Below are 63652 nucleotides of genomic sequence, written 5' to 3'. Positions count from 1 at the left end.
CAGGTCTGTGGGTCTGGATTTTTAATTTCATATGTTTCCCAGTTGGAGGGGATTCTGATCCTCCAGACAACCCTCAGAGAGAAATTTCTCATTTCTGTCTTAAATGGGCAACTTCTTATTTTTAAACCATGAGCCCCAAGTTCTAGATTCTCCCACAAGAGGAAACATCCTCTCCACATCCACCCTGTCAAGACCCCGCAGGATCTTACTCTTCGAGTCTGTCCAACCCACCCATTCCAGGTATTGGTCTGGTAAACCTTCTCTGAACTGCTTCCAACGCATTTACATCCTTTCTTAAATAAGGAGACCATTCAGTGCTTCCTTGTGGAGATCATAGCTCAGGATTGAAATCAGAATCACTTCCCACTGACCGTGAGTCCTTGTCACCAACTTGTCATCAGTGAGTCTGAGATGATAATTTCAGAATGTCCAAATCAACAGGAGATCAGGAAAAGGAATTGACCAATTTGGTATTTTAGGGACATTTATTTATTACACTCAATGAGTTCAATAATGTATTGGTACTTACAATTATATTTTGGACACTATTAAGTTTATACAAAAGTTCCCTGCCTTCCATGATCTTTACTGTCATCAGTGTAGAACATGATCTTGGAGAGTTTCCCAATGCAGCTGCAGTTGGTGGCTTTGGCTTGGTGGGTGCTGGGGGTGGGATTACGAGGTTCGGGACTCTCCCTGGACGAACATCCTGTGTCACCAGCTGCTCTCCTTTGGTGGCTCAGGTCAATTCTTCCACAGGACCTCCACGCCTAGAATCGGGGAGAGATTGGTGCCTTCTCTCCACCCAGAAACTGAACTGGACTAGCCATATAAACACTGTGGTTACAAGAGCAGGCCAGGGGCTGGGAATCCTGCGGTGAGTAACTCACCTCCTGACTCCCCAAAGTCTGTCCACCATCTACAAGGCACAAGTCAGGAGTCTCTGATGGAAACTCTCCACTTGCCCTGGATGAGTGTAGCTCCCACAACACTCGAAGCTTGACACCATCCAGGACAAAGCAGCCCGCTTGATGGCACCCCTTTTACAAATATTCACTCTCTCCACCACCGACACACATTTGCAGCCGTATGTACCATCTACAAGATGCACTGGAGAAACTCTGTAACCTCTTCCAACCCCGTATAACCCTCCCTATCCTTGTACCCTCCTGCAGCCCCTACAACTGTCCCTATCTCTTTAACCTCCTCCAGCCCTACAAACCTCCCTATCTCTTTAACCTCTTCCAACCCCCTATAACCCTCCCTATCTCTGTAAACTCTTCCAACCCCTATAACCCTTCCTATCTCTATAACCTCCTCCAGCCCCTGCAACCCTCCCTATCTTTGTAACCTCCTCCAGCCCCTACAACCGTCCCTATCTCTGTAACCTCCTCCAGCCCCTACAACTGTCCCTATCCCTTTAACCTCCTCCAGCCCATACAAACCTCCCTATCTCTGTAACCTCTTCCAACCCCCTATATCCCTCCCTATCTCTGTAAGCTCCTCCAACCCTTATAACCCTCTCTATCTCTGTAACTTCCTCCAGCTTCTGTAACCCTCCCTATCTCTGTAACCTCTTCCAGCCCCAACAACCCTCCAAAATCTCTGCGCTCCTTTCAGCCCCTTGAGCATCCCCCGATTTCCATCGCTCCAACATTGGCGGCCGTGCCTTCAGCTGCCTGAGGCCCTAAACTCTGGAATTCCTTTCCTAATCCACTATCTCCCTTCCTTTAAGATGCCCCTTAAAAACTTCATTGTCTAAGCTTTTAGTCCCTAGTATCTGCTTAGGTGGCTCTGGATCAACTTTTGACTCATTTACAAAACCCTGATGTGCATAGGGGCACTTTTTTCCAGTATTAATGGCGCTATATAAATGCAAGTTGTTTTTTGTTGTTGTTCCTGTATTAAAGGGGTTCAGCCATTAGATGGCGCTGCTCATCCAAATTTAAAACTGAGCAGCGGCGCCATCAGGTGGGCAAAGGGCGGTATTGCAGAGACAACTTCAGCAACTTTCAAAACAGAGACTTGCATTTCTCTGGCGCCTTCACCTTCCCAGGATGGCTAAAGCTTTTCACAGCCAATTAAATACTTTTCCAAAAGTATGTTCGCTGTAGTAATGTAGGAAACGTGGCGGCCAATTTTCGGACAGCAAGCTCCCACAAACATCAATGTGATAATGACCCAGATCATGTTTTTTTAGTGATGTTGGTTGAGGGGTAAATATTGGCCCCAGGACACCGGGGAGACCTTCCCCCTGCTCTTCTTCCAAATAGTGGCTGTGGGATCTTTTACACGCACTAAGGAGGCAGATGGGGATCTCGGTTTAAAATTTCACCTGAAGGCCAGCATCTCCTTTGGCACCGACCCTCCGACAGCGCGGCACCCCCTCAGTGTTGATGGGGGGCAGCGGGTTTGGAGAGGGACCGGGAGGTAGGGGGCTGGTTGGAGAGGAACCAGGGTCATGGGGTGGGGAGAGGAAGCAAGGACAGATGGCGGGGGGGAAGAGAAGGAGTGGGGGGTGGGGAGAGAGGGAGTTGGGGGGGGAGAGAGGGAATGGGGGGGGGAAAGAGGGAGTGGGGGGGGAAGAGAGGGAGTGGGGGGGAAGAGAGGGAGTGGGGGGGGAAGAGAGGGAGTGGGGGGGAAGAGAGGGAGTGGGGGGGGGAAGAGAGGGAGTGGGGGGGAAGAGAGGGAGTGGGGGGGGAAGAGAGGGAGTTGGGGGGAAGAGAGGGAGTGGGGGGGAAGAGAGGGAGTGGGGGGGAGAGAGGGAGTGGGGGGAGAGAGGGAGTGGGGGGGAAGAGAGGGAGTGGGGGGGAAGAGAGGGAGTGGGGGGAGAGAGGGAGTGGGGGGGGAAGAGAGGGAGTGGGGAAGGGAGGGAGTGGTGGAAGAGAGGGAGTGGGGGAAGAGGGGCTGTTGGGGTGAAGAGAGGGAGTGGGGGGGAAGAGAGGGAGTGGGGGGGTGAAGAGAGGGAGTTAGGGGAGGAGAGGGAGTGGGGGAAGAGAGGGAGTGGGGGAAGAGGGGGAGTGGGGGGGGAAGAGAGGGAGTGGGGGAAGAGAGGGAGTGGGGGAAGAGAGGGAGTGGGGGGGAAGAGAGGGAGTGGGGGAAGAGAGTGAGTGGGGGAAGAGAGGGAGTGGGGGGGAAGAGAGGGAGTGGGGGAAGAGAGGGAGTGGGGAGGAAGAGAGGGAGTGGGGGAAGAGAGGGAGTGGGGAGGAAGAGAGGGAGTGGGTGGAAGAGAGGGAGTGGGGGGGAGAGTGAGTGAGGGAAGAGAGGGAGTGGGGGGGAAGAGGGGGTGTGGGGGCAAGAGAGGGAGTGGGGAAGGGAGGGAGTGGGGGAAGAGAGGGAGTGGGGGGAAGAGAGGGAGTGGGGGGAAGAGAGGGAGTGGGGGGGAAGAGAGGGAGTGGGGGAAGAGAGTGAGTGGGGGGGAAGAGAGGGAGTGGGGGGGAAGAGGGGGAGTGGGGCTGAAGAGAGGGAGTGGGGGGGAAGAGGGGGAGTGGGGGAAGAGAGTGAGTGGGGGGGAAGAGAGGTAGTGGGGGGAAGAGGGGGAGTGCAGACTCTCTGTAATGACCATATTGAGATGTCTGTAATATTGATTCCATTGAAACACCTCATGACCTGTTTGGAAAAGTGGAATATGATTGGCCATCACAAAACATGCATTTTGAAATGCCCCCTCAGTACTGACCCTCCGACAGCGCGGAGCCCCCTCAGTACTGACCCTCCGACAGTGCGGAGCCCCCTCAGTACTGACCCTCCGACAGCGCGGAGCCCCCTCAGTACTGACCCTCCGACAGCGCGGCCCCCCTCAGTACTGACCCTCCGACAGCGCGGAGCCCCCTCAGTACTGACCCTCCGACAGCGCGGAACCCCCTCAGTACTGACCCTCCGACAGCGCGGAGCCCCCTCAGTACTGACCCTCCGACAGGAGAATGTGTTAATAGCAGAACGAGGGTTTCCAGTCGGTGAAAGAACAACATGGAAGAAGTGACAGATGGTCCTTTGGGGTGGGAAGAGGGACATTGGAAGCGAGAAGGATAGCAAGTGGGGTAAAAAAGGGAATAAATCAATGAATAAAAATGAGCTAAAACAATAGAAGCACTTTCATGACTGGAAGTTGTTGAACTCCATGTTAAGTTTGCTGTTTCTCCAGTTTCCTCTTCTGCTTTGGTGGCTCGGGTCAATTCTTCCACAAGTCCTCCAACCCTGGAATTGGGAAGAAATTGGTGCCTTCTCTCCACCCAGAAACTGAACTGGACTAGCCATATAAACACTGTGGCTACAAGAGCAGGCCAGGGGCTGGGAATCCTGCAGTGAGTAACTCACCTCCTGACTCCCCAAAGCCTGTCCACCATCTTCAAGGCACAAGTCAGGAGTGTGATGGAATATTCCCCACTTGCCCTGGATGAGTACAGCTCCCACAACACTCAAGAAGCTCAACACCATCCAGGACAAAGCAGCCCCGCTTGATTGGCACCCCATCCACAAACGTTCACTTTCTCCACCACCGACGCACTGTAGCAGCAGCGTGTGTACCATCTACAAGATGTACTGGAGAAACTCACCAAGGTTCCTTAGACAGCACCTTCCAAACCCACCACCACTACCATCTAGAAGGACAAGGGCAGCAGATAGTTGGGAAGACCACCACCTGGAAGTTCCCCTCTAAGCCACTCACCGTCCTGACTTGCAAATCCATCGGCCGTTCCTTCACTGTCGCTGGGTCAAAATCCTGGAGCTCCCTCCCTGACAGCACTGTGGGTGTTCCTACACCACATGGACTGCAGCAGTTCAAGGAGGCAGCTCATCACCACCTTCTAAAGGGGCAATTAGTGACGGGCAATAAATGCTGCCCCGGCCAATGACGCCCACATGAATGAATTAAAAAATCCCACTCCCTCCCCCACCCTAACGAGTGACCAGTTTGTTCCATGAAAGTCCCAAAGTGCCTCAGCCGATCAACACATGAAGTTGTCCAAAAGGAGGAAATCAGTATTCCAATCTTTACAGAAACTCACACCACCCTGGGAATGTTGTTTGAACAAAGTGGTTTAATTTATTTTACACAAAAGAAAAAAGAAATTTAATGAGACATTCAGAATAAGCCATTTAACTCGCGCTTAACTGACGGTCAATAAATACTGAGTTTTATAAAAGTTTCTCCCATTCACCAGTTGGGGAGCAGTAACACTGTGTTGGTCCGCTGTGATTTTTCTCCAATATCTGTAAAGACTTGGAGAGACATGAACTGGGTGAGGGTCTGGGTAAGGGGCTTCCACTCACCCCACTGGGGAGCTTGTGTCCCTGGGTTACTGAGGTGGAAACACAAGTCACTGTTTGAGGGTGGGAATGGGCAATGGCAGCAGGAGAGCAGACCAGGGGTTCACTGTGTTAACACACTGCGGCCTTTGGTGTGAATTAACACAGCAAGCTCATTCAGGAGGCCATTCAGAGATAGGGACCCTTCCCCTAACCTGGGAGAAAGATACAGGAACATGGGAATAACTATTCCCACATTAAGGAAGAAGAGCTAAAAAATCCCAGGGATCCAGAGTTGTTCCTCAACACCTCATCCTCAGGAAACAATTCCCCAAATCCCTTTTAAACAATTTTTGGATTTAAAAAATTTAAATTGCTCAATGTATATTGCACAGAAAACACACTCTTTTGAGTGCTAGAGTTTGTCCTAATGTCTTCAGCAATCCATTCGCCAGGCACCTTCTGGAGCCTCACTCAGTGGATGTTGATGGGCTATTTGGCTATGATAAGCGTCACAGCTAAGTTTCTTACCCAAGAGAGGCTCTGAGATTTCAACAGGAGCGAATGGAGAGTGATCAGCAGCAGGAAATAAAATAAAAGTGCAAAAACATTAAATATTCCACAAGCCAGATAGATGATAATTTAACAAATACATATTAACAGAGACTCTGGGGTATTTCACACACTCCCCCTGTAAACATGATAAATAACAATCACCTGTCAGGCAATGTGGACACACCTCATATTTTCAAAGATACCTGAGTTTTTAGTACAGATTTATAATACAGAGACGGCTTCAATTATATATAAAGTATACACAGACCCACAGGAGCAACAATGTAAACCCACAAACACACATAGGCAGTGTGGGCCTTACACACACACGTGAGTAGTGAATGTTATATACAGCAACATTTCTCTCTGACTCATTCACACACACACACCTCGCTCACACACACACACACACACCTTGCTCACACATGCACACACCTCGCTCACACACACACCTCGCACACACACACACACACACCGCGCTCACACACACACACACACACACCGTGCTCACACACACCTCGCTCACACATGCACACACACACACACCTTGCTCACACACACACACACACACACACCTCGCTCGCACACACACCTCGCTCACACACACACACACACACCGCGCTCACACTCACACACACACACACACCGCGCTCACACACACACACAGCTCAGCCACTTGCAAACATGCCCATGGGTGTTAGAATGGAGCAGTTAAGCACAGGGTTGGCACAGCTCAGTGTGAGCGAGATATCCGATCCCTCTGCTAGCCAGGACCTTCATCACTTGTGCCTTTTGCCGATCTTCGAGCAGTGGGCCTGCACATGAGGCAGGAGGAAGCCTGGGCGAGGTTGCAGGGCCTTGTCCAGTCCGGGTATCAAGTAGTAGCTGATGAGGGGGACGGGTTGGTAGAATGTGGCATACTGCACCGGCTTGTGAGGGTACAGAGGCCACGCAGTAGTGCACTGGGAGAAACTTCCAGAAACCTAAGGGAAAAAATTATTGAAGCAATTAAACATGACAAATCACACACACAAGCTCCATTTAATCCCCAGCCCCGTCTCCACAGGCCACGTGCAAGGACTTGCATTTCTCTAGCGCCTTTCCCCACCTCAGGACGTCCCAAAGTGTTTCACAGCCAATGAAGTAATTTATATGAAGTGTGGTCACTGTTGTAAATAGAGGAAATGTGGACAGCCAACTATTGCACAGCCAGTTCCCACAGATAGAAAGAGAGACAGACTGTGTTCGGGAGGGAGTGAGTGAGTTTAGGGAGGGAATTCCAGAGCTTAGGGCCCCCAGGCAGCTGAAGACATGGCCGCCAATGGCAGAGCGATGGGAAGCGGGGGATGGTCAAGAGGCAGGAATTGGAGAAGCGCAGAGATCTCAGAGGGTTGTAGGGGCTGGAAGAGGTTACAGAGATAGGGAGGGTTGTAGGGGCTGGAGGAGATTACGGAGATAGGGAGGGTTGTAGGGGCTGGAGGAGGTTACAGAGATAGGGTTGTAGGGGCTGGAGGAGGTTGCAGAGATAGGGTTGTAGGGGCTGGAGGAGATTACGGAGATAGGGAGGGTTGGGGCTGGAGGAGGTTATGGTGATAGGGAGGGTTGTAGGGGCTGGAGGAGGTTACAGAGATAGGGTTGTAGGGGCTGGAGGAGATTACGGAGATAGGGAGGGTTAGGGCTGGAGGAGGCTACGGAGATAGGGAGGGTTGGGGCTGGAGGAGGTTATGGTGATAGGGAGGGTTGTAGGGGCTGGAAAAGGTTACAGAGATAGGGTTGTAGGGGCTGGAGGAGATTACGGAGATAGGGAGGGTTGGGCCTGGAGGAGGTTATGGTGATAGGGAGGGTTGTAGGGGCTGGAGGAGGTTACAGAGATAGGGTTGTAGGGGCTGGTGGAGATTACGGAGATAGGGAGGGTTGGGGCTGGAGGAGGTTATGGTGATAGGGAGGGTTGTAGGGGCTGGAGGAGGTTACAGAGATAGGGTTGTAGGGGCTGGAGGAGGTTACGGAGATAGGGAGGGTTCCAGGGGTTTATAGAAATAGGGAGGGGTGAGGAAGGATTTGAAATAAGGATGAGATTTTTTTTTAAAAACGGAGGTGTTGCTGGACCAGGAGCCAGTGTAGGTCAGTGAGCGACAGGATAGTGATGGGTGAACGGGACTCAATGTGAGTTGGGTCTGGGGTCAGTTGAGTTTTTGATGAGTTTCCAGGGGTAGAAGGTGGGAGATCGGCCCGGAGAGTATTGGAACCATTCACTCCGACCCCTCCCAGCACTGGGTGCTCAATGTTCTCTTTACCTTGCCAGTAGCTTCAGCTGTTTTTGCTGCAGTTTCCTTCACTGTTTGACCTTTGGCATGTTCCCCTTCATCTGACGAAGTCTCCGAGTGGCAGTCAGGTGTGCTGCACTCCGAGGACGCGCTGCCTTGCTCAGAGTCTAACGATGCCGCCCTCCTGGAGTCTTGTCCAAACTGAGCGACAGTGAAAGGCAGACTCCCATCACTACACCTGCAGGAATTTCAAATGAAGATTTAGTGGGAATCGGGTCAGGCAGCAACACGCGAGACACAGCCACTAACAACCTGGTATAAACAACAAACACCCACACAAACTGGCAGAACACAGCCGAGGGAAGGTTTACCGTACAGTGAAGGAGAGACAGAGAGCACACCAGTGAGAGAGAGAGACAGACAGACACAATTCCCCCTTTGGAAGTTCCTGTTGAATCTGCTTCCACCCCCCTTTCAGGCAGCGCCTTCCAGATCACAACAACTCGCTGTGTAAAAAAAATTCTCATCTCCCCCTCTCGTTCCGATTCCCTTCAATCTGTGTCCCTCTGGTTACCGACCCTCCTGCCACTGGAAACACTTTCTCCTTATTGACTCTATCCAAACCCCCTCATGATTTTGAATGCCTCGACTCAATCTCCCCCTTAACCTTCTCTGCTCTAAGGAGAACAATCCCAGCTTCTCCAGTCTCTCCACATGGACTGAAGTCCCTCTTCCCTGGCGCCATTCGAGTCAATCTCCCCCTCACCCTCCCCAAGGCCTCGCCTTCCCTCCTAAAGTGTGAGGCAGTCGGAATCGGACACAATTCTCCAGATGAGCTCCTTGTGTTTGTCTCTGCGGTGACTGTGTTGCTAAACCGTCCAGGTGAAGACTTACCTGCAGCACACCTCCTGGGGATCAATCCACAACGTAATCTCTTTGGGCAGTCTCAACTGGTTATATTCCAGATCACAGTCTTGACAAGCGAGCAACAAGGATGGGTCTGCTTTATGTTTCCTGTTTATCCGAATGCATCTACCAGGGAGAGAAAAAATATACTGAAGGATCCAAGAGGACAGACATTAGACCATCCAGAACCCTACTGGCCCTTTTCCCAAGTTGTACCAAGTCCTGTTCAGCCTTCACCCCGTCACTCACTGACATACATTAGCTCCCAGTCCAACAACGCCTCCATTTTAAAACTTTCATCCTTGTTTTCAAAACTGTGCCCACAACCCTCCTTATCCCTGTAACCTCCTCCAGTCCCTACAGCCCTCCCTATCTCTGTAACCTCCTCCAGTCCCTACAACCCTCCCTATCTCTGTAACCTCCTCCAGTCCCTACAACCCTCCCCATCTCTGTAACCTCCTCCAGTCCCTACAACCCTCCCTATCTCTGTAACCTCCTCCAGTCCCTACAACCCTCCCTATCTCTGTAACCTCCTCCAGTCCCTACAACCCTCCCTATCTCTGTAACCTCCTCCAGTCCCTACAACCCTCCCCATCTCTGTAACCTCCTCCAGTCCCTACAACCCTCCCTATCTCTGTAACCTCCTCCAGTCCCTACAACACTCCCCATCTCTGTAACCTCCTCCAGTCCCTACAACCCTCCCCATCTCTGTAACCTCCTCCAGTCCCTACAACCCTCCCTATCTCTGTAACCTCCTCCAGTCCCTACAACCCTCCCTATCTCTGTAACCTCCCCCAGTCCCTTCAACCCTCCCCATCTCTGTAACCTCCTCCAGTCCCTACAACCCTCCCCATCTCTGTAACCTCCTCCAGCCCCTACAACCCTATCTCTGTAACCTCCTCCAGTCCCTACAACCCTCCCCATCTCTGTAACCTCCTCCAGTCCCTACAACCCTCCCTATCTCTGTAACCTCCTCCAGCCCCTACAACCCTCCCTATCTCTGTAACCTCCTCCAGTCCCTACAACCCTCCCTATCTCTGTAAACTCCTCCAGTCCCTACAACCTTCCCTATCTCTGTAACCTCCTCCAGTCCCTACAACCCTCCCTATCTCTGTAACCTCCTCCAGCCCCTACAACCCTCCCCATTTCTGTAACCTCCTCCAGTCCCTACAGCCCTCCCTATCTCTGTAACCTCCTCCAGCCCCTAGAGCCCTCCCTATCTCTGTAACCTCCTCCAGTCCCTACAACCCTCCCTATCTCTGTAACCTCCTCCAGTGCCTACAACCCTCCTCATCTCTGTAACCTCCTCCAGTCCCTACAACCCTCCCCATCTCTGTAACCTCCTCCAGTCCCTACAACCCTCCCTATCTCTGTAACCTCCTCCAGTCCCTACAACCCTCCCTATCTCTGTAACCTCCTCCAGTCCCTACAACCTTCCCTATCTCTGTAACCTCCTCCAGTCCCTACAACCCTCCCTATCTCTGTAACCTCCTCCAGCCCCTACAACCCTCCCCATCTCTGTAACCTCCTCCAGTCCCTACAACCCTCCCTATCTCTGTAACCTCCTCCAGCCCCTACAACCCTCCCCATCTCTGTAACCTCCTCCAGGCCCCACAACCCTCTCATATCTCTGTAACCTCCTCCAGCCCTTACAACCGTCCCTATCTCTATAACCTCCTCCAGCCCCTACAACCCTCCCTATCTCTGTAACCTCCTCCAGCCCCTACAACCCTCCCTATCTCTGTAATCTCCTCCAAGTTTCTATAACCCTCCCTATCTCTGTAACCTCCTCCAGCCTGACAACTCTCCCTATCTCTGTAACCTCCTCCAGCCCCTACAACCCTAACTATCTCTGTAACCTCCTCCAAGTTTCTATAACCCTCCCTATCTCTGTAACCTCCTCCAGCCCCTACAACCCTCCCTATCTCTGTAACCTCCTCCAGCCCCTACAACCCTAACTATCTCTGTAACCTCCTCCAAGTTTCTATAACCCTCCCTATCTCTGTAACCTCCTCCAGACCGACAACCCTCCAAAATCTCTGCGTTCCTCCAATTGCAGCCCCTTGAGCATCCCCTGATTTCCATCGCTCCACCATTGGTGGCCGTGCCTTCAGCTGCCTGGGGCCCTAAACTCTGGAATTCCCTCCCGAGACCTCTCCACCTCCATCTCCCTTCCTTTAAGATGCCCCTAAAATTTCATTGTCTCAGCTTTAAAGGGGCTTTAAGCGGTTCAGCTGCTCATCCAAATTTAAAACTGAGCAGCGGCGCCACCAGGTGGGAAAAGGGCGGTATTGCAGGGACAACTTCGAGCAACTTTCAAAACAAAGACAATCAATGAACTCTCTCCCCCATCCCCACCGCCTTTCCGATCCCCCTTTTCTCCAATAATTTATATAGATTTTTCTTTTCCCACCTATTTCCATTATTTTTAAATGTATTTCCATCAATTGTTTTATCTCTTACCTTCTAGCCTATTTCGATCCCTTCCCCCCACCCCACCCCCACTAGGGCTACCTGGTACCTTGCTCGTCCTGCTTTCTACCCTTAATGTCCCCATTAGCACATCCCTTAGATAATATCACCACCGTCACCACCTCTTTGCCCTTTAGTCTATGACATCTTTTGGTTATCTCCACCTTATCACTGGCCCTCTATCCAGCTGTACCTGTCCCACCCCCACTTAAGCCACCTTATATTTCACCTCTTTTCTATTTTTCCTTAGTTCTGTTGAAGAATCATACGGACTCGAAACGCTAACTGTTTTCCTCTCCGCAGATGCTGCCAGACCTGCTGAGTTTTTCCAGGTATTTTTGTTTTTGTTTTGGATTTCCAGCATCTGCAGTTTTTTGTTTTTTTTCAAAATAAAGACTTGCATTTCTCTGGCGCCTTCACCACCCCAGGATGTCCCAAAACCTTTCACAGCCAATGAAATACTTATTCAAAAGTATGTTCACTGTGTAATGTCGGAGACGTGGCGGCCAATTTGTGCACAGCAAGCTCCCACAAACTTTAATGTGGTAATGGCCCAGATCATCTGTTTTTTTAGTGATGTTGGTTGAGGGGTAAATATTGGCCCCAGGACCTTCCCCCTGCTCCTCTTCCAAATAGTGGCCGTGGGATCGTTTAAACCCACCAAGGAGGCAGACGGGAACTTTGGTTTAAAGTTTCACCTGAAGGCCAGCATCTCCTTTGGCACCGACCCTCTGACAGCGCGGCGCCCCCTCGGCACTGGCACTGTGGAGTGTCGGCCTGGATTATGGGGCTGAAGTCTCTGGGGTGGAGACTCAAACCCAGGACTTGTTCCATCTGCTCTCGCAAGTGGATGGACAATGTCCCTCAGCGCAATGCAAGAAATAGTGAGGAGGGTCCTCCCTGGTGTGCTGTCCAATATTTTATGCTCTTTCAGGGGGAAGCTGGATAAAAACATGGGGGGGAGGGGGGCAAGGAATAGAAGGATATGGTGATGGGGTGAGATGAACAGGGGGTGGGAGGAGGCTCGTGTGGAGCAGAAACACTGGCACGGAGCAGATGGGCTGAATGGCCCGTTTCTGTGCTGTAATATTCTAGCCATTGTACTGGGCGGCTCTGCTGTTTGCTTACCTGTATGCTTGTCCTTTGCTGGGATTGGCTGGGTACCAGTGATTCTGGTATTTTCGGTACAGTATCGCAGTGAGCTTCTCCCCAAACTCCTCGATCTTTTCCTGATGTAGCCTGCTGCGATTCCTGACCAAGCTGACCAGGAAGGACACTCCGGCTCCGATCTCCTCCTTCATCGTCTCCTGGTGTATCTGCGGGGGGAAGGTGGGGGTGTTTAGAGATTAACCTGTTCAGAGTGTGTTACAGTCGGGGATGTTGGGGTTGGGTGAGGGAGGGGGGTGGGGAGAAGGGTAATGGAATATAGAGATCATGGTCTGGCTGCTGGAATGACCCCTTTGTGTCAACAACATCCCACCCCCACCACCAGCAACTCTTTTACCTGCCCTCCCACAATAGTGATGGCTGGTGAGCTATTTGACTGTGGTAGGCATTGCTGACAAGACACTTCTGGAACACGCACCTGGATACAGACAGACTGTTTCCTCTTGTGTGTGGGGGAGACCAGAACTAGGGACCATCGATATAAGATCATCACTAATAAACCCAATGGGGAATTCAGGAGAAACCTCTTTACCCAGAGAGTGGGGAGAATGTGGAACTCGCTCCCACAGGGAGTGGTGGAGGTGAATAGTATCGATGTATTTAAGGGGGAAGCTGGATAAACACATGAGGAAGAAAGGAATGGAAGGATAGGGTGATGGGGTGAGATGAAGAGGCGGGGGGGTGGGGAGGTGGGAGGAGGCTCGTGTGGAGCAGAAACACCGGCACGGAGCAGATGGGCCGAATGGCCTGCTGTATATCCGGTGAAGAACTCACATTTCTGTAACGCCTTTAACCGCTGCAAGATATCCCAAAGAGCCTCACAGCCAAATGACTCCCTTCCATTTATGAAGTGGGGGTCACCATCGTAATGGGGGGAAAAGCAAAAGCCAATTTGCGCACAGCAAGATCCCACAAAGGACAATGCGATAGTGACCCAGATCCGATTTTTATTTGACAGCGATATTCATTGGGGTGGGAGGGGGGTGGGTGAATATTAGCCTCACAACATTAAAACTGAAAACGTTATAAAGGTAAATGGGAGGACGTGGAGACAGGGACAAGGAGCCAGTCCTTACTCCAGATGTTGTTCATAGTCACACAGCAGGAGGAGGACATCCCTCTCTCGGACAGAACACTTTGCATTCAATGTCCGAGCGTAAAACAGTAAAAGTGAGAGTCAATCTCACATCCAAATTGCACTGAAGTCTGCCATCCTTCAGATTGTTAAAACTGTCCTCAGGTGAAACAGCTGATTTTTGTAAACATGTTGTTTTGTTTCTAACTGCGGTGGATTCAGAGACACAAGCTCCATGGAAGCCCTGTCGGCCCAGCAAAGTGAGTCAGTGTCTCAGTCCGTCGCACACTTACTTCTGGCTCACAGGGTTGTGGGCACCAGCCCCCCCAGTACAAAGACCAGGAGCTCACAATCCAGACTGACATTCGGCCAAGGGAGGCGTCGCGGGGAGATCCCACCGCCACTATTTGGAAGAGCATGGGAGGGGGGGGGGGGGGGTGGGGAGTTCTCCCCGTGGTCCTGGGGCCAATATTTATCCCTTAAACAACATCACTGAAAAAAAAACCCAGATGATCTGAGTCATTATCACATTGCTGTTTGTGGGATCTTGCTGTGCGTAAATTATCTGCGTTTCCTACATTACAACAGTGAGCTCACACACAAAAAAAAGGTCCTTGGATGGCTGTGAAAGGCTTTGGGACGTCCTGAGGTGGGGAAAAGCGCTACTTTCCCTGAGTAACTCTGGTGCCACTGTCCAGGAAGGTGTCCATATCAAACATCCTCCCCCAGTGTCCATTACAGGCCCCACAGAAACCGCAACTACCCTCAGTCTTCAGGTCACATGGGGGCATTTTTGTTTTTCCAATTGCAGGGCGGAGCTAACACTTCCTGAGGGGCCGAGTAACAGAAAACCAAATCTCTCCTGTTCCTCCCTGGGAGAAAATAACTCCAAAAACTACAGCATCAAATAGAAGGAATTTAATAAACACACTCTCTCTCTCTCACACACATACTCTCTCACACACACACACACTCTCACTCTCTCACACACACGCTCTCTCTCTCACACACATCTCTCTCACACACACACATACTCTCTCACACACACACACACTCTCACTCTCTCACACACACGCTCTCTCTCTCACACACATCTCTCTCACACACACACACGCTCTCTCTCTCACACACATCTCTCTCACACACATACACACTCTCTCACACACACACACTCTCTCACACACACACATACTCTCTCACACATACATACTCTCTCACACACATACACTCTCTCTCTCACACACACTTACACACTCTCACACACACATACACTCTCACACACACACACACTCTCTCTCTCTCACAAACTCTCTCACACACACACACTCTCTCTCTCACACACACTCTCTCTCTCACACACACTCTCCTGGACTCAAAAATTGGGATTCCCCAAACACACACCAATATCTAACTTTCATTTCGAACTCTTCAGACCCGCGCCCCCATCCCCCGACCCCCACCCACCAGAGCTGGCAGCAACCCATCCACCCTGAGTGATCCCGAATGAATCAATCAATCACTCTTACAAACTACAAGCAGCGCAGTATAAACTTCAAAACTGGAAACCAAGTCCACGTGTTCACCTAAGGGACCATCTCAAAAACATCACCTTTTCTAAAAAAAAGTGGGGAGTTGCTGAACCATGAACTGTGCCTTAACGAAACCCACTCCCCGACTGAGAAAGTATATCATTCCTCTAACGCGGCCATCAATTCGGCTTATGTCCCCCAACCTCCTCTCCTGGAGACAGGGCCGATTGTTCGATGGTCCCTAAAATCAACCCTTGGCGGCAGAGACAGAGAGTTTGTATTCAGCGTTGGGACACAGCACATTGAACTGACCTGCTGGCTCAAAACGTTAACGCTTGATCTCTCTCTCTCTCTCTCGCCAGAGATGCGTTCAGACTTGATGGGTTTTCCCAGCTATTTTCTGTTTTTGTTTCGTGTGCCGGTCAAAGTTCAGTTCAGAAGAAAAAGTGATTGTGGCACCTTCCATCAACAGGCACAACTTTAAAAAGCTCACCAACTAACTCTGAAAAAAGATATTTTCTCCCGCAACATGGTTAAAAAAAAAGAGACTTACAGATGTAAGTAACCAGGTTACTTACCATTTGATAGCCAATTGCAAACCAACACTTCTCTGGCAGGAAAAAGTTTAAGACAAACTTCTGAAAAACTTTTCAAAACTTTTTTCCTGTTGTTTTGTTCACTAATATATGTCTACATATATATATTATATATATTTAAATCTCTACTCACCAGAGATGCTTTCGCCTCCTCGATTCACGTCCAGACTTGTGGCTACAAACCGTGTGAGAGATTTTATCAAACTGTCCTCACTCATTCCCAGAAATTTACATCAGGAAGATGATTCAAACTGTGTCCCCAGCCAACGAGAGGACGTCCCTTCCGACACACATCAATGACCATACAAGGCAGGGGTTGACGTCAGCCGCGCCCCGCCCACTTCTTAAAGGCGCCTTCGCCACTGTTAAGCAGCAAGAATTAAGTGAAAGGGGGACATGCATTTATCTAGCGCCGTTCACCGCCTCAGGGCGTCCCATCGCGCTTTATGGCCCCAAACAATGAAGTACTTTAATTTCTGAACTCTGCTCACTGTTGTAATGCAGGGAAGCCGGTAGCCAATTTGCACACAGCAAGATCCTTCATCAATCTGAGGATAACCCAGGTCATCAGTTTCTTTTTAGTGGTTTTGGTTCCAGGACATGGGGAGAACCCCCCCACCCACTCTTCTTAAACATAGTGCCCATGGGATCTTTTACACCCACCTGAGACGGCAGACGGGGCCCAGCTTTAATGTCTCATCTGAAAGACGGCACCTCAGGCAGTGCAGCACCCCCTCAGTACTGACCCTCTGACAGTGCAGCACCCCCTCAGTACTGACCCTCCGACAGTGCAGCACCCCCTCAGTACTGACCTCTGACAGTGCAGCACTCCCTCAGTATTGACCCTCCGACATTGCAGCACCCCCTCAGTACTGACCCTCCGACAGTGCAGCACTCCCTCAGCACTGAACTTCCGACAGTGCAGCACCCCCTCAGTACTGACCCTCCGACAGTGCAGCACCCCCTCAGTACTGACCCTCCGACAGTGCAGCACCCCCTCAGTACTGACCCTCCGACAGTGCAGCACCCCCTCAGTACTGACCCTCCGACAGTGCAGCACCCCCTCTTTACGGACCCTCAGACAGTGCAGCACCCCCTCAGTACTGACCCTCCGACAGTGCAGCACCCCCTCAGTACTGACCCTCCAACAGTGCAGCACCCCCTCTTTACGGACCCTCAGACAGTGCAGCACCCCCTCAGTACTGACCCTCCGACAGTGCAGCACCCCCTCAGTACTGACCCTCTGACGGTGCAGCACCACCTCAGTACTGACCCTCTGATGGTGCAGCACTCCCTCAGTACTGACCCTATGACGGTGCAGCACTCCCTCAATACTGACCCTCTGACGGAGCAGCACTCCCTCAATACTGACCCTCCGACAGTGCAGCACCCCCTCAGTACTGACCCTCTGTCGGTGCAGCACTCCATCATACATTGACACACCCTCGGTTCTGGCAGTGGAGTATTGGCTTTAACTTTTGTACTCAAGCCTCTGGGGTGGGACTTTAAGTCTACAATCATCTGATTCAGAGATGAGATGTTAGCTGCAGATCCACAGCTGGCACACTTCAGCCTTTATAAAGCCCTGGTTGGACCACACCTGGAGTCACTGTGAGATGTTCTGGGCTCCACACCTTAGGAAGGATATACTGACCTCGGAGGGAGCGCAGTGTTGATTTACCAGAATGAGACCGGGACTCCAAGGGTTAAATTACAAGGAGAGATTAAACACAAACTCAGCTTGTATCTCCTGGAATTTAGAGGGTTAAGGGGGGGGATTTGATCAAAGTTTTGAGATATTAAGGGGATCAGAGCGGGGTCGATAGAGAGAAACTATTTCCCCTGGTTGGGGGGAGTCTGGGACTCGGGGGCAGAGTCTAAAAATGAGAGGCCGACCTTTCAGGAGTGAAATTAGGAAACATTCCTACACACAAAGGGTGGGGGAAGTTTGGAATTCTCTTCCACAAATGATGCTGGATCAAATTGTTAATTATGAACCTGACACTGATAGGATTTTGCGAAGAAAAGATATTAAGGGATGTGGGTCAAAGGCAGTTTATACGGAGTTAGGTCACAGATCAGCTATGATCTCATTGAATGGCGGAGCAGGCTTGAGGGGCTGAATGGCCTCCTCCTGTTATGACAGTTGCTAAGGAGGGATTCAGGGCTTAGCTGTCAATAGGAAACCTGAAGGCCCGGATCCAAAGGGAACAGGGGGAGGAGTCGGTGTGTGTGTTGGGGGGCTGGGGGAAATCTGAGCTGTGGGGGTGTATGCGCGGCTTTAGTTAATGAGGGGAACTTTGAGAAACAGGGCTTTTCCCTCTCCAGGACTCGGAATCTCCTGCAACCCTGGACTAGGAAGTGAAATTGGGAATTGGTTGTGCTGTTGCTGCCTGGCCTAGTCAATAACTGAGGGTGAACTGGAATCTCTCACAGTCACCAACCATCAGAGTTCTCTGAGTTTTGTTTCTTCCTACTCTCTTCTCGAATTCATTCAACAACATCCAGGCTTGGGCTGACCTGTGGCAAGTAATATTCGTGTCACACAAGTGCCAGGCAACCACCATCTCCAACAAGAGAGAGACTCTAACCATCTTCCCTTGACATTCAATGGCATGACCATCATTGAATCCCCCATGATCAGCATCCCGGGGGTTACCATTGACCAGAAACTGAACTGGACTAGCCATATAAATACTGTGGCCACAAGAGCAGGTCAGAGGCTGGGAATCCTGCGATGAGTAACTCCTCTCCTGATTCCCCGAAGCCTGTCCACCATCTACAAGGCACAAGTCAGGAGTGTGATGGAATACTCCCCACTTGCCTGGATGAGTGCAGCTCCCACAACACTCAAGAAGCTCAACACCATCCAGGACAAAGCAGCCCCGCTTGATTGACACCCCATCCACAAACATTCACTCCCTCCACCACCGACGCACAGTAGCAGCAGTGTGTGTACCTTCTATAAGATGCACTGCAGCAACTCACCAAGGCTCCTTTGACAGCACCTTCCAAACCCACGACCACTACCACCTAGAAGGACAAGGGCGGCAGATAGATTGGAATACCACCACCTGCAAAGTCCCCTACAAGTCACTCACCACCCTGACTTGGAAATATATCGGCAGTTCCTTCACTGTCGCTGGGTCAAAATCCTGGAACTCCCTCCCTAACAGCACTGTGGGTTTACCTACACCACAGGGACTGCAGCGGTTGAAGAAGGCAGCTCACCCCCACCTTCTCAAGGGGCAATGAGGGATGGGCAATAAATGATGGCCTAGCCAACGAAGCCCACATCCCGTGAAAGAATAAAATATATAGTGGGAAACATGTGAAGAGGGTTCTCTGTAGAGCGTATCCCTCTACCAAGCTGTGTTAACTCAACGTTACTACATCTCGGCAACTACCCCTGCAGGATTTCCCCTGCTTGTTTGACACTCTGTAATTGCAAAGATACCTACAGTACCCATGGTCTCATGACTGGAAGGCCCTTTGGAACTCAACCCCTTGAAGGATTAGCAGCCTCAGGAGAGGAGGGCAGAGCAATAATTCTGGGAAAAGAGGCTTCACCACTTTTCTCTGCTGGACAAAGTTGACACTGTGGAGGTGACTGGCGGGGGGGCTGGGTGTTGGTTGAAGAGTTAATCTGCAGCACTGGGCGCTGAAAATCTCCGAAAGACTGCCGTGGGACTGGTGGCAGGGTTAACCCCTAGCGATTCCCATCGCTCCGCCATTGGCGGCCGTGCCTTCAGCTCTGGAGTTCCCTCCCTAAATCTCTCCATCTCTCTCTCTCTCTCCCCTCCTTTAAGACGCTCCTTAAAAACCAGCCTCTGTGACGGAGCTTTTGATCATCTGTCCCCTAATATCCCCTTATGTGTCTCGGGGGTCAAATTCTGTCTGATAATTGCTCTCTGTGAGGCACCTCTGGGCGGTTTACGATGCTAAAGGCGCTATCTACATATGAATAAGGAGCAGGAGTAGGCCATTAGGCCCCTCAAGCCTACTCTGTCACTCGATAAGATCATGGCTGATCTGATTGTGGCCTCAACTCCACATTCCCACCTACCGCTTGAAAACCTTTGACTCCCTTTTTGGTCAAGAACATATCTACCTCTGCCTTCAATTTATCCAATGACCCGGCCTCCACCATCCCAAATTCCAGAATTCCAAAGTCACGCGACCCTCTGAGGGGGAAGAAAATCTCTTCATCGCTGTCTTAAATGGGAGACCCCTTATTTTTAACCCTGTGTCCCCTAGTTCTAGATTCCCTCACAAGGGGAAACACCCTCTCAGTACCCACCCTGTCAAGTCCGCTCTCCCACCCGCTCAGGATCTTATCTGTTTCAATAGGATCACCTCTCCTTCTTCTAAACTCCAATGGATACCAGCCCAACCTGTCCAACCTTTCCTCATCAGCTAACCTCCTCATCCCAGGCACCAGTTGTGCCGTCTAAATTCAAGTTGTTGTTGCTTGCCACGGTTTAGTTCCTGTCTATTGGTGCAGCCGGGCGTGGAAATTCCGGAACATTCCAGTGACAGATTGATGAAGGAGGAAGTAGGGGAAAATCACCCTAGTGAAAGTCCCTGTTGATGAACGAGACTCTGATCAAACGCCTGAGGGATTAACATAGCGTCTACAAACCCTTGCCTCAGAATCCATTAACTCTTCCAGTTCAAACTCTTTTTAAACCTGGATTGTAAAAGCATTATGTAGTCATTAGAAGCGAGGACTGTTGCTGTGAGGAAATTAATTGTATTTCCATTTCAGGCACACACTGTCCCCATCAAACACTCCCAGGACTGGTACAGCACGGGGTTAGATATAGAGTAAAGCTCCCTCTACACTGTCCCCATCAAACACTCCCAGGACAGGTACAGCATGGGGTTAGATACAGAGTAAAGCTCCCTCTACACTGTCCCCATCAAACACTCCCAGGACAGGTACAGCACGAGGTTAGATACAGAGTAAAGCTCCCTCTACACTGTCCCCATCAAACACTCCCAGGACAGGTACAGCACAGGGTTAGATACAGAGTAAAGCTCCTTCTACACTGTCCCCATCAAACACTCCCAGGGCAGGTACAGCACGGGTTTAGATATAGAGTAAAGCTCCCTCTACACCGTCCCCATCAAACACTCCCAGGACAGGGACATCACGGGGTTAGATACAGAGTAAAGCTCCCTCTACACTGTCCCCATCAAACACTCCCAGGACAGGTACAGCACGGGGTTAGATACAGAGTAAAGCTCCCTCTACACTGTCCCCATCAAACACTCCCAGGACAGGTACAGCACGGGTTTAGATATAGAGTAAAGCTCCCTCTACACCGACCCCATCAAGCACTCCCAGGACAGGGACATCACGGGGTTAGATACAGAGTAAAGCTCCCTCTACACTGTCCCCATCAAACACTCCCAGGACAGGTACAGCACGGGGTTAGATACAGAGTAAAGCTCTCTCAGTGCTGTTCCTCTGATGTTGCTGAGCTCCCTCAGTCTTAACAGTGGAATTTTGGCCCCTGGGTTATGGGGCCCAGGCCTCAGGAGTGCGAATTGAACCCAATGATCTGACTGAGAGGCGAGAGAGAGAGAGAATCTGAAAGGGAGATGGAAGTTCCCTGTTTGAGTAACAATGGGGCTGAGCTGAGACAGGGGCCATTCTTTCATGACCTCACAATGGGGGCCATGCCTTTTGGAGGGCCCAGTCTATTGCCCTGGAGACCTTTGGGGCCAGGGAGGGTCACCGCTTGGTGTTCCCAAGCCACCGGGATTCCTCAAGAGCGTGGCCCAGAAGATTCAGATCCACCCTAGATTCGGATGGACTGACTCGCTCATGACTGGGGAGGCTCCTTGCTGAATCGGACCCCAAAGGACTGACTGACTGACCCCCCCCTGCCTTGGACCCACCCGCTGTCCTCCTCCAGCCCCCTTGACATTCTCGTGGCCACCCCCCCGACACACCCACCACCCCCCCATCCCCCGCCCATTCTGGGCCATGTGGAGCTGGCCGGTGAACCCCCTGAAGTTGGTGTTGGGTATCGTGGCCTACGGGGCCCTGTGTTACTGGCAGTGGACGCGGCTGTACTCAGACAGGAAGCCGGGCAAGACGCGAGTGGCTCCCTGGGCCCTGAGGGAGGGTCTGGTCAAGGTGCTGGAGGAGGACGAGAGGCACACCGTCTACATCTGTAAGACCTGGAGCCAAATAGCGGGTGCGGAGAAAGAGAGAGAGAAAAACGGATAAAGAAAGGGAAAGAGCCAGAGAAGCAGAGGAAAAGAGAGAATGAGGAAAAGAGGAAAGGAGAAAAAGAGAAAGAAACAGGAAATTTGAGAGATGGCGGTGGGGGGTGGGGGTGGGTGAGCAGAGAACAAGAGGGGACAGGTAAAGAGAGAAACAGAGATAGAGAGGAAAGCAACAAGACGAAGAGACAAGAGAGAAAGAGGGAATGAGAGAAAGAAAGAGAGAAGCAGAGCGAAGAAAGTGAATGAGGCAACCTCAAAATGAGACAAAGGAAGAGGCTAAGAGAGAAATAGGAAACATGAGGAAGACGCACTTGCATTTATCTAGCGCCTATCTTGTCCTCAGCCAATGAAGGACTTTTTTTTTGAAGTGTGGCCGCCGTTGTAATGAAGGAAATGCGGCAGCCAATTTGCGCACAGCAAGATCCCAGAAACAGCAAATGTGATAATGATCCAGATCAGTGACATTGGCTGAGGGATAAATATTGGGCCCAGATCCCAGGGAGAACACACCCCCTCCTCGCAACCCCCCAACCCCAACCCCAACCCCAACCAACCCCCGACCTGATCTGCTTCCAAAAAGCGACGTCAACTAACGTCATTGAGGAAAGAGCAGTTGACCTGGGACATTTTCACGTTGCTGTTTGTGGGAGCTTGCTGTGCACAAGTTGGCAAATTTGCCGCGCTTCCTACATTACAACAGTCACCAAAAGGAAAAAAAAGTCGTTCCTTGGCTGTGAAACGCTTTAGGACGTCCTGAGGTGGGGAAAGGCGCTAGAGAAATGCAGGCTCTTTCTTCCCTTTTCCTCAGAACCATAACCTTCAAATGTCGGTGTTGTGTTTTGCAGTGGAAGCTGCCGGCTCAGCTGACCCACCTAACACCAGGGAGCGAGTCCGGGGCCTGGTGAGGAGACAGCTACACTTGAGGAATTAGGAGCAGAGGGTCCGAACTCGGTAAGAAATTGGTACGTTGGCCTACTTTGTGAGGGGGATGGAGCATAAGAGGCGGGAAGCCTTGCTACAGCTGTACAGGGCATTGGTGAGACTGTACCTGGAGCACTGTGTACAGTTTTGGCCTCCTTACTTAAGGAGGGATAGACCTGCATTGGAGGCCGTTCATTGGGCCGATTCCTGGGATGAAGGGGGTTTGTCCTGCGAGGAAAGGTTGAGCAGGTTGGGCCTGTACCCATTGGAGTTTAGAAGAATGAGGGGTGACTTTAATTGAAACATATCCGATTCCGAGGGGGCCTTGACAGGGTGGATGCTGGGAGGATGTTTCCCCGCCTCGTGGGGGAATCTAGACCCAGGGAGCACAGTTTCGGAATGAGGGATCTCCCATTGAAGACGGTGATGAGGAATTTCTTCTCTCAGAGGGGCGCTAGCCTGTGGAATTCTCTCCCCCACCAACCCCCAGAGAGTATGGAGGTTGGGTCATTGAATATGTCCAAGACTGAGTTAAGACAGGTTTTTGATCGACGAGGGAGTCAAGGGGTTGTGGAGGGGCAGATTTCGGATCAGCCGTGATCTCATTGAGCGGCGCAGCAGGGCCCGAGGGGCCGAAGGGCCTCCTCCTGCTCCTATTTCTTATGAGCTAATGGGGGGAGGATTTTCTGCTGGCTGGGCGGGTGCAGCAGGTGGGCCCGGGAGCAGCCCAGCAATGGCTCGCCGACCGCAAATTAATGGCCAAGTAACCAACGTCCAATGAACAGCCGGCCGGCGCGAAAGCTCCCCGAGCCGAAGATCTTTATCGGTAAAAATAAAGGTTTCAAGAATAAGGCAAACGCGTCCCCCACATGTGATTCTGTCACATGGGCAGGGACATGTGGAAAATTGAGCTTTAAAAATTCATTTATTTATCTTTTTAAAATCGCTGTTCAAAACCTCATCCCGCCCGTGGATGAGGTTTGGCAAAAAAATGGATGTAGTTGCCTCATCTCCCTCCTGGGTAGAGACGTAAGCTTCACTCATCCTCATTCTCTCGACAAATTGTGAAGGGAAGTTCCAGACTTTATAGGTCTCTAGGCATGCACACTGCCCTTGCTTGGTTCACTATATCCTGAGACCCGTTCTGGCAGCGTCATCCAGCTCCAAAGGTGGCCATTTGGCCCATCGTGCTTGTGCTGGCCCTTTGAAATATCTATCCAATTAGTCCCCACTCTACCCCCCCACTGCTCTACCCCGCCACAGCCCTGCAAATTTTTCCCCTTCAAGTATTTATCCCATTACCCTATATTTCCTCCATCGCCTTTTCAGGCAGCACCTTCCAGATCACAACAAAAGAAATTCTCCTCATCTGCCCCTCTGGTTCTTTTCCCCGATTCTCTTCAATCTGGGTCCCTCTGGTTCCCGACCCTCCTGCCGCTGGAAACCCTTTCTCCTTATTGACTCTATCCAAACCCCTCATGATTTTGAACACCTCCATTCAATCTCCCCCTTAACCTTCTCTGCTCCGAGGAGAACAATCCCAGCTTCTCCCAGTCCCTCCACATGAACTGAAGTCCCTCATCCCTGGGACCATTCGAGTAAATCTCCTCTGCACCCTCCCCAAAATCCCTCCTAAAGTGAGTGGAGCAGGCCAGAGGCTCGGAATATTGCAATGAGTAACTCACCTCCTGACTCCTGTCCACCATCTACGAGGCACAAGTCAGGAGTGTGATGGAATACTCCCCACTTGCCTGGATGAGTGCAGCTCCCACAACACTCAAGAATTGAGCTTCCAGGACAAAGCAGCCCCGCTTGATTGGCACCCTATCCACAAACATTCACTCCCTCCATCACCGACGCACAGTAGCAGCAGTGTGTGTACCATCTACAAGATGCACTGCAGGAATTCATCCTTCGACAGCACCTTCCAAACCCAGGACCACTACCATCTAGAAGGCCAAGGGCAGCAGACACATGGGAACACCACCACCTGCAAGTTCCCCTCCAAGCCACTCACCACCCCGACATGGAAATAAGTCGGCCGTTCCTTCACTGTCGCTGGATCAAAATCCTGGAACTCCCTCCCTAACAGCACTGTGGGTGTACCTACACAACAGGGACTGCAGCGGTTCAAGAAGGCAGCTCACCACCACCTTCTCAAGGGGCAATTAAGGATGGGCAATAAACGCTGACCTTGTCGGTGAGACTCACATCTCAAGGACAGATAAAGTTTGTCTGAGGAAACAGCAGATGCTAACTTATTTACAATCCAGGGTGACTGTCCAGATTCTCACGGCTACCTTGGGCCCAATGTGCTGAGAACATTCATTCGAACAGACATGAATTACACATCCTAAACCTCCAAGAGAAGTGACACAGCAAAGTTGGCTAAACCGTACCCTGACTAGTTAAACAATACATCCTGGGAGGGACAACCTACACCATCTGATTATTGTTCACATCGAAACCACCAGATATTTATAAAGAAAAAAGCTTAATCATAGCGTCAGCTGTGGCAGTGAGTAGCACTCCCGCCTCTGGATCAGAAACTTGTTGTGGGTTCAAATCTCACGCCAGACAGATGAGCAGAAAACTCTTGGCAATACTCCCCTGTGTCAGTACTGAGGGAGTGCTGCACTGTCGGAGGGTCAGTACCGAGGGAGTGCTGCACTGTCGGAGGGTCAGTACTAACGGAGTGCTGCACTGTCGGAGGGTCAGTACCGAGGGACTGCTGCACTGTCGGAGGGTCAGTACTGAGGGAGTGCCGCACTGTCGGAGGGTCAGTACTGAGGGAGTGCCGCACTGTCGGAGGGTCAATACTGAGGGAGTGTTGCACTGTCGGAGGGTCAGTACTGAGGGAGTGCCACACTGTCGGAGGGTCAGTACTGAGGGAGTGCTGCACTGTCGGAGGGTCAGTACTGAGGGAGTGCTGCACTGTCGGAGGGTCAGTACTGAGGGAGTGCTGCACTGTCGGAGGGTCAGTACTGAGGGAGTGCTGCACTGTCGGAGGGTCAGTACTGAGGGAGTGCTGCACTGTCAGAGGGTCAGTACTGAGGGAGTGCTGCACTGTCGGAGGGCCTGTACCAAGGAAACGCTGCCTTGTCAGATTTGTCGTCTTTCAGATGAGACATTAAACCCCCGTCTGCCCTCTCAGGTAAGTGTAAAACAACCCATGGCCTCTATTTGGAAGAAGAGCAGGGGGGAGTTCCCCTGGTTTCCTGGGGCCAATATTTACACCTCCAACAACATCAGTAAAAAAGCAGATGGTCTGGGGCCATAATCACATTGCTGTTTGTGGGATCTTGCTGTGTGCTTCTGTGTTTCTTATAACAGTGAGCTCACTGCAAAAGAAATCCTTCATTGGCTGTGAAATGCTTCGGGATGTCCTGAGGTGGGGGAAAGGCGCTAGAGAAATGCAAGTCCTTTGTTTACCATGAGTTTAGGTCAATCTTAATCCTACATGTGCATGTATACACAACCAAGGGTATCTTACACAAAGGCACAGTGTTAGTGAGGAGGCTCCCTCTCTCTTCAATTCCACCTCATCCCCACACTCTCTGCCATTGCCTTATCTTGACACCATGGGCAGAGCCTGTATTGTACATTTAAAGGAATTTATTGATGTCAGCCTGGTCACTGGTTTCATTATCTGGAAAACCTGGGGTTTGATCCCAAGGGGAACAGAATTAAAACTAGCTCCGTTACTCCTGGATAAGAGAAGGCACTTTGTACAGTGACATAGACAGGATTTGATGACACAGGATTTCATATATGCGGCACAGAAACAGGCCATTCGGCCCATCTGCTCCGTGCTGGTGTTTCTGCTCCACACGAGCCTCCTCCCATCTCACCCCATCTCACCCCATCGCCATATCCTTCTATTCCTTTCTCCCTCATGTGTTTATCCAGCTTCCCCCTTAAATACATCGACACTATTCACCTCCACCACTCCCTGTGGGAGCGAGTTCCACACTCCCCCCCACTCTCTGGGTAAAGACGTTTCTCCGGAATTCCCCATTGGATTTATTAGTGACGATCTTATATGGATGACCCCTAGTTCTGGTCTCCCCTCCCACCAGAGGAAACACTCCCTCTGTATCCACTCCATCAAAACCTTTCTGAATTTTAAATACCTCGATGAGGTCACCCCCCTCAGCCTTCTCTTTTCTAGAGAACAAAGACCCAGCCCGTCCATCCTGTCCTCATATAAACTCATGTGAGTTTACCCTCACATTTCTGGGATCATCATTGTAAATCTTCCCTCTCCAGTATCTCGATGTCCTTTCTGTAACATGGTGACCAGAACTGCTCGTGGTAATCTCAGTGCAGTGCAACCAAGTTTTGATGCAGGCTTAATGTCACTTCCCTACTTTTCAATTCTATCCCTCCAGAAATAATCCCTAGTTTTTGGTTTGATTTTTGCCTTGCCTTGCTAACCTGCGGGGGCAACTCCCACTGTGTGGTCTTATTTGCACTCTGAAGGTGTTGGGGGAAACCTGCGCACGCAGTTAAATAACTCCCCGTGATTCAGGCTCGAGTGTATAGTCCAAATGCAAGGTTATTACTCAGGCATCAATCGTATAGTGACGATTACAGTTATCGATTCAGACAGCCTGGCTTATTGTAGGCTGGAGCTGATCCGACAAGGTGTCTGTAGATGTTGGACTCCCGACTGTCCTGTGACTTCTGAGCTTAAGGGAGCTGTTCCCTGGTATATTGTCTACCTTTTCCGTGTGAGTTATATTACACGGTACCCAGGATGTGCGTTGAACTGAGTTGCTTCTCATCCACCCTCCAGAGTTGACATCACCGCTGTCTTGAGGATTTAACTGTTTAAGAAGTGAACGCTAGAAAGGGAACAGACCGACCGAGACAACCTCAAATCATTAAATGTTACTGGGGGGGGGGCGCTCCCAATATTCTGGCCAACCCCCAGTATTCGCACCAGATTTGGGGGCACATCCAACGTGTCTCCTGGCAGAAACAGAACGTGCTAGAAAAACTCAGGAGGTTTGTCAGTGCCCTGCGCAGAGAAAAGACAGAGTTAACATTTTAAGTCCGTATGGCTCTTCTCCAGAGCTGAAGAGATGTAGAAATGTGATGGTCAAAGGAAAGAACTGTGGATGCTGGAAATCCAAAACAAAAAGAGGAATACCTGGAGAAAGTTTTTCCAGGTATTTCTGTTTTTGTTTTAGAAATGTGTTGGTTTTTTTTAATACTGTTTAAGAGAGTGGGGGCTGGGTGGAACAAAATAGAAGGACAGAGATAGGTGAGAGATCAGGTGAGATTTGACAAAGATGTGTTGGACACAAGAGAAATGGAGTGCTAATGATTGTGTTAAAGACGAAAGCAGGTGTTAATAATGGCATGAAGGTCAGACATCAGTAGGTGTTAATAGCAGAACAATGGGTCAGTGCCTCTCTGAAAGCAAAACATGGGAACAAATTGCTGACTGGCACTTGGTGGGGGTGGAGGGTGGGGGAAGGGGGGGTGGAAAACCTCCTGACAGTTTCTCCTCCCATTGTTCTGGCCAATAACTGATGTTGGCAAAATTCAAACTCTGGTAATCACATTGAGATGTGATTAAATATTCGACCCGAGAGAATTCTAACAGTTGGTTAAAGAATTGGTTTCCATACATGGTTGACAGTCCCAGGTGAATGAATATTTAGCCAGAATCTGTTACAATCAGAGTCCAGTTATATTAAGAAACAATGACTGCATTTGTATAGCATTTCTAACATAGTAAAACAACCACAAAGCGTTTCACAGGAGCCTAAAAGAGACAGATTTTGACATCGAGCTGCAAAAGGAGATATTAGGACTGAGCATCACCAGTCAAAGACATACATTTTCATAAAAGATGAGAGAAAGAGAGAAAGGGGCGGAGAGGTTTAGGGAGAGAATTCCAGAGCTCAGGGCCCCAGGCAGCTGAAGGCACGGCCGCCAATGGTGGAGCGATGGGAATCGGGGGATGGTCAAGAGGCCGGAATTGGAGAAGGGCAGAGATCTCGGAGTGTTGTAGGGGCTGGAGGAGGTTACAGAAATAGGGAGGGTTGTAGGGGCGGCGGAGGTTACAGAGATAGGGAGGGTTGTAGGGGCTGGAGGAGGTTACAGAGATAGGGAGGGTTGTTGGGGCGGAGGAGGTTACAGAGAAAGGGAGGGTTATAGGGGCTGGAGGACGTTACAGAGATAGGTAGGGTTGTAGGGGCTGGAGGAGGTTACAGAAATAGGGAGGGTTGTAGGGGCTGGAGGAGGTTACAGAAATAGGGAGGGTTGTAGGGGCGGCGGAGGTTACAGAGACAGGGAGGGTTGTAGGGGCTGGAGGAGGTTACAGAGATAGGGAGGGTTGTTGGGGCGGAGGAGGTTACAGAGATAGGGAGGGTTGTAGGGGCTGGAGGAGGTTACAGAGATAGGGAGGGTTGTTGGGGCGGAGGAGGTTACAGAGATAGGGAGGGTTATAGGGGCTGGAGGAGGTTACAGAGATAGGTAGGGTTGTAGGGGCTGGAGGAGGTTACAGAGATAGGGAGGGTTGTAGGGGCTGAAGTAGGTTACAGAGATAGGGAGGGTTGTAGGGACTGAAGTAGGTTACAGAGATAGGGAGGGTTGTAGGGACTGAAGTAGGTTACAGAGATCGGGAGGGTTGTAGGGACTGGAGGAGTTTACAGGGATCGGGAGGTTTGCAGGGACTGGAGGGGGTGACAGTGTTGTATCACGGTGGATTTGAGGTATCTCAAGTGCAACATTATGTCAAATTTGAATTTCATTGCTCTTTGTGTAATGACCATTTTGAAATGATTTGGAATGTTCATTCAGATTTCTTTCTCCAAAACTATAGTTTATTCATAAAATAATGATCATGAGAGCTGAAAGGAAGGCAGTTAATGTCTTCAGATTAACCCCTGTGATGTGAACAATGGAATTTGGACACTGAGCAACACTCGGTGAAACTCGGATGGGTGGCTGGGATCCCGTGGGACTGGGATGGGGTCCTCAGCACTGGGATCAGGAGTCTGTGACATTCCTGGGATCAAATAGAACTGGGAATGTCCAAGAACATGGGGAGTAGAGTCATCAGGACTGGGGATTCCAATCTTACATTTCAGGGTCAGTTTTCTGTTCCTGAGTTCCACCTCACATTGTGCACCCCCAGTCTGTGATTTTTCTCCCAAGGGGAGGTGACCAATATCCTGATGTGTTCTCCCAGCATGTGTCCGAATGAAAAACATGTGATTCAAAGTGCTGTCCAGCTGCTCTGTGCTTACAAATCTCCAGCACAAGCTGGGTTTAGTTGAAGGTCCTTAATGCCTGAGCTTTAACCTTCTCACAGAAATGAAAGCAGTGAGTTACTGATCAGTGTTTCTTGTAAATCGAGCATTGCAGTGTAACCATGTGAAGCTTGGGATGTAATGTACCAGCAGGGAGGTTATATCTGTGGATAAATACTTTCAATCTTTTCCAGGTGACTCGTCTGTCCCAGTTTCTGGGTTCCTTGTGGAGCAGGTTGTGCTGCCCTGTACCTACAAAGGGAATGTCCCAGTCTCAGATTTACTGGCATTCTGGGATACAACCAAGAGTGAAATTTTACACAAGTTCATCGCTGGGAACGACGATTTGACAGAACAAGATCCACGATTCAGAAACAGAACAAACCTGTTCAAAGATCAACTGGGACAAGGCAACTGGTCAGTTCTGATCTCTGACCTCAAGGAGACAGACCAGAACCAGTATATATGTCACATCTACAAGAGAATAGCTGCTGCTTTTGTAAGGGAGCAAGCTGATATCATCCATCTTTCTGTAACAGGTGAGAGGTTTCTGTTTCAGACATTCTGTATTTAATCTCTGTATGGGTTTGGTAATTCAGTGGTTATGTTACTAGACTAGTAATACAGAGGCCTGGACTAACAATCCAGAGGATGAGAGTTCAAATCCCAGCATGGCACTTCCAGAATTTAAATTCAGTTTATTAAATAAAAATCTGGAAATATAAAGTTAGTTGCAATAAAAGTGACCCTGAAGCTGTTGGATTGTTGAAACCCCAACTGGTTGACGAATGTCCCTTTAGGGAAGGAAACCTGCTGTCCTTACCCAGTCTGGTCTCTATGTGACTCCAGTCCCACGTTAACCTGGTTGGTTTAGCTGGCCGAGGAGGTCAGAGGGCAGTTCAAAATGAATTGATATCAAACCATTGGAAAGAAATAATAGAATAAAACTAAATCATCACTGGCTTCATCCCAGGCATCGAAACAGGAAACAACACAGACAAATCCAGGCCAGTCGACACAGCAAAGTCCCCTCACTAACTTCTGGGGACTGGTGTCCAAGTTGGGAGAGCTGTCTGGCAGAGTCATACTCACAGAATTAACCCTGAATCCCAGTCTCCTCTATCACCATCCCTGGGTATGTTCTGTCCCACTGGCAGGACAGACCCACCAGAGGTGCGGTATACAGCCCGGAGGGAGTAGTCCCGGGAATCCTCAACATTGACTCTGAACCCCATGAAGTCTCACAGCTTCAGGTCAAACATGGACCTGGAAACCTCCTGCTGATTATCACCTACTGCCCTCCCTCAGCTGATGAATCAGTGCTCCTCCATGCTGAACACCACTTGGAGGAAGCAGTGAGAGTGGCAAGGACACAGAATGTACTGAGTGGGGACTTCACTGTCCATCACCAAGAGTGGGTCAGTAATACCATCACTGACCAAGCTGATGGAGCCCTGAAGGACAGAGCTGTCAAACTGGGTGATGGAAGGAGTTAACGGAGCTATCAGGCTGCACTCACTCTCCAGCAACAGGGCTCTGACGGCTACAGAGAACGGCAGCTGTGCCCCGCCGGCCCAGCTACAGCCCAGTCAACCAGAAACCGGTTTTCGGTGAATAATTTCTGCGTGCTGAGCCCGAACACTTCACTGCACAGGAGGCTGCTAGACAGCCGAGCAGGCAGTTTAACATCTCAGCTGAAAGACAGCACTTCACACAGTTCCGCACTGACTCACTCATTATGGTATCTCCACCCCCCCCTTCCCCCCACTCCCCTGTTGTTTGGGGGGTCCCCGTGCCACAAGGGTTTGATTGTAAATCTGCTGCTGTTCATCCTTGAATTTATTTAGGATTGAGATAGACCGATTTTAACATTCTCATCCTTTTATCAAACATTCTGTGGCCTCACTCCTCCCCATGTGTAACCTCCTTCAGCCCCACAACCCTCAGATCTCTGCACTCCTCCAATTCTGGTGTCTTCAGAATCCCAGATTTTCCATCGCTGCATCATTGGTGGCTGAGCCTTTAGCTGCCTGGGACCGAACTCTGGAATTCCCTCCCTCAGCCTCTGCCTGTCTGTGTCTGTCTCTCTTCCTTACCTCCCAACAACACCATTTGCTCCTTAAAGCCTACCCCACTGCCTGAACCCTTGTGTAGCTTGGTGTCAAATTTTGTTCCATAAGCCCTTGTGGTATGTTCTGTTGAATGTTCTATATAAATGCAACTTGTTGCTGTTCAGTCTCCTCCTACACTTTTCAAACCACCACCCTTTAACCCAGACATTAGATGATTCAGTCACTGGGAAGGCCATCTCGGATTCCCTTCACTCACTCAATATCCACATCTCCGTGCTCACCGCCTGTCCCCATCTACAGCCCTCACAGTGGGAGGAGGGACTATTGCAGGGTTCTCTAACTCTGTCCTCTGGCCCTCCCTCTGTCGGTCAGCACAGCTCCTGTGGAGTGTCCAGCTCTTGCCAATTGCCTCCCCTATAAGCCTCCTCTCCTCTACACTCTGTGCTCCATCACCGTTCAGCTCCTGTGACCCATTTTCCAGCTGCCATTGGTACCCAGAATGTTGAGTGTAATTTAATCGGTCTGTGCTCCTGAACGGCTCCTTTACACACTTGTCCAAAGTGTTGGATTCTTTTAATGTCACCTGAACTCTGCTGGATTTTCTGTCCTAGGAAACAAAATAGACACTAGATCACTCAAAATGGAGCATCTTAAGTTGTCACAGAGGTGACCTGTTCAGATGGAGCACGGGGCCTTGTGACAACAGCACCTGAGCATCAGGATGGAGCGGCTGGAGAACTAAACCTTCTGGGGAACGGGACTGTCCAGCACTGACTGAGTTTCCCCAGCACTGAGTCTAAGTCCGGTATATTTTAATTTTGTCTTTTTTTAGATGTTTTTTGTGCCAGACAGTGAGTGGTCATATTTGTCAAAGGTTGTATGAAACTTCTAATGTAAATATTTTCTGAATGTGTCTATACGTTTCTGTCAGGTGTATTTTTTTACTTTTCTGCATATTGTTGTTGATGCAAAGTCTAATTAAAGATAAGCTGATGCTGAAATGAGTGGATCTACAGTCTGATGTTTAATGACTCTGGTAGTCACTGCCTGAGCAGAGGTCATGCTGTCTGCAGGCAGTGAGTCTCCCGATGTGAGAAGTGAATGAGATTGGCTGAAGACTAGTATCTGTGATTGTGGGAACTTCCGGAGGCCAGGAATGATGATCCAGTCAGCCTTTCTGGTGATTGGGCATTAGGGGAAGGGGAGGTGTGGGGAGAGGGATTGGGAGGGAGGGAGTGTGTGATCTCCCTTCACCTTTCCTGGGGTGGAAGTGGTTTTGGCATGAACAAGCAGAGCAATTCAACTTCTTCAAGGGTGGAGACCCTTACACAGTCACGGAGAGAAAATGCTGGAACATAGAAATAGTATTCACACATCGAGATAGCAACTGAATAATGACAGGAATCCAGACTTGTTCCTGAAACACGTCATGAACAAGTTATATTTTATAATGTTAAAGGTGTTTTATAAATGTCCCAAGGTGTTTCACAGGAACATGCTAAAAGAGAATTTGATACCAAGCCACATCTGGAGTTAGGTCAGAGGAGGAAAATGAGATCAGTTTTCCAGAGCTTGGGGCCCAGACAACTGAATTGCAGACACCTTTTAAGGAAAAATTCTCTTTTAATATAAATGTAGTTACATTGCAGCCCCCAAAAACACATATTCTCTTTGGCTGCCAGTTTCTCCTCCAATCTCCATCCTTCTCCACCTGGCTGAACTTGTTCACTGAACCCCTTTAATACAGGAAGAAGACTCTGGGTTTATCTGACGGAACCCCTTTAATACAGGAACCAGACTCTGGGTTGAACTGACTGAAACCCTTTAATACAGGAATCAGACTCTGGGATTATCTAACTGAACCCCTTTAATACAGGAACCAGACTCTGGGTTTATCTGACTGAACCCCTTTAATACAGGAACCAGGCTCTGGGATTATCTAATTGGACCCCTTTAATACTGGAACCAGACTGTGGGTTTATCTGACTGAACGTCTTTAATACAGGAATCAGACTCTGGGTTTATCTGACTGAACCCCTTTAATACAGGAATCAGACTCTGGGTTTATCTGACTGAACCCCTTTAATAAAGGAATTAGACTCTGGGATTATCTGACTGAACCCCTTTAATACAGGAACCAGACTCTGGGTTTATCTGACTGAACCCCTTTAATACAGGACCCAGACTCTGGGTTTATCTGACTGAACCACTTTAATACAGGAACCAGACTCTGGGTATATCTGACTAAACCCCTTTAATACAGGAACCAGACTCTGGGTTTATCTGATTGAACCCCTTTAATACAGGAACCAGACTGGGTTTATCTGACTGAACCCCTTTAATACAGGAACCAGACTCTGGGTTTATCTGACTGAACCGCTTTAATACAGGAACCAGACTCTGGGTATATCTGACTGAACCCCTTTAATACAGGAACCAGACTCTGGGTTGAACTGACTGAAACCCTTTAATACAGGAACCAGACTCTGGGTTTATCTGACTGAAACCCTTTAATACAGGAACCAGACTCTGGGTTTATCTGACTGAACTCTCTGTTTTTATCTGTGATTTATCCACCCGCTCTTGGTTGCTACAGGAGGGGGTTTTCAGTCCCGAGTCACTGTGGGATTGTTTATTTGGTATATAATTTAGCTGAAAGCCACATATCTCTGGCTGCTCGGATATTTCAGTCTTTGCTGCGGTTTTCTCACTGCAGCGGGTGTTTTTCCTGGTTTATTCAGTGGAGCGGGTGCGCCCAGAAAGAGAGAATGAAACAAACGAGTTAAATGGTTAAAGGGAGGGACTGAACGCTCTGTAGTTTTACGTTGTCTCAATTGAGACAGTCACTGAGTCTTTGTCTTTTATACACTTGCTATTGGCCGATGTATAAACCCAGTGTCCAATCCCCAATCAGAATGGAATGACGACGGAACCGCCTCATTTGCTGTGATTGGTTAATTCATTTGCTGTTGTTTGTGTCTAGAAATAACCCGAGGGAGGTTCCCGCCCACTGGAACTGAAATCACCATCTGACGTCAGCAGCAGCCTGGACTGTCCCATTGTCACAGTGAGTAAGGGGGGGAGTGAGGAATAATGACCCAGTCTCTGTCAGGAAAAGCCGGGGTAAAAGCTGTTTTTATCCTGTGGGGATTCGGTTGAATCTACAATCCCGGTGCCGGCTCCCGGGAAACTGTTCACTTCAGCCCCGGGGGGAGAGGGAGGGGAGTCTGGGAACGATCCCCCCCCCTGTCTGAATGGAGCCGGACACAGGCCCCGCCTCTTTCCCATTCGGCCCGGTGGATGTGTCTCTCCTGTTGTCTCCCTGTCCCCGGTTCTGAGCGGATCCCTCTCTCGGGGAATGGATGGAAAGGAGCTGCAGGTCCTGTCAGTGTCTCACACCCGGGGGGAGGGAGGGGGATCCGGGGGGAAACTTTCCTTTATCTTCACCCGGATTTAACTCTTTATCCGGGGGGGGGGGGGGGGGAAATGGATGGAAAAGGAGCTGCGGGTCCCTCAGTGAAAACCGGAGCGGGGACCAGGAGTGGGGAGCGGGGACCGGGAGTGGGGACCGGGAGTGGAGACCGGGAGTGGGAGTGGGGACCGGGCGGTTCCTCCTGCTGATACCGGATTAAACTGTCAGGTTTGGAGCGGGAACGGGATCAGCAAAAAAAACGACATCGAGAGAAAATGGCCGCAGTAAACGTGGAGATTCTGATTGACAGGGCGTCCCGGCAGCTGATTGGATCTGGTTTGTGTTGGGCGGGGTGAACGCTGATTGACAGGGCGTCCCGGCAGCTGATTGGATCTGGTTTGTGTTGGGCGGGGTGAGCGCTGATTGACAGGGCGATCCGGCAGCTGATTGGATCTGGTTTGTGTTGGGCGGGGTGAGCGCTGATTGACAGGGCGTCCCGGCAGCTGATTGGATCTGGTTTGTGTTGGGCGGGGTGAGCGCTGATTGACAGGGCGATCCGGCAGCTTTGTCTCTGGTTTCGCTCCTGTGGGTGGGGAGATGACGTCATCTGTTTGAGTCTGTTAAATTGGAAAATTCTGGAAACACTCAGCAGATCAGGAGAGAAACAGTTAATGATTCCAGTTTAATGTTGGTGCTTTCAGAGCTGTTCTGTTTTCAGTTTAAACTTGCAGCATCTGCAGTATTTTTGCTTTTATTATAACAAGTTTTCTTTCTCTTCTGTTCCCAGTCCCACTTTCTTCAATAAAACCTCCCAAAGCCACAACCTCCAGCCTCCCCGAGAAGGACAAGGGCAGCAGGAGCCTGGGAACAGCATCACCTCCAAGCTCCCCTCCCAGTCACACACACACCGCCTCGACTTGGAGATATACCGGCCGTTCCTTCATCGTCACTGGGTCAAGATCCTGGAACTGCCTCCCTAACGGCTCCGTGGGAGCCCCTTCACCACACGGGGCTGAAACGGGTGAAGAAGGCGGCCCATCACCACCTTCTCAAGGGGCGTCTCGGGATGGACAATAAACGTCGACCTTCGCCAAAGACGCTCCCATCTCAAGAATTAATATATCATTGTAAAGATTCCTTTTACATCCAGTAGATTGTGCTCCATAAGGAATATTTTTTATATGGACAAGTCCTTATCCTGACTAACAATTTGCTACCAGGAGTGTCTGGGTAGATACAATGGGTGATGGGTTGATTTCCACTTCAATCAGACACCAGTTCCCAGCTGGATTTAACCCAGTATCAGAGACTGGAATTCTCACCGACGCTCACCGGGGTAGAGGGAACAAGGGATGGGAAGCGGCAAGGGATTGTAATAAAGAGGGAAAAAAGTGTCTGGTGAAAAAGCCACAGTCATGAGGATGTTCAGTGCGTCTCAGACACTGGACCTAGACAAACAGCAACTAAATGGAGTCATGAATGTGTCCTTGCTATTGAAGTAAACTCAATCACAACAATGAGGATGTTCCAGTTTATATTGAAGTGTGGATGCCATTAAGTCTTGTGTCATGAGGCCACACAGACAGTGAAACATGTTCTGAATCATAGCGACACGAGGAGAGACCCCCAACCAGCAGTTCAACGTATCTCAGACAGGTAAGTTCCAATTTCAGTTTTCTCCCATCACTTCAAGATGATTCCAACATTAAAGACAGACCTGTGTTTATATTGCATCTTTCCTGGTAATCTACAGCTCTGCTAGGGATGTTGGTTGATGGCCAAATAAACCAGGAGGAAGTCACCTATTCCACTTCCAGTACTGGCTGTAGGATCACTTACCTCCATGGGAGAGGGCAAAAGGGACCCTCAGTTTAATGTCTCGACTAAAAGACAGAACTTCCAATAGTGCAGCACTCCCTCAGTGCCGCAGTGGGAATGTCAGCATTTTTTTGAGCTCAGGTCTGTGGTGTGGGTTTTGAAACCTCACTGTTCAGGGACAGGGACGTGCTGTCTTTTGGACAGGACGTTGAACCATAGGATCATATATGTTTCAGTCAAGTTATCTCTCAGTCTAAAATCCAGCAGATACATGCCTAATGTGTCCAGCTTTTCCTCATAAGACAACCAATACATTCCAGGTATTAGTCTGGTAAACCTTCTCTGAACTGCTTCCAACACATTTACATCCTTCCTTAAACTGGAGCATAACCTCCCTACTTTTATATTCAGTTCACCTCACATTGTCTTCGCTTTCCTAATTACTTGCTGTACCTGCATACTAGCCTTTTGTGATTCATGCACTAGGACACCCAGATCCCTCCATCTAAGGTCTGCAATCTCTCACTACTTAGATAATATGCTTTTTCATTTTTCCAGCCAAAATGGACAGTTCACATTTGCCCACATTATACTCCATTTGCCAGATCTTTGCTCAATCACTTAAGCTATCTATGTCCCCTTCACAACTTACTTCATCAGCAAATTTAGCAGCCATACCTCCTGTCTCTTCATCCAAGTCATTTATATAAATTGTGAAAAGTTGAGGCCCCAGCACTATTCCCTGTGGCACACCACTCGTTTTATCCCACCCATTTATTAATGTGGCAATCACCTTGATAAAAACAATTGCTAGTTAAACAGGTGATGGCCATTGATTATCCCATCTAAATAGAATAGAAAGATACAGCTGGAACACTGTGTGGTAGCATTGAGGAGTTATCTTGAAAAATAAACCAGCTTGAACTAAAGGGCCACAGCCTGGATTAATTCCATCAGGCCCCAAAGATTTTTCAGCCCACAACTCTAACAATTTTTTCACTACTGTTTCATTGGTGATTGTAATTTTCCTGAGTTCCTCTCTCCCTTTTCCTGATTTACAGCTATTTCTGGGATGTTACTTGTATCCCCCGTAGTGAAGACTGATACAAAATCTGTTCAATTCATCTGCCGTCTCCTTACTTCCCATTATTAATTCCCCAGACTCGTTTTCTATAGGACCAATGCTCACTCTGTTAATTCTTTTCTTATTTAGGTATCTATAGGAACTCTGGCTATCTGTATTCATATTTCTAACTAGCTTTCTCTCAGACTCTTAATTTTCCTTCCTTATTAACCTGTTTGTCATTCTTTGTTCTCTATATTCTGCCCAATCTTCTGAGCTGCCACCCATCTTTGCGCAATTATGATTTTTCTTGAAGTTTGATACTGTCTTTAACTCTTTTAGTTAACCATGGGTGGTGTGTCCTCCCCTTGGAATTTTTCTTTCTCATTGGAATGTATTTATTTTGTGTATTCTGAAATGTCCCTTCAAATATCTGCCACTGCATCTCTACTGACCTATCCCTTAGCCTTATTTTCCAGTTCACTTTAACTAGCTCTGTTTTCATTCCCAAATAATTGCCCGTATTTAAGTTTAAAATACTAGCCTTGGACCCACTCTTCTCTCCCTCAAACTGAATGTAAACTTCAATCATATTATGATCACTGCCACCTAAGGGTGTCTTCACTATGAGGATATCAATTTATCCTATCTTGTTGCACAATACCAGGTCTAGTATAGCCTGCTCTGTGGTTGGCTCCGGAACATGCTGTTCTCAGAAACTTTCCCAAAAACTTTCTATAAACTCCTCATCTAGGCTACCTTTGCCCATCTGATTTTTTTTCCAGTCTATATGCGGAATAAAATGTCCCCATGTGCCTTTCTGACAAGCTCCCATTATTTCCTCCTTTAAATTCCATCCTACTGTGTGGTCACTGTTAGGGAGCCTGTACACCACTCCCACAAATGACTTCTTGCCTTTATCATTTCTCATCTCGACCCATACCGTTTCTACATCCTGGTTTCCTGAATTTAGCACAATAGTGAGGGATGACCTATTACTGCAATTAATTAACAGAGCCACCCCTCCACCTTTTCCTAGCTTCCTGTCCATCTTAAATTTCATGAGCCCTTTAATATTCAGGTCCCAATCTGTCATCCTGCAGCTATGTCTGTAACGTGGTCATGTGATCAGACCTGGAGGAGTACATCCAACCAGAGCTGGTGTTCCAGCTGCCCTTTAGTGTGATGTTACCCACGCTCACTATTTGAGTAAATAAATGGATGATTGCCTTTAGATCTACAGTGTGAGTGGTGACTGAAAATCGTGCAACATAGGAGTTCATTCAGCCCATCGTGCTGCCTCTGAGGAAGAGCTACTCAATTAATCCCAGTCCCCTTCTCTTTTCCCACAGTTCTGCAGATTTCTTTCCCCATTCAGGTGTTTATCCAACTTTCAAAAACTTTAATTGAAAGAGCATTTTTAGCCTTGTTAAATCTCAACTTTGGAGCTTCATAAAACCAGATTTGGCCCTGAGCCACATTAGGAACAGGTGACCAAAAGCTCAGTCAGAGGTCGGTTTTAAGGCTCATCTTCAACAAGGAAAGACAGTGTCGAAGAGGTTTAGAGAGGGAGTCCCAGAGCTTAGCGCCCAGGCAGCTGAAGGCACGGCCGCCATTAGTGGAGCGATGGAAAACGGGGGATGCTCCAGGGGCTTGAATTGGAGGAGCGCAGAGATCTCAGAGGGTTGTAGTGAAGGTTGCAGGTTACAATGACAGGGAGGGGCTGGAAGACAGTGGAGAGATGGGGAGGATTTGAGGGGTTGGAGAAAGTTAGAGATAAGGATAGTTGGAGGGACAAGAGGTTACAGAGATAGGGAGGCAATGAAAGGATTAGTAAGCAAGGATGAGAATATTAAAATTGAGGCATTACTGGAGTGGAGGCTAATGTATATCAGTGAGCAACATGGGGGTGATGTGTGAAAGGGACTTGGTGTGGGTGTTAGGATATGACGGCAGCAGAGTTTTGGATGGGCTGGAGATTAGAGGGTGGAATGTGGGACACTGCCCAGGAGAACATTGGAATAGTTGAGTCTGGAAATAATAAACGCAGACATGAGGGCTTCAGCAGTAGATTAGCTGAATGGGGGGAGATGCTTAAGTTAAATAGTGGATCTAATTCGCATTTGAACTGTAATGTTTTCTATTCCAGTTTGTCGAACCCCAGACCCAAGTGTAACTCCTGCAGTTGATCATCATAAACAACACAACACAACCGAAGGTAATACCGTGTGAAATTTTATAATGTTAGATGAGGGGTCAGCTGTGGTTCAGTGGCTTCAACACTCACCTGAGTCAGGTGGTCATGTGGCCAAATCCCCCTCCAATAGACATGGGGAAAATTGAGCACAACACCTCCTAGGGTAGTGCCAGATGGGGCGGTGCCACTCCCTCTGGCTTCTCCCTGAGGGGCCATCTTTTTTATGGGATGAGAAACCCAGGTTTCCATTTGCCTTCTCTGGTGGATGTACATGATCCCAAATCTCCAGCACAAGCTGGGTTTAGTTGAAGGCCCTTAATGCCTGAGCTTTAACCTTCCCTCAGAAATGAAAGCAGTGATTTACTGGTCAGTGCTTCTTGTAAATCAAGCATCGCAGTGTAACCATGTGAAGCTTGGGATGTAATGTACCAGCAGGGAGGTTATATCTGTGGATAAATACTTACAATCTTTCCCTGGTGACTCGCCTGTGCCAGTTTCTGGGCTCCTTGGGGAGCAGGTTGTGCTGCCCTGTACCTACAAACGCAATGTCCCAGTCTCAGATTTACTGGTAATTTGGGGGACATCTCAGCATGAACATTTACACAAGTTCATCACTGGGAATGACGATTTGACAGGACAAGACCCATGGTTCAGAAACAGAACAAAACTGTTCAAAGATCAACTGGAACAGGGCAACTGGTTGGTTCTGATCTCTGACCTCAGGAAGTCTGACATGAACCAGTATCAGTGTCAGATTTACAGGAACACGAGTGTGGGCTATTATTGGGAGCAAACTGATCTTGGTCATCTCTCTAAGAGGTGAGAGGTTTCTGTTTCAGGTATTCTGTATTTAATCTCTGTATGGGTTCGGTTGTTCAGTGGTTATGTTACTTGACTAGTAATACAGAGACCTGGACTAATAATCCAGAGGATGAGAGTTCAAATCCCTCCATGGCACTTCCAGAATTTAAATTCAGTTTATTAAATAAAAATCTGGAAATATAAAGTTGGTTCCAATAAAAGTGACGCTGAAGCTGTTGGATTGTTGTAAAACCCCAACTGGCTCACGAATGTCCCTTTAGGGAAGGAAACCTGCCGTCCTTACCCAGTCTGGTCTCTATGTGACTCCAGTCCCACAATAACCTGGTTGACTTTTAACTGTCCTCTGACTTGCTCGGCCACATCAATCAGAATCAAACCATGAGAAAAAAAGAGACTAAAATTGAACAGATCACTGGATGTGACCCAGTTATGGAATCAGGAAACAACAAAGACCCACCCAGCCCAGTGGACTCTGCAATATCCCCTCCCTAACATCTGGGGACTAGTGTCCATGCTGGGAGAGCTGGGTGATATAGTCATACTCACTGATGGAAGGAGTTAACAGTGTTATCAAGCTGCCCTCCCTCAGCTGATGAATCAGTACTCCTGCATGTTGAATGCCACTTGGAGGAAGCACTGAGGGTAGCGAGGACACAGAATGTACTGAGTGAGGTCTTCAATGTCCATCACTAAGGCTGGGTCAGTAATAGCACCACTGACTGAGCAGACTGAGCCCTGAAGGACAGAGCTGTCAAACTGGGTGATGGAAGGAGTTAATGGAGCTATCAAGCTGCACTCACTCTCCAGCAAAGAGCTCTATCCATCTCCAGATGTTGGGGAGGTGGGGCCCATCGCACCTCTCAGGCAGCCTTTACAAGACCCAGTGCACTTGCCTTGAAAGTGTATCCCAGTAGACCCAGGATCCTGGGGGGATTCTCTCCACAGGGGGATGTAGGCTGCTGGGAATGATCCTGCTCAGGGTAACTCTGGAAAACTTCCATTCTGCCCCCCCCCACAGTTAATGCAATCCTGTTGGATTTTTCACTTTGCCGACCCTGTTCCTGATCCTTCCCGATCAGTTTGACCCAAATCCCGTTCCTCCCAGGATGTGTTTCCCTAAAGCCCGATAGAGTCTTTGAACATTTCTGCAGTTTGTTTCACACACGATACTAAACACATGATGTTTTCTTTAGAACACACACAGGTACCAGGTAAATCTGTTTCTAAACTACTGCATGTGTTTTCAGCTCTTACATTTGAACATGCTGCAGAGACAGGTAGTAACATTAGAATGTTTGAAATGCTGTGTGATATTTCACCATAGAATGATTCTGTGAGAGTGAGTGGTGTGGGTCACTGTTACCTGTAACTGGCCCTTAAACTACTTGGAATTGTTATTTCTGTTTTCTGAATCTCACCTTCCTGTCCCTCAGATACAGAACTGAGGATTCCTGCTTCCCACTAGCATTAGTGTCTCTGGAATCCTGTGTGGAAAGTCTGGGTACAATTTTAACCGAACCCTCCTATTGGGAAACTGACGGGATTGTGTGTAACGCTGGTTGAAGTCAGTGGGGAGTAATATTGACCTGGGTGTAAATCAGCGTTCCACCCAATCCCGTGGCTTTCCTTTCCTGATTTAATTAAAATTCCCGCTCTATTTCAGCGGACTGTTGGGTTTAACTGGAGGGAGGTTGCTGCTGGTCAGTGTCCAGTTATGTCGATTGGAAAGCATGTATCCATCACATTGTGGGACAGTGTGTGTGTGCACGGAGCTGTGGGGTGGCCTGGTGTGTGTGTGTGATTATTGGTATCTAACCTCCTACGTCCCTCCAGGACTAGAATTAACCAGGGATCTGTTTGTACTGGGGTTGGTTCTGAAACACTAGGTGCTGAAGGTCTCTGCTGTTAGTTTTGTGAGTGTGTCCCAGTCTGTTAATGTCTTCATTCTGTCCATAGATTCTGGACTCTCTACTGGAGCAAGAGTGGGATTGGGAATCGGAATTCCTGTTGTTCTTGTTGCTGTAATTGTGGTTTTCATATTCCAAACACGGCAAAGATGGTGAGTTCTAGAATGTTCCACAGCTCCCATTGTTAATTCCAGTTTAGTTTTATTACATTTAGTGTTGTGGAAATGTTGTGTACAGCGATACACTTTGAGCTGCCTGTGCTCATCTCTCTGGCCTCTTGACCATCCCCTGATTTCCATCACTCCACCATTGGCGGTCGTGATGTCAGCTGCCTGGGCCCTAAGCTCTGGAATTCCCTCCCTAAACCTCTCCTTTTCAGGCGCTCTTTAAAACCTACCACCTTTTGATCAAGACTTTGGTCACCTGTCCTAATATCTCCTTATGTGGCTCACGCTTTCCCCTGTTAGGCACCTTTGGACAATGAGGCTGCTATATAAATGCAAGTTCTTGCTCAATCTCAGCACCCTGTGACCCGGCCATCAGGGGTTTCCATCACTGGGGCAGCCATCTTGGATTTCCTTGTCTCCTTCAACATCCCCATCTCCCTGCCCACCTCTCGCCCACCCAGCGGTGGGGAGGGGAGATTATTACAGACTCTCTAACTCTGTCCTCTGACTCTCCATCACGATATTTCTGTGTCTGTTAACCTGTTTGGTCACTGCTGGATTGGGCTTGAGCACATCAAGGAATATCCTGTCCATCTGTGGCTCCTCTCAATCCTTCAGGATCAGTCTGGAGAGTCCGGACACTCCCAACCTCCTCGTGTCTGATCTGATCCCCATCATCTTCAGCTCAGTGTTAACCGAGATCCTCATCAATTCTTCTTCTTCTCCAATATTGAGGTGAGCTGGCATTTTTCTATTTGTCTGGTGCCTCGGTCAGCACAGCTCCTGTGGAGTGTCCAGCTCTTGCCCATTGCCTCCCCTATGAGCCTCCTCTCCTCTACACTCTGTGCTCCATCACCGTGCAGCTCCTGTGACCCATTTTCCAGCTGCTATTGGTACCCAGGATGTTGAGTGTAATTTAATCGGTCTGTGCTCCTGAACGGCTCCTTTACACACTTGTCCAAAGTGTTGGATTCTTTTAATGTCACCTGAACTCTGCTGGTTTTTCTCTCCTAGGAATCGACACTCGAACAATCGTAATGAAGCATCTAATGATGTCCCTTTGACAGGGGTGACCTGTCCAGATGAAACACGGGGCCTTGTGACAACAGCACCTGAGCATCAGGATGGAGCGGCTGGAGAACAAAACCTTCTGGGGAACGGGACTGTCCAGCACCGACTGGGTTTCCCCAGCACTGAGCCTGTGTCAGGGAGGGGAAAATCAGCCCAGAATGGATGATTGTTACATATGAACGTATAACCCTCTGCGCTGTGGAGACTTCCCCCCCAACACCACCACTGCCCTGCGGGTGCCAGCCCTCCCCCCATCTCTCTCTCTCCCCTCCCCCCCCACAATGAGGCACCGTGGACTACGTGCTGAGGGATGTAGTGGAGCTTGGGGGCAGCCGCCACAAAGGCGCAATGGGGAAAGGTCGCTGTCTAAGACCTTTCAGCTACAGTGCACCGAGGGGCTGGGAATTGTATAGACCCCTCGGGCTGTACGACTCAGACGGAAAGTATACAGTGAACACTAAATATATCATCATTGTATTGAAGCACCTCAGAGTGTTAACATGATGTATGTCGATAATGTGAATAGCTTTGCACTGTCTGACTCTCGGTAATGACCATATTGAAATGTCTGTAATATTGATTCCATTGAAACACCTCATGTCCTGTGTGGAAAAGTGGAATATGATTGCATTTTTTGTGATGGCCATTTCGAAATGCCTTGTAATGTTTTTTCCAATATTTTATGAAAGTATATTGTTCCAAATAAAAATTTTGTATTTTACATCTTCAAAATGAAGTCAAAACAGGTCTGTGGGTCTGGATTTTTAATTTCATATGTTTCCCAGTTGGAGGAGATTCTGATCCTCCAGACGACCCTCAGAGAGAAATTTCTCATTTCTGTCTTAAATGGGCAACCTCTTATTTTTAAACCATGAGCCCCAAGTTCTAGATTCTCCCACAAGAGGAAACATCCTCTCCACATCCACCCTGTCAAGACCCCTCAGGATCTTACTCTTCGAGTCTGTCCAACCCACCCATTCCAGGTATTGGTCTGGTAAACCTTCTCTGAACTGCTTCCAACGCATTTACATCCTTTCTTAAATAAGGAGACCGTTCAGTGCTTCCTTGTGGAAATCATAGTTCAGGATTGAAATCAGAATCACTTCCCACTGACCGTGAGTCCTTGTCACCAACTTGTCATCAGTGAGTCTGAGATGATAATTTCAGAATGTCCAAATCAACAGGAGATCAGAAAAAGGAATTGACCAATTTGGTATTTTAGGGACATTTATTTATTACACTCAATGAGTTCAATAATGTATTGGTACTTACAATTATATTTTGGACACTATTAAGTTTATACAAAAGTTCCCTGCCTTCCATGATCTTTACTGTCATCAGTGTAGAACATGATCTTGGAGAGTTTCCCAATGCAGCTGCAGTTGGTGGCTTTGGCTTGGTGGGTGCGGGGGGGTGGGATTATGAGGTTCGGGACTCTCCCTGGATGAACATCCTGTGTCACCAGCTGCTCTCCTTTGGTGGCTCAGGTCAATTCTTCCACAGGACCTCCACGCCTAGAATCGGGGAGAGATTGGTGCCTTCTCTCCACCCAGAAACTGAACTGGACTAGCCATATAAACACTGTGGCTTCAAGAGCAGGACAGGGGCTGGGAATCCTGCGGCAAGTAACTCACCTCCTGACTCCCCAAAGTCTGTCCACCATCTACAAGGCACAAGTCAGGAGTCTCTGATGGAAACTCTCCACTTGCCCTGGATGAGTGTAGCTCCCACAACACTCAAGAAGCTTGACACCATCCAGGACAAAGCAGCCCGCTTGATGGCACCCCTTTTACAAATATTCACTCTCTCCACCACCGACACACATTTGCAGCAGTATGTACCATCTACAAGATGCACTGGAGAAACTCTGTAACCTCTTCCAACCCCGTATAACCTCCCTATCCTTGTACCCTCCTGCAGCCCCTACAACTGTCCCTATCCCTTTAACCTCCTCCAGCCCTACAAACCTCCCTATCTCTTTAACCTCTTCCAACGCCCTATAACCCTCCCTATCTCTGTAAACTCTTCCAACCCCTATAACCCTTCCTATCTCTATAACCTCCTCCAGCCCTTGCAACCCTCCCTATCTTTGTAACCTCCTCCAGCCCCTACAACCGTCCCTATCTCTGTAACCTCCTCCAGCCCCTACAACTGTCCCTATCCCTTTAACCTCCTCCAGCCCATACAAACCTCCCTATCTCTGTAACCTCTTCCAACCCTCTATAACCCCCCCTATCTCTGTAAACTCTTCCAACCCTTATAACCCTCCCTATCTCTGTAACCTCTTCCAGACCCAACAACCCTCCAAAATCTCTGCGCTCCTTTCAGCCCCTTGAGCATCCCCCGATTCCCATCGCTCCAACATTGGCGGCCGTGCCTTCAGCTGCCTGGGGCCCTAAACTCTGGTATTCCCTTCCTAATCCTCTATCTCCCTTCCTTTAAGATGCCCCTTAAAAACTTCATTGTCTAAGCTTTTAGCCCCTAGTATCTGCTTAGGTGGCTCTGGATCAACTTTTGACTCATTTACAAAACCCTGATGTGCATAGAGGAACTTTTTTGCAGTATTAATGGCGATATATAAATGCAAGTTGTTTTTTGTTGTTGTTCCTGTATTAAAGTGGTTCAGCCATTAGATGGCGCTGCACAGCCAAATTTAAAACTGAGCAGCGGCGCCACCAGGTGGGCAACGGGCGGTATTGCAGAGACAACTTCAGCAACTTTCAAAACAAAGACTTGCATTTCTCTGGCGCCTTCACCTTCCCAGGATGGCTAAAGCTTTTCACAGCCAATTAAATACTTTTCCAAAAGTATGTTCGCTGTAGTAATGTAGGAAACGTGGTGGCCAATTTTCGGACAGCAAGCTCCCACAAACATCAATGTGATAATGACCCAGATCATGTTTTTTTAGTGATGTTGGTTGAGGGGTAAATATTGGCCCCAGGACACCGGGGAGACCTTCCCCCTGCTTTTCTTCCAAATAGTGGCTGTGGGATCTTTTACACGCACTAAGGAGGCAGATGGGGACCTTGGTTTAAAATTTCACCTGAAGGCCAGCATCTCCTTTGGCACCGACCCTCCGACAGCGCGGCACCCCCTCACTGTTGATGGGGGGGCAGCGGGTTTGGAGAGGGACCGGGAGGTAGGGGGCTGGTTGGAGAGGAACCAGGGTCATGGGGTGGGGAGAGGAAGCAAGGACAGATGGCGGGTGGGAAGAGAAGGAGTGGGGGGTGGGGAGAGAGGGAGTAGGGGGGGAGAGAGGGAATGGGGGGGGATAGAGGGAGTGGGGAAGTGGAAGAGAGGGAGTGGGGGAAGAGAGGGAGTTGGGGGGAAGAGAGGGAGTGGGGGGAGAGAGGGAGTGGGGGGGAAGAGAGGGAGTGGGGGAAGAGAGGGAGTGGGGGGGAAGAGGGGGAGTGGGGGAAGAGAAGGAGTGGGGGGAAGAGAGGGAGTGGGGGAAGAGAGGGAGTGGAGGAGAAGAGAGGGAGTGGGGGGGAAGGGAGGGAGTTGGGGGAAGAGAGGGAGTTGGGGGGAAGAGAGGGAGTGGGGGGAGAGAGGGAGTGGGGGGGAAGAGAGGGAGTGGGGGAAGAGAGGGAGTGGGGGGGAAGAGGGGGAGTGGGGGAAGAGAAGGAGTGGGGGGAAGAGAGGGAGTGGGGGGGATGAGAGGGAGTGGGGGGGAAGAGGGGGAGTGGGGTGAAGAGAGGAAGTGGGGGGGAAGAGGGGGAGTGGGGGGGAAGAGAGGGAGTGGCGGAAGAGAGGGAGTGGGGGAAGAGGGGGAGTGGGGGAAGAGGGGGAGTGGGGGGGAAGAGGGGGAGTGGGGGGGAAGAGAGGGTGTGGGGGGTATGAGAGGGAGTGCGGGGGGGAAGAGAGGGAGTGGCGGAAGAGAGGGAGTGGAGGAAGAGAGGGAGTGGGGAAGAGAGTGGGGGGGAAGAGAGGGAGTGGGGGGGAAGAGAGGGAGTGGGGGGGAAGAGGGGGAGTGGGGGGAGGAGGGGGAGTGGGGGGGAAGAAAGGGAGTAGGGGGGAAGAGAGGGAGTAGGGGCGAAGAGAGGGAGTGGGGGAGGAGAGGGAGTGGAGGAAGAGATGGAGTGGTGGGGAAGAGAGGGAGTGGGGGGGAAGAGAGGGAGTGGGTGGGAAGAGAGGGAGTGGGGGGAAGAGAGGGAATGGAGGGAAGATGGGGAGTGGGGGGAAGAGAGGGAGTGGAGGAAGAGAGGGAATGGGGGGGGTAGAGTGGGAGTGGGGGGGAAGAGGGGGAGTGGGGGGAAGAGGGGGAGTGGGGGGGAAGAGAGGGAGTAGGGGGGGAAGAGAGGGAGTAGGGGGGGAAAAGAGGGAGTGGGGGGGAAGAGAGGGAGTGGGGTGAAGAGAGGAAGTGGGGGAGGAGAGGGAGTGGAGGAAGAGATGGAGTGGTGGGGAAGAGAGGGAGTGGGGGGAAGAGAGGGAATGGAGGGAAGATGGGGAGTGGGGGGAAGAGAGGGAGTGGAGGAAGAGAGGGAATGGGGGGGAAGAGTGGGTGTGGGGGGGAAGAGGGGGAGTGGGGGGAAGAGAGGGAGTAGGGGGGGAAGAGAGGGAGTGGGGCGAAGAGAGGGAGTGGGGGAGGAGAGGGAGTGGAGGAAGAGATGGAGTGGTTGGGAAGAGAGGGAGTGGGGGGGAAGAGAGGGAGTGGGTGGGAAGAGAGGGAGTGGGGGGAAGAGGGGGAGTGGGGGGAAGAGAGGGAGTGGGGGGAAGAGGGGGAGTGGGGGGAAGAGGGGGAGTGGGGGGGAAGAGAGGGAGTGGGGGGAAGAGAGGGAATGGAGGGAAGATGGGGAGTGGGGGGGAAGAGAGGGAATGGGGGGGAAGAGAGGGAGTGGGGGGAAGAGAGGGAATGGGGTGGAAGAGAGGGAGTGGGGGGAAGAGAGGGAATGGGGGAAGAGAGGGAGTGGGGGGGAAGAGAGGGAGTGGGGGGGAAGAGGGGGAGTGGAGACTCTCTGTAATGACCATATTGAAATGTCTGTAATATTGATTCCATTGAAACACCTCATGACCTGTTTGGAAAAGTGGAATATGATTGGCCATCACAAAACATGCATTTTGAAATGCCCCCTCAGTACTGACCCTCCGACAGCGCGGAGCCCCCTCAGTACTGACCCTCCGACCGCGCAGAGCCGCCTCAGTACTGACCCTCCGACAGCGCGGCTCCCCCTCAGTACTGACCCTCCGACAGCGCGGCGCCCCCTCAGTACTGACCCTCCGACAGCGCGGCGCCCCCTCAGTACTGACCCTCCGACAGCGCGGAGCCCCCTCAGTACTGACCCTCCGACAGCGCGGAGCCCCCTCAGTACAGGCCCTCCGACAGCGCGGAGCCCCCTCAGTACTGACCCTCCGACAGCGCTGAGCCCCCTCAGTACTGACCCTCCGACAGCGCGGCGCCCCCTCAGTACTGACCCTCCGACAGCGCGGAGCCCCCTCAGTACTGACCCTCCGACAGCGCGGAGCCCCCTCAGTACTGACCATCCGACAGCGCGGAGCCCCCTCAGTACTGACCCTCCGACAGCGCGGAGCCCCCTCAGTACTGACCCTCCGACAGCGCGGAGCCCCCTCAGTGTCGACCCTCCGACAGTGCCGAGCCCCCCCAGTGTCGACCCTCCGACAGCGCGGAGCCCCCTCAGTGTCGACCCTCCGACAGAGCGCAGCCCCCTCACTGTCGACCCTCCGACAGCGCGGAGCCCCCTCAGTGTCGACCCTCCGACAGCGCGGAGCCCCCTCAGTGTCGACCCTCCGACAGCGCGGAACCCCCTCAGTACTGACCCTCCGACAGCGCGGAGCCCGCTCAGTACTGACCCTCCGACAGGAGAATGTGTTAATAGCAGAACGAGGGTTTGCAGTCGGTGAAAGAACAACATGGAAGAAGTGACAGATGATCCTTTGGGGTGGGGCGAGGGGACATTGGAAGCGAGAAGGATAGCAAGTGGGGTAAAAAAGGGGATAAATCAATGAATAAAAATGAGCTAAAACAATAAAAGCACTTCCATGACTGGAAGTTGTTGAAGTCCATGTTAAGTCTGCTGTTTCTCCAGTTTGCTGTTCTGCTTTGGTGGCTCGGGTCAATTCTTCCACAAGTCCTCCAACCCTGGAATTGGGGAGAAATTGGTGCCTTCTCTCCACCCAGAAACTGAACTGGACTAGCCATATAAACACTGTGGCTACAAGAGCTGGCCAGGGGCTGGGAATCCTGCGGTGAGTAACTCACCTCCTGACTCCCCAAAGCCTGTCCACCATCTACAAGGTGCAAGTCAGGAGTGTGATGGAATACTCCCCACTTGCCCTGGATGAGTGCAGCTCCCACAACACTCAAGAAGCTCAACACCATCCAGGACAAAGCAGCCCCTCTTGATTGGCACCCCATCCACAAACGTTCACTTTCTCCACCACCGACGCACTGTAGCAGCAGCGTGTGTACCATCTACAGGATGTACTGGAGAAACTCACCAAGGTTCCTTAGACAGCACCTTCCAAACCCACCACCACTACCATCTAGAAGGACAAGGGCAGCAGATAGTTGGGAAGACCACCACCTGGAAGTTCCCCTCCAAGCCACTCACCGTCCTGACTTGCAAATCCATCGGCCGTTCCTTCACTGTCGCTGGGTCAAAATCCTGGAGCTCCCTCCCTGACAGCACTGTGGGTGTTCCTACACCACATGGACTGCAGCAGTTCAAGGAGGCAGCTCATCACCACCTTCTAAAAGGGCAATTAGGGATGGGCAATAAATGCTGGCCCGGCCAATGACGCCCACATGAATGAATTAAAAAATCCCACTCCCTCCCCCACCCTAACGAGTGACCAGTTTGTTCCATGAAAGTCCCAAAGTGCCTCAGCTGATGAACACATGAAGTTGTCCAAAAGGAGGAAATCAGTATTCCAATCTTTACAGAAACTCACACCACCCTGGGAATGTTGTTTGAACAAAGTGGTTTAATTTATTTTACACAAAAGAAAAAAGAAATTTAATGAGACATTCAGAATAAGCCATTTAACTCGCGCTTAACTGACGGTCAATAAATACTGAGTTTTATAAAAGTTTCTCCCATTCACCAGTTGGGGAGCAGTAACACTGTGTTGGTCCGCTGTGATTTTTCTCCAATATCTGTAAAGGCTTGGAGAGACATGAACTGGGTGAGGGTCTGGGTAAGGGGCTTCCACTCGCCCCACTGGGGAGCTTGTGTCCCTGGGTTACTGAGGTGGAAACACCAGTCACTGTTTGAGGGTGGGAATGGGCAATGGCAGCAGGACAGCAGACCAGAGGATCACTGTGTTAACACACTGCGGCCTTTGGTGTGAATCAACACAGCAAGCTGATTCAGGAGGCCATTCAGAGATAGGGACCCTTCCCCTAACCTGGGAGAAAGATACAGGAACATGGGAATAACTATTCCCACATTAAGGAAGAACAGCTAAAAAATCCCAGGGATCCAGAGTTGTTCCTCAACACCTCATCCTCAGGAAACAATTCCTCAAATCCCTTTTAAACAATTTTTGGATTTAAAAAATTTAAATTGCCCAATATATATTGCACAGAAAACACACTTTTGAGTGCTAGAGTTTGTCCTAATGTCTTCAGCAATCCATTCGCCAAGCACCTTCTGGAGCCTCACTCAGTGGATGTTGATGGGCTATTTGGCTATGATAAGCATCACAGCTAAGTTTCTTACCCAAGAGAGGCTCTGAGATTTCAACGGGAGCGAATGGAGAGTGATCAGGAGCAGGAAATAAAATAAAAGTGCAAAAACATTAAATATTCCACAAGCCAGATAGATGATAATTTAACAAATACTTATTAACAGAGACTCTGGGGTATTTCACACACTCCCCCTGTAAACATGATAAATAACAATCACCTGTCAGGCAATGTGGACACACCTCATATTTTCAAAGATACCTGAGTTTTTAGTACAGATTTATAATACAGAGACGGCTTCAATTATATATAAAGTATACACAGACCCACAGGAGCAGCAGTGTAAACCCACAAACACACATAGGCAGTGTGGGCCTTACACACACACGTGAGTAGTGAATGTTATATACAGCAACATTTCACTCTGACTCATTCACACTCACACACCTCGCACACACACACACACCGCGCTCACACACACACACACACACACACCGTGATCACACACACACACACACACACCTCGCTCACACACACACACACCTCGCTCACACACACACATACACATACACCACGCTCACACACACACCTCGCTCACACACACCTCGCTCACACACACACACACACCTCGCTCACACACACACACACACACACCGCGCTCACACACACACAGCTCAGCCACTTGCAAACATGCCCATGGGTGTTAGAATGGAGCAGTTAAGCACAGGGTTGGCACAGCTCAGTGTGAGCGAGGTATCCGATCCCTCTGCTAGCCAGGACCTTCATCACTTGTGCCTTTTGCCGATCTTCGAGCAGTGGGCCTGCACCTGAGGCAGGAGGAAGCCTGGGGGAGGTTGCAGGGCCTTGTCCAGTCCGGGTATCAAGTAGTAGCTGATGAGGGGGACGGGTTGGTAGAATGTGGCATACTGCACCGGCTTGTGAGGGTACAGAGGCCACGCAGAAGTGCACTGGGAGGAACTTCCAGAAACCTAAGGGATAAAATTATTGAATCAATTAAACATGACAAATCAAACACACAAGCTCCATTTAATCCCCAGCCCCGTCTCCACAGGCCATGTGCAAGGACTTGCATTTCTCTAGCGCCTTTCCCCACCTCAGGACGTCCCAAAGTGTTTCACAGCCAATGAAGTAATTTATTTGAAGTGTGGTCACTGTTGTAAATAGAGGAAATGTGGGCAGCCAACAATTGCACAGCCAGTTCCCACAGATAGAAAGAGAGACAGACTGTGTTCGGGAGGGAGTGAGTGAGTTTAGGGAGGGAATTCCAGAGCTTAGGGCCCCCAGGCAGCTGAAGACATGGCCGCCAATGGCAGAGCGATGGGAAGCGGGGGATGGTCAAGAGGCCAGAATTGGAGGAGCGCAGAGATCTCGGAGGGTTGTAGGGGCTGGAAGAGGTTACAGAGATAGGGAGGGTTGTAGGGGCTGGAGGAGATTACGGAGATAGGGAGGGTTGTAGGGGCTGGAGGAGGTTACTGAGATAGGGTTGTAGGGGCTGGAGGAGGTTACAGAGATAGGGAGGGTTGTAGGGGCTGGAAAAGGTAAAAGGTAAAAGAGATAGGGTTGTAGGGGCTGGAGGAGATTACGGAGATAGGGCGGGTTGGGGCTGGAGGAGGTTATGGTGATAGGGAGGGTTGTAGGGGCTGGAGGAGGTTACAGAGATAGGGTTGTAGGGGCTGGAGGAGATTATGGAGATAGGGAGGGTTGGGGCTGGAGGAGGTTATGGTGATAGGGAGGGTTGTAGGGGCTGGAGGAGGTTACAGAGATAGGGTTGTAGGGGCTGGAGGAGGTTACAGAGATAGGGTTGTAGGGGCTGGTGGAGATTAAGGAGATAGGGAGGGTTAGGGCTGGAGGAGGTTATGGTGATAGGGAGGGTTGTAGGGGCTGGAGGAGGTTACAGAGATAGGGTTGTAGGGGCTGGTGGAGGTTACAGAGATAGGGTTGTAGGGGCTGGTGGAGATTACGGAGATAGGGAGGGTTCCAGGGGTTTATAGAAATAGGGAGGGGTGAGGAAGGATTTGAAATAAGGATGAGATTTTTTTTTAAAAACGGAGGTGTTGCTGGACCAGGAGCCAGTGTAGGTCAGTGAGCGACAGGATAGTGATGGGTGAACGGGACTCAATGTGAGTTGGGTCTGGGGGCAGTTGAGTTTTTGATGAGTTTCCAGGGGTAGAAGGTGGGAGATCGGCCCGGAGAGTATTGGAACCATTCACTCCGACCCCTCCCAGCACTGGGTGCTCAATGTTCTCTTTACCTTGCCAGTAGCTTCAGCTGTTTTTGCTGCAGTTTCCTTCACTGTTTGACCTTTGGCATGTTCCCCTTCATCTGACGAAGTCTCCGAGTGGCAGTCAGGTGTGCTGCACTCCGAGGACGCGCTGCCTTGCTCAGAGTCTAACGACGCCGCCCTCCTGGAGTCTTGTCCAAACTGAGCGACAGTGAAAGGCAGACTCCCATCACTACACCTGCAGGAATTTCAAATGAAGATTTAGTGGGAATCGGGTCAGGTAGCAACACGCGAGACACAGCCACTAACAACCTGGTATAAACAACAAACACCCACACAAACTGGCAGAACACAGCCGAGGGAAGGTTTACCGTACAGTGAAGGAGAGACAGAGAGCACACCAGTGAGAGAGAGAGACAGACAGACACAATTCCCCCTTTGGAAGTTCCTGTTGAATCTGCATCCACCCCCCTTTCAGGCAGCGCCTTCCAGATCACAACAACTCGCTGTGTAAAAAAAATTCTCATCTCCCCCTCTGGTTCCGATTCCCTTCAATCTGTGTCCCTCTGGTTACCGACCCTCCTGCCACTGGAAACACTTTCTCCTTATTGACTCTATCCAAACCCCCTCATGATTTTGAACGTCTCGATTCAATCTCCCCCTTAACCTTCTCTGCTCTAAGGAGAACAATCCCAGCTTCTCCAGTCTCTCCACATGAACTGAAGTCCCTCTTCCCTGGCGCCATTCGAGTCAATCTCCCCCTCACCCTCCCCAAGGCCTCGCCTTCCCTCCTAAAGTGTGAGGCAGTCGGAATCGGACACAATTCTCCAGATGAGCTCCTTGTGTTTGTCTCTGCGGTGACTGTGTTGCTAAACCATCCAGGTGAAGACTTACCTGCAGCACACCTCCTGGGGATCAATCCACAACGTAATCTCTTTGGGCAGTCTCAACTGGTTATATTCCAGATCACAGTCTTGACAAGCGAGCAACAAGGATGGGTCTGCTTTATGTTTCCTGTTTATCCGAATGCATCTACCAGGGAGAGAAAAAATATACTGAAGGATCCAAGAGGACAGACATTAGACCATCCAGAACCCTACTGGCCCTTTTCCCAAGTTGTACCAAGTCCTGTTCAGCCTTCACCCCGTCACTCACTGACATACATTAGCTCCCAGTCCAACAATTTTAAAACTTTCATCCTTGTTTTCAAAACTGTCCCCTCAACCCTCCCTATCTCTGTAACCTCCTCCAGTCCCTACAACCCTCCCCATCTCTGTAACCTCCTCCAGTCCCTACAACCCTCCCTATCTCTGTAACCTCCTCCAGTCCCTACAACCCTCCCCATCTCTGTAACCTCCTCCAGTCCCTACAACCCTCCCTATCTCTGTAACCTCCTCCAGCCTCTACAACCCTCCCTATCTCTGTAACCTCCTCCAGACCCTACAACCCTCCCTATCTCTGTAACCTCCTCCAGCCATTATAACCCTCCCTATCTCTGTAACCTCCTCCAGCACCTACAACCCTCCCTATCTCCGTAACCTCCTCCAGCCATTATAACCCTCCCTATCTCTGTAACCTCCTCCAGCACCTACAACCCTCCCTATCTCTGCAACCTCCTCCAGCCCCTACAAACCTCCCTATCTCTGTAACCTCCTCCAGCCTCTACAACCCTCCCCATCTCTGTAACCTCCTCCAGTCCCTACAACCCTCCCCATCTCTGTAACCTCCTCCAGCCTCTACAACCCTCCCTATCTCTGTAACCTCCTCCAGCCCCTACAACCATCCCTATCTCTGTAACCTCCTCCAGCCCTTATAACCCTCCCTACCTCTGTAACCTCCTCCAGTCCCTACAACCCTCCCCATCTCTGTAACCTCCTCCAGCCCCAACAACCCTCCCTACCTCTGTAACCTCCTCCAGCCTCTACAACCCTCCCTATCTCTGTAACCTCCTCCAGCCCCTAAAACCCTCCCTATCTCTGTAATCTCCTCCAGACCGACAACCCTCCAAAATCTCTGTGTTCCTCCAATTGCAGCCCCTTGAGCATCCCCTGATTTCCATCGCTCCACCATTGGTGGCCGTGCCTTCAGCTGCCTGGGGCCCTAAACTCTGGGATTCCCTCCCGAGACCTCTCCACCTCCATCTCCCTTCCTTTAAGATGCCCCTAAAATTTCATTGTCTCAGCTTTAAAGGGGCTTTAAGCGGTTCAGCTGCTCATCCAAATTTAAAACTGAGCAGCGGCGCCACCAGGTGGGAAAAGGCCGGTATTGCAGGGACAACTTCGAGCAACTTTCAAAACAAAGACAATCAATGAACTCTCTCCCCCATCCCCACCGCCTTTCCGATCCCCCTTTTCTCCAATAATTTATATAGATTTTTCTTTTCCCACCTATTTCCATTATTTTTAAATGTATTTCCATCAATTGTTTTATCTCTTACCTTCTAGCCTATTTCGATCCCTTCCCCCCACCCCACCCCCACTAGGGCTACCTGGTACCTTGCTCGTCCTGCTTTCTACCCTTAATGTCCCCATTAGCACATTCCTTAGATAATATCACCACTGTCACCACCTCTTTGCCCTTTAGTCTATGACATCTTTTGGTTATCTCCACCTTATCACTGGCCCTCGATCCAGCTGTACCTGTCCCACCCCCTCTTAAACCTCCTTATATTTCACCTCTTTTCTATTTTTCCTTAGTTCTGTTGAAGAATCATACGGACTCGTAACGTTAACAGTTTTCCTCTCCGCTGATGCTGCCAGACCTGCTGAGTTTTTCCAGGTATTTTTGTTTTTGTTTTGGATTTCCAGCATCTGCAGTTTTTTTGCTTTTTTCAAAACAAAGACTTGCATTTCTCTGGCGCCTTCACCACCCCAGGATGTCCCAAAACCTTTCACAGCCAATGAAATACTTATTCAAAAGTATGTTCACTGTGTAATGTCGGAGACGTGGCGGCCAATTTGTGCACAGCAAGCTCCCACAAACATTAATGTGATAATGACCCAGATCATCTGTTTTTTTAGTGATGTTGGTTGAGGGGTAAATATTGGCCCCAGGACATTCCCCCTGCTCCTCTTCCAAATAGTGGCCGTGGGATCATTTACACCCACCAAGGAGGCAGACGGGAACTTTGGTTTAAAGTTTCACCTGAAGGCCAGCATCTCCCTTTGGCACCGACCCTCTGACAGCGCGGCGCCCCCTCGGCACTGGCACTGTGGAGTGTCGGCCTGGATTATGGGGCTGAAGTCTCTGGGGTGGAGACTCAAACCCAGGACTTGTTCCATCTGCTCTCGCAAGTGGATGGACAATGTCCCTCAGCGCAATGCAAGAAATAGTGAGGAGGGTCCTCCCTGGCCAATATTTTATACTCTTTCAGGGGGAAGCTGGATAAAAACATGGGGCGGGCAGGGGGTAAGGAATAGAAGGATATGGTGATGGGGTGAGATGAACAGGGGGTGGGAGGAGGCTCGTGTGGAGCAGAAACACTGGCATGGAGCAGATGGGCTGAATGGCCCGTTTCTGTGCTGTAATATTCTAGCCATTGTACTGGGCGGCTCTGCTGTTTGCTTACCTGTATGCTTGTCCTTTGCTGGGATTGGCTGGGTACCAGTGATTCTGGTATTTTCGGTACAGTATCGCAGTGAGCTTCTCCCCAAACTCCTCGATCTTTTCCTGATGTAGCCTGCTGCGATTCCTGACCATGCTGACCAGGAAGGACACTCCGGCTCCGATCTCCTCCTTCATCGTCTCCTGGTGTATCTGCGGGGGGAAGGTGGGGGTGTTTAGAGATTAACCTGTTCAGAGTGTGTTACAGTCGGGGATGTTGGAGTTGGGTGAGGGAGGGGGGTGGGGAGAAGGGTGATGGAATATAGAGATCATGGTCTGGCTGCTGGAATGACCCCTTTGTGTCAACAACATCCCACCCCCACCACCAGCAACTCTTTTACCTGCCCCCCCCACAATAGTGCTGGCTGGCGAGCTATTTGACTGTGGTAGGCATTGCTGAAAAGACCCTTCTGGAACACGCACCTGGATACAGACAGACTGTTTCCTCTTGTGTGTGGGGGAGACCAGAACTAGGGACCATCGATATAAGATCATCACTAATAAACCCAATGGGGAATTCAGGAGAAACCTCTTTACCCAGAGAGTGGGGAGAATGTGGAACTCGCTCCCACAGGGAGTGGTGGAGGTGAATAGTATCGATGTGTTTTAGGGGGAAGCTGGATAAACACATGAGGGAGAAAGGAATGGAAGGATAGGGTGATGGGGTGAGATGGAGAGAGGGGGGTGGGTGGGAGGAGGTTCGTGTGGAGCAGAAACACCGGCACGGAGCAGATGGGCCGAATGGCCTGCTGTATATCCGGTGAAGAACTCACATTTCTGTAACGCCTTTAACCGCTGCAAGATATCCCAAAGAGCCTCACAGCCAAATGACTCCCTTCCATTTATGAAGTGGGGGTCACCATCGTAATGGGGGGGAAAGCAAAAGCCAATTTGCGCACAGCAAGATCCCACAAAGGACAATGCGATAGTGACCCAGATACGATTTTTATTTGACAGCGATATTCATTGGGGTGGGGGGAGGGTGGTGAATATTAGCCTCACAACATTAAAACGGAAAACGTTATAAAGGTAAATGGGAGGACGTGGAGACAGGGACAAGGAGCCAGTCCTTACTCCAGATGTTGTTCATAGTCACACAGCAGGAGAAGGACATCCCTCTCTCGGACAGAACACTTTGCATTCAATGTCCGAGCGTAAAACAGTAAAAGTGAGAGTCAATCTCACATCCAAATTGCACTGAAGTCTGCCATCCTTCAGATTGTTAAAACTGTCCTCAGGTGAAACAGCTGATTTTTGTAAACATGTTGTTTTGTTTCTAACTGCGGTGGATTCAGACACACAAGCTCCATGGAAGCCCTGTCGGCCCAGCAAAGTGAGTCAGTGTCTCAGTCCGTCGCACACTTACTTCTGACTCACAGGGTTGTGGGCACCAGCCTCCCAGTACAAAGACCAGGAGCTCACAATCCAGACTGACATTCGGCCAAGTGGGGCGTCGCGGGGAGATCCTACGGCCACAATTTGGAAGAAGCGCAGGGGGGGTGGGGGTAGGGTGGTTCTCCCCGTGGTCCTGGGGCCAATATTTATCCCTTAAACAACATCATTAAAAAAAAACCCAGATGATCTGAGTCATTATCACATTGCTGTTTGTGGGATCTTGCTGTGCGTAAATTGTCTGCGTTTCCTACATTACAACAGCGAGCTCACACACAAAATAAAGGTCCTTCGTTGGCTGTGAAAGGCTTTGGGGCGTCCTGAGGTGGGGAAAAGCGCTACTTTCCCTGAGTAACTCTGGTGCCACTGTCCAGGAAGGTGTCCATATCAAACATCCTCCCCCAGTGTCCATTACAGGCCCCACAGAAACCGCAACTACCCTCAGTCTTCAGGTCACACGGGGGCATTTTTGTTTTTCCAATTGCAGGGCGGAGCTAACACTTCCTGAGGGGCCGAGTTTAAGATAACCAAATCTCTCCCGTTCCTCCCTGGGAGAAAATAACTCCAAAAACTACAGCATCAAATAGAAGGAATTTAATAAACACTCTCTCTCTCACACATACACACTCTCTCTCTCACACACATACACACTCTCTCTCACACACTCTCTCACACACATACACACTCTCTCTCACACACATACACACTCTCACACACACTCTCTCTCACAAACTCTCTCACACACTCTCACACATACACATACTGTCTCACACACTTACACACACACACACATACTCTCTCACACACATACACTCTCTCTCTCACACACACATCTCTCTCACACACACACGCTCTCTCTTTCTCACACACACATCTCTCCCTCACACACACACGCTCTCTCTCTCTCACACACACATCTCTCTCACACACACACACGCTCTCTCTTTCTCACACACATCTCTCTCCCACACACACATCTCTCTCACACACACACACGCTCTCTCTCTCACACACACATCTCTCTCACACACACACTCTCTCTCTCACACACTCTCTCTCTCACACACTCTCTCTCTCTCACACTCTCCTGGACTCAAAAATTGGAATTCCCCAAACACACACCAATATCTAACTTTCATTTCGAACTCTTCAAACCCGCGCCCCCATCCCCCGACCCCCACCCACCAGAGCTGGCAGCAACCCATCCACCCTGAGTGATCCCGAATGAATCAATCAACAAGCAACACAGTATAAACTTCAAAACTGGAAACCAAGTCCACGTGTTCACCTAAGGGACCATCTCAAAAACATCACCTTTTCTAAAAAAAAAAGTGGGGATGTGCTGAACCATGAACTGTGCCTTAACGAAACCCACTCCCCCACTGAGAAAGTATATCATTCCTCTAACGCGGCCATCAATTCTGCTTATGTCCCCCAACCTCCTCTCCTGGAGACAGTGCCGATTGTTCGATGGTCCCTAAAATCAACCCTTGGCGGCAGAGACAGAGAGTTTGTATTCAGCGTTGGGACACAGCACATTAAACTGACCCGCTGGCTCGAAACGTTAACGCTTGATCTCTCTCTCTCTCTCTCTCTCTCGCCAGAGATGTGTTCAGACTTGATGGGTTTTCCCAGCTATTTTCTGTTTTTGTTTCGTGTGCCGGTCAAAGTTCAGTTCGGAAGAAAAAGTGATTGTGGCACCTTCCATCAACAGGCACAACTTTAAAAAGCTCACCAACTAACTCTGAAAAAAGATATTTTCTCCCGCAACATGGTTAAAAAAAAGAGACTTACAGATGTAAGTAACCAGGTTACTTACCATTTGATAGCCAATTGCAAACCAACACTTCTCTGGCAGGAAAAAGTTTCAGACCAACTTCTGAAAAACTTTTCTAAACTTTTTTCCTGTTGTTTTGTTCACTAATAAATGTCTACATATATATATTATATATATTTAAATCTCTACTCACCAGAGATGCTTTCGCCTCCTCGATTCACGTCCAGACTTGTGGCTGCAAAATGTGTGAGAGATTTTATCAAACTGCCCTCAGTCATTGCCAGAAATTTACATCAGGAAGATGATTCAAACTGTGTCCCCAGCCAACGAGAGGACGTCCCTTCCGACACACATCAATGACCATACAAGGCAGGGGTTGACGTCAGCCGCGCCCCGCCCACTTCTTAAAGGCGCCTTCGCCACTGTTAAGCAGCAAGAATAAGTGAAAGGGGGACATGCATTTATCTAGCGCCGTTCACCGCCTCAGGGCGTCCCATCGCGCTTTATGGCCCCAAACAATGATGTACTTTAATTTCTGAACTCTGCTCACTGTTGTAATGCAGGGAAGCCGGTAGCCAATTTGCACACAGCAAGATCCAACATCAATCTGAGGATAACCCAGGTCATCAATTTCTTTTTAGTGGTTTTGGTTCCAGGACATGGGGAGAACCCCCTCACCCACTCTTCTTAAACATAGTGCCCATGGGATCTTTTACACCCACCTGAGACGGCAGACGGGGCCCAGCTTTAATGTCTCATCTGAAAGACGGCACCTCAGGCAGTGCAGCACCCCCTCAGTACTGACCCTCCGACAGTGCAGCACCCCCTCAATACTGACCCTCTGACAGTGCAGCACCCCCTCAGTACTGACCCTCCGACAGTGCAGCATTCCCTCAGTACTGACCCTCCGACAGTGCAGCACTCCCTCAGCACTGACCCTCCGACAGTGCAGCACCCCCTCAATACTGACCCTCCGACAGTGCAGCACCCCCTCAGTACTGACCCTCCGACAGTGCAGCACCCCCTCAGTACTGACCCTCTGACAGTGCAGCACTCCATCAGTACTGACCCTCCGACAGTGCAGCACCCCCTCAGTACTGACCCTCTGACAGTGCAGCACTCCCTCAGTACTGACCCTCTGACAGTGCAGCACCCCTCTCAGTACTGACCCTCCGACAGTGCAGCACCCCCTCAGTACTGACCCTCTGACGGTGCAGCACCCCCTCAGTACTGACCCTCCGACAGTGCAGCACCCCCTCAGTACTGACACTCTGACAGTGCGGCACTCCCTCAGTACTGACCCTCCGACAGTGCAGCACTCCCTCAGTACTGACACTCTGACAGTGCAGCACTCCGTCATACATTGACACACCCTCGGTTCTGGCAGTGGAGTGTTGGCTTTGACTTTTCTACTCAAGCCTCTGGGGTGGGACTTTAAATCTACAATCATCTGATTCAGAGATGAGATGTTAGCTGCAGATCCACAGCTGGCACACTTCAGCCTATATAAAGCCCTGGTTGGACCACACCTGGAGTCACTGTGAGATGTTCTGGGCTCCACACCTTAGGAAGGATATACTGACCTCGGAGGGAGTGCAGTGTCGATTTACCAGAATGAGACCAGGACACCGAGGGTTAAATTACAAGGAGAGATTAAACACAAACTCAGCTTGTATCCCCTGGAATTTAGAGGGTTTAAGGCAGGGGATTTGATCAAAGTTTTGAGATATTAAGGGGATCAGAGCGGGGTCGATAGAGAGAAACTATTTCCCCTGGTTGGGGGGAGTCTGGGACTCGGGGGTAGAGTCTAAAAATGAGAGGCCGACCTTTCAGGAGTGAAATTAGGAAACATTCCTACCCACAAAGGGTGGGGGAAGTTTGGAACTCTCTTCCACAAATGATGCTGGATCAAATTGTTAATTATGAACCTGACACTGATAGGTTTTTGCGAAGAAAAGATATTAAGGGATGTGGGTCAAAGGCAGTTTATACGGAGTTAGGTCACAGATCAGCTATGATCTCATTGAATGGCGGAGCAGGCTTGAGGGGCTGAATGGCCTCCTCCTGTTCTGACAGTTGCTAAGGAGGGATTCAGGGCTTAGCTGTCAATAGGAAACCTGAAGGCCCGGATCCAAAGGGAACAGGGGGAGGAGTCGGTGTGTGTGTTGGGGGGCTGGGGGAAATCTGAGCTGTGGGGGTGTGTGCGCGGCTTTAGTTGATG

At 50.0% G+C, this 63652-nt stretch overlaps 3 protein-coding genes across 3 annotated transcripts; 1 reads left to right on the top strand and 2 right to left on the bottom strand.

Moving 5' to 3' along the window:
* Window positions 1–8236: 8236 nt before the first annotated feature.
* On the bottom strand, window positions 8237–19284 carry LOC144674728 (protein BTG3-like). The gene is made up of 4 exons (XM_078535950.1): window positions 19276–19284; window positions 12576–12763; window positions 8964–9101; window positions 8237–8381 (listed from the first exon to the last, which is right to left on the bottom strand). The coding sequence occupies exons 1-4, from the start codon at window positions 19282–19284 to the stop codon at window positions 8237–8239; spliced, it is 480 nt and encodes a 159-aa protein (XP_078392076.1).
* A 2525-nt stretch (window positions 19285–21809) lies between these two features.
* LOC144674732 (uncharacterized) lies at window positions 21810–43212 on the top strand. The gene is made up of 4 exons (XM_078535953.1): window positions 21810–21999; window positions 30438–30782; window positions 32927–32981; window positions 41241–43212. The coding sequence occupies exons 1-4, from the start codon at window positions 21810–21812 to the stop codon at window positions 41626–41628; spliced, it is 978 nt and encodes a 325-aa protein (XP_078392079.1). The 3' UTR covers window positions 41629–43212.
* Window positions 43213–53018: 9806 nt separating this feature from the next.
* Window positions 53019–58400, bottom strand: LOC144674730 (protein BTG3-like). Its single transcript, XM_078535952.1, has 4 exons — window positions 58228–58400; window positions 55554–55691; window positions 54690–54897; window positions 53019–53406 (listed from the first exon to the last, which is right to left on the bottom strand). The coding sequence occupies exons 1-4, from the start codon at window positions 58398–58400 to the stop codon at window positions 53203–53205; spliced, it is 723 nt and encodes a 240-aa protein (XP_078392078.1). The 3' UTR covers window positions 53019–53202.
* Between the last annotated feature and the right edge of the window lie 5252 nt (window positions 58401–63652).

Source organism: Cetorhinus maximus, unplaced genomic scaffold (assembly GCF_964194155.1).
Source record: "Cetorhinus maximus unplaced genomic scaffold, sCetMax3.hap1.1 HAP1_SCAFFOLD_775, whole genome shotgun sequence".
Classification (NCBI taxonomy): domain Eukaryota; kingdom Metazoa; phylum Chordata; class Chondrichthyes; order Lamniformes; family Cetorhinidae; genus Cetorhinus; species Cetorhinus maximus.
This window is presented reverse-complemented; position numbering and strand designations above follow the sequence as displayed.

What these genes read in the sequence shown, in the direction of transcription:
- LOC144674728 (XM_078535950.1), bottom strand. An exon ending in AGCAAAGGACAAGCATACAG is followed by an intron (nt 9,102 to 12,575) that starts GTAAGCAAACAG and finishes TCTCCCTGGTAG; the next exon opens with ATGCATTCGGATAAACAGGA. An exon ending in CCCCAGGAGGTGTGCTGCAG is followed by an intron (nt 8,382 to 8,963) that starts GTAAGTCTTCAC and finishes TGTTTATACCAG; the next exon opens with GTTGTTAGTGGCTGTGTCTC.
- LOC144674732 (XM_078535953.1), top strand. Translation starts at nt 21,810, where the DNA reads ATGTGGAGCTGGCCGGTGAACCCCCTGAAGTTGGTGTTGGGTATCGTG. An exon ending in CATCCATCTTTCTGTAACAG is followed by an intron (nt 30,783 to 32,926) that starts GTGAGAGGTTTC and finishes TTTCTGTCCTAG; the next exon opens with GAAACAAAATAGACACTAGA. An exon ending in CATCTTAAGTTGTCACAGAG is followed by an intron (nt 32,982 to 41,240) that starts GTGACCTGTTCA and finishes ATGTACCAGCAG; the next exon opens with GGAGGTTATATCTGTGGATA.
- LOC144674730 (XM_078535952.1), bottom strand. Translation starts at nt 58,400, where the DNA reads ATGAAGGAGGAGATCGGAGCCGGAGTGTCCTTCCTGGTCAGCATGGTC. An exon ending in AGCAAAGGACAAGCATACAG is followed by an intron (nt 55,692 to 58,227) that starts GTAAGCAAACAG and finishes TCTCCCTGGTAG; the next exon opens with ATGCATTCGGATAAACAGGA. An exon ending in CAGCTGAAGCTACTGGCAAG is followed by an intron (nt 53,407 to 54,689) that starts GTAAAGAGAACA and finishes TTTATCCCTTAG; the next exon opens with GTTTCTGGAAGTTCCTCCCA.